Consider the following 60,948-nt stretch of genomic DNA (forward strand, 5'->3'; position numbering starts at 1 on the left):
CTATGGTGCACATTCATACGGTAGTGGAAGGGCCACAACTATTATCTAAAGAAACAAAAGAAGTATTGGAGAAGTCCTTCGTCCTTGTTTGCTAGACACAAGAGCTTACCAACACACTAGTTGCTTTTCATGTTTTTGGAGATTGAGATTTAAATTATTTCAGTTTGAGGATTATTAAATTTTAAATTTACATAATTTTCTGTAATAGTTTATTTTAATATTATAATGAGTAATACGAAAAATATAAAATTATTACTTTTATATTTTATTTTAAACTCAATTTACTTATTTTAACTCTACTATAAAAAGATTAAATCATATACAAATATATCAAAATTTTAATTAATTTTAATTAAATTTAATTTTTTTATGATAAAATTAAATATGAGAAAATTATTTTCTTTAACATTTTTTTCTTTTATTACTATTTTCGAAAATCAAATGTAGCCTTAAAGTGAATGAAATAAGCAAGAACTTCATTCTTAGATTGAAGCTACACTACAAGAAATATAGTCCAATTTAATTGTTGAAGAGGTAGAGGTAGCCTTTAAGTAGCCTCGCTCAAATCAATACCGTTTTGAGAATTAACCAAGTTGCGGAAAACTTTGACATTGCCCTCTTCCAACCAGAGAGCTTTGTTTGTTTTATGTCAACCTCTTCAAGATTGGCTAAGTACAAAGAGGTCCATCAGGTCCATTCTCTGAATTTTCTCTTTTTAAGACTATGTTTGGTTCTAAAAAAAATCAAAAGAAAAATGTAATCAAAAGAAAAATAGAAAAAAATAAAATAAAAGAAATTATGAAGGAAAATAAAAATAGATTTAATTTGTTTTTTTTTTTTTTTGTATATAAAAATTAAATAATTTTAAAAAAAATATAAGTTTCGGTCTTTCATATCATCTTTCAAAGCCTTCAACTTCAAAATTCAACCGAGGAATGACAAATGGCAGCCATGCGAAAGCAGAAAATTCATGAAGCACAAAGAATGAAAATATCTACATTATCATATCAGAAATATCGGACTAGTCTTCTTTATTTACATCACTATACAATATTCTTGATTTTCTCAAAAAAATGTCATTTTGCCTCGTCACCAGTGAGACTTTCTTCTTCTCCACCAGAGCAACCTTCAACAATAAAAGAAAAAAACATCAAAACCCAGAAAAGAATGAATCGAAGTAATGTTAGAATTAAAGAAAAATGAAAAATGGAAACCTCGATCATTCCACATGCTCCTCCTCATAATTAATGTAAAAATGGGTCTCTATCCACTCATCAATCCACGCAAGCAGATAAGCAAGAAGAAGGATAACAAAAAAGCAACATAGTATCTCCTTTTCTTCTTCTTGTTCCAGCCCCAGAAAATTTTATTATCTTTCATGGAAAAAAAAAAAAAAAAGAAGGAACAAATCTTAATTCTTCTTAATTTGCAAAAGCTGAAATTTCATTTTGATAGATTTTTTAAAATTTTGGTTTCAGATGCTATTCATTACTTGCTAAAGCTATGAAATGATGTTTCAGTTATAATAAATATATTTAATATTAGATGGAATTTCGTTTTGTTGTTGAATTTATTCTAGTTTGTTAATGTAACTACTATCAGAATTATCATAGTATATAGCTGAAAATATGTTATCGTTATTACTACCATTGTTCGTGTTGAGGTTTTTGTAAGGCATCGACTTGGTAAAATTTTGTACAAACTTTACTTGCTATATTAGTTCTAATTAGATTATGGCAAGTTTGTTGCATGTTTAATTTGTTGTTGTTTTGTTATGCTTACTTGTGCTCCTGTCTAGTTTGGATTTCCTATTTATATGGTATGTGAACTTTGTTTATTTGCCTTAAATTCTATAAATCTTTTCACTTACCAACATGGTTAAAGTTGAACTTTGCTATTAACATGCTTTGAGGACTAGGGCAAAATCACTATTAGTGATTAAGAGTGTGTTTGGTAGTGATTCTTGAAAGCGTTTTAGTATTTTTAACACTTGAAAATTTTTACCTTTTAAGTATTAAAAATGTTAAAAACACTTTCTAAAATCACTATTAAACGTACTCTTCAGTTCATAAAAGATACATTGTACATTTCTCTTTGATAGACAGCATATCTTCTTTGATTTTTTTTTTTAAAAAAAAGTATTCAAATTCATGTGTGACAAATAATTCAAGACGACTAGCAAGTAAGTTGGATTCAAATTCATCAAGGGACATGGACTAGCAAGTAAGTTTTATCCTGAATGAGCTTAAAATAAAAAATGTTGCAAGCTACAAGTTATATGTACCTCTTTAGAGGACTTACCTAAGTGAGAGTTGTCATGAGACTACGACTATGAGATTGGGCTATTTCCTATGACTCGTCAATAGCGCTAACCCACTTAGAACCAAGCCTTATATTAATATTATGTGTGTGACATATTGAAGTTTGGTTAAGGACCTAGTTCACTATGAATCCTCAAATGAAAACAGTTAATACTAGGCGTAAGTTTAAGTCTGGAAGACATCCACACATATTCAAACTTCTCTTTATCAGTTTTTCATATCCCTTGAAATTCAACTCATCCGGAATGAAAAATTGCAAGAAAATACATGAAGTAAGAAAATTGGAAACATCTAAATGATCACATTAGCAATATCAGAGAAGTAGCATTCGTATTCTTTATTTTCTCTCTTTTCTTCTTCGACTGAGTGGCAATCTTCATGAAAATGAACAAAAAATTATATTCAGAACCCTAAAAGCCATTTGCCTTTTCATCAATGGGGCTTTCTTCTTCTCCGCCTGAGCAGCCTTGAACAATAAAAGAAGAAAACATAAAAATTCAGAAAAGAAAGAATGAAAGAATGAAAGAGAATGTTAGAATTCAAGAAACATGAAGAAAGGGAAACCTCATTCCGCATGATTCTCGTGTTCACGGTCGTAATGGACCTCGTTCTCTGCCAGCTGATTAATCCACGAAAGCACAACAAGGAGAAGAAGGAAGACATACAGTAGCACAAAGATGAAATAGAATTCTCTGTCCAGTTCTTCTTGTTCCAGCTTCTCTCTAAAAGATCGCATAATGATGTTCCCCATTTTCAGTATCTGTTTCTTGGTCAAGAAAAAATATTTTCACTGAGTTTCACGGCAACCAAACAGAAGCACTACGAAATAAACAGAGATGCACAACAGAAACAGAAACAGAAAAGATCACGGTTTCCGAAAGGATTAAGTGGAGCTTATTTTTTCTACAAAATTTCTTTTGCTTTTCTGACATTTTCTCGGCAACCAAACAAAGCATTTTGCAAAGTATAATAATTAAAGAATATAATTCAAAGTTGGAACAGAGAATATAATAAAATTTTCTTGCCAAGCAAACACAAGTATTTGAATGTTAAGAGTTAGGCTTTACTCGAAGTAAAGATCGGCCAGAGGCTCACAAAAATCTGAACACACGCCAACTCTACAGATTCAACTCTTTACGCGATTGAAACAACTGCATTACAAAGACAAGAAAGATATTAAGAAAGATCTAGGCAAAGAGATCAAACTGATAATGTTTGCCCCAAAAAGAACAAAAGGAAAAAATTATCTCATTTTCTCAGCAAGAAAACAAAGAAGACGAACTTGCTTGCATACAAATAAGAATTCAAAAAAAGTCACAGATTCTTGAACTTTCTTGGGAACCAAACAGGGTTAAATCGTAAAGTTTAGAGGATTGGAGACCGGCTTTACTCACAGAACACCGGAGTCCACACGCACAGCGATCCAAGTTCCAACTCATTTGCCAACTGACTTAACTGACATAATATACACGCAGAGCCGACTCTTTTATATTTGGGGCCTGGCCCAGCATGGCCCAAAAACAAGCGACTGGAGACTAGCTCTGGATCCACTTGGGCTAAGTTGTCAATAAAAAGAAAATAATTATTTATAATATTAATTTTTTTTTTTTTTGTTACTTAAAAAAATCTTACTGTACATAGTTTGAATTTTTTTTTAATTTTCATTTTTAAAAAATCCTTGAAAGTTTTTTTATTAAATAATAAAAGCCTATTTGGGTGTGTGATTAAAAATATTTAAAAAAAAAAATTATACCATTATTTTATTATTTTTTTCAGAGATTTTTTTTAAAAAAACAAAATAAAATAAAGTAATATTCTAATAATATATATATATATATATATATATATATATATATATATATGTAATGACCATAAATAATGTTTTAGATTCTTTAATAAATTTTAAGAATAATTTGAAATTACCTTAAAATTTTAAATTTTATTTGTTTTGATGTTCATTTAAATTAAAATATCATTAGTAATTATTAATTTTGAATTATTATTATTATTTATTTTTAACAAAAATAATCAATTAATATTGATATTTTATATTTTATAATATTTTTGTAATTAAAAAATTATTTTTATTTTTAATAAGACATGAATTAAATTTAGTTTATGAATTTAGAATTTTTATTTTTTATAAAATTAAAATAAAAAACTATTTTTAAAAATAACTTATCTAAGAAAAGTCTTTAATTTTTTAATTTTTAAAAAATATTTTTTAAAATAACTTACATTATGAAATCAAAATACATTAAAGAAATTAAAGAGATGATACTATTTCAATTCAGATTGGAATCAAAAGGAACTAAGAAGAAAAGAAATTAGATCTTCATTCTCAATCTTTGTTCCGCATACTAAAACATGCCCTAGACAGGCAGAAACATAACCATACTTTTCATTATCAGTTTTTCAGATCATCTTCAAAGCCTACACTGAAATTCATCTCATAAAGAATGAAAAATTGCAAGAAAATACATTGAAGTAGAAAGATTGAAAACATCTACATTATCACATTAGTATCATGAGAGAAGTTGTATTCTTTATTTTCTCTCTTTTCTTCTTCAATGGAGTAGCAAGCTTCATGAAAATGAAGGAAAAATACATTCAGAACACAGAAAGCCATTTTGCCTTTTTTCATCAACGAGACTTTCTTCTTCTTCTCGACTTGAGTGGCCTTGAACGATCAAACAAAAAAAACATGAAAATTCATAAAAGAAGGAATGAAAGAGAATGTTAGAATTAAAGACAAATGAAAAAAGAGAAATCTTATTGCGCACGATTCTCGCGTTCACGTTTGTAATGGATCTGGTTCTCTATCAACTCATTTACCCACGCGAGCAGAACAAGGAGAACAATGGAGACATACAGTAGCGAAAAGACGAAATGAAATTCTCCCTCCATTTCTTCTTGTTCCAGCCCCTCTCCAAAAGCTTGCATAATCATATTCCACGTTTTCGGTATCTGTTTCTTGGACAACAAAATTTATTTTCACTGAGTTTCACGGCAACCAAACAGAGGCACTACGAAATAAACAGAGATACACAACAGAAAGAGAAATAGAAAAAAACTTAGGTGGAGCGTATTTTTGTACAAATTTTCTTTTGCTATTCCGACGTTTTCTCGGCAAGCAAACGAAGAGAACGAACTTGGTTGCACGCAGATTAGAATCTGAAAAGTCACAGATTCTTTAATTTTCTTGGAACCAAACAGGGTCAAATAGTAAAGTTTAGAGCATTAGAGTTGGGACTTACTCACCGAGCACAAGAGTCCACACGATTTAACTCGGTTACTTACCAAATTAATTGACCTCATCATCTCCCTTGTATTTGCTTAGTCTATCATTATTTTATTTAGATAATTTAAAAAATTTTAAATAATAATAAAAAATATCCATTAATTTAAATTAAATTACTTTTTAGATTTAAATATTATTATTGTTGATGAAAAAAATTATCACAATTTTACTTTTCGTTTTAGTTTATTTTGTAACATAATTTATTTAAGATAATTAAAACATGAAAATTTACGTATTTTTATCGAACCTATTTAAATAAACATACAAGTATCCATTATTTGTATATTTTTATGAAGTATTTCTTTGGAAAATATTATAAGTGATTTATTAATATTACAAGAGATTTTTTTTTTTAATATTATAAGTTATTTTTCAAAATTTTTAAAGTGTTTCTTAATGTTTTTTCAAAAACATTTTTTAAACTAAAAATATTTCTTAAAATCATTACCAAATTATTATAAGAAGTGTTTCTAATTTTTTTAACAGTTGAAAATTTTTAATTTTCAAATATTAAAAATATTAGAAACATTTTTTAGAGTCATTGTCAAATACAGTAATTCTAGAAAATGTTTTTAGTTTAAATTTTTTTTTTCTTAAATTAAGGTCTCGTTTAGTAACTGTTTTTTAAAACAGTTCTTTTAAAAACATATTTTTGTAATGTTTTGTAGAACAAAAATCTATTTGAAAATCTAAAATATTTTTTTATCTCCATAGCTTTTTTTTAATCATTATATATGTTTATATAATTATTTTTTAAAACAACTCTTAAAAAACAAGTGAAAACAATTAAAAGATATAATCTAAAAACACCTTATTTTTTGTTTTGTAAGAACATAAAACAGAAAACAGTTTCTAATAGCCAAATGTATTTTAGAATTTTTTTTGTTATTGAAAACAGTTCCCAAATAGGTCCTAAGTGTTCGTAAAATTTAGGAAATACTATTAAAAATATGAAAAATCTCTTGTAATGTTAAAAAATCATTTGTAAGTTTTTTGGAGAAACACTTAATAGACGATTTTTTTTAAAAATACTTTTAGAAAGAAAAAAAACACGTTCATTAAAAATAGTTTGAGTAGAAACACTATCAAATGCACTTTAAATCACACAAAAGTGGAAAGTTTTGTATCAAAATTATGTTCTTTTTGGTGTTTTAAAATTCAAACACAATATTTTATTGTTATTTTAAATAATTTGGGGTTTTAATTATTAAATGAATTAGCTTTAATTTAAAATATGGAAAACTAGGTGTACCTATTAAATAAATTATCTCGGGTAGTGTTTGGTTTCCACAAAATATGAGAGAAAATGTGAAGGAAAAAAAAAATAAAAAGGAAAAATAGAAAGAAAGAAAAAGTAAAAAAAAAAAAAATTAAAAAAATAAAAATCAATAAATTATTTTATATGCTACTTCAAACTCATTTCACTTATTTTTTTTTTCTCTTAAATAATATAAATCTTTATCTAATTTTAATTATACAATTTTTTTAACCTATTTTTCATATTAAAATCAAATATGAGAAAATAATTTTTTTTTTATTATTTTATCTCCTTAGTATTTTTTGAAACCAAATATAGTTTTGCACCTAACACTCATGGTGAAACTGGGAACATACATTTTTCATAATAATTTTTTTCCCCTACATTTTGTATGTATGCTCAAATTTAAAAGAAGGGAAACTTTAGGCTTTTCTTTTTCTTATTTTTTTTTCTCCTTATTAATATTCCAATTTTGAAAACCTTATCAAACAAAAAAATAACGGGACAAATCTTAAACATATTTTCTAAGTTTTTCCAATTTTAATGAAAATACAATTTTATAATAATTTAATTTTTCCTCTAGCATTTTTTATGGGCACTCAAATTTTAAAGAAAAAAAATTACAATTTTTCTTTATGTTTTTCTTTTTTTCTTTCTCTTTGTATTAATATTCCAATCCTAGGAACTTTATATTTATAATCTCTATATTCATTCGTCCACTAAATATTTAAATGTTTTATTGGTTTTTATCATATTCTAATATAAATTCAAATTCAAATAATTTATTTAATTAATTTCATTTTGTAATAAAATAGAAAATATAGATGATAAATTATCTAAATTATCCCTTCTTTAAAATCACTTTCTTTCTATATGTCATATTTTTTAGATGATAAATTACTATCATCTTTCTATTTATTTATCGCTCTCTTTAATATTTCCAATTTTCAGATTGGTTATCGTACGATAAAAGGACATTTGAGCTCAATGACTACTAATAAGGTATTACATTTGAAATACAATATTCAAAATATTGAGTTTTAAACTTGTAATACAATTACTAACTAAACTAATCTTAGTTGAAACTACAGTTGTATAGTCCAAAGTGCAATATTGTAGTCAAAGTTGATCCACCATCTTTATGGATAATAGTTAAAAATATTTTGACTAAATTTAAAAAAAAAAAAAAAAACAAAATGGTTTATTCTTAACTTATAAAAACTTTTTGATTCTTATAATAATATCATTTATGAAAGTCTGGTTTGATATTTGTACATTAATCAGGAATATAATTATCACATCTTTTGAGTTTGATTTGACTATGTTATATATCTATTTATCCGTTATGTAACAATATTCATAAATTAATTGTTATAATATTTCTAGTTAGATAAAACTTATCTAACAAAGTCATCAAATAGACTATGACATGTAGACTTTCTGAACAAGTATGACTTATATATTATATAACTAATTTCCAAATAATAAAATTAAGATGTTATAACCATCCAAATATTATAATATATTATATAATAATATTAGTTTCTTATTTCAAATATCATGAGCAATAACCATCCAACATTCCATAATCTCCAAATGTTTATTTCTACAACAAAATCCCACATTTCACTCAATAGGAAGAATGAAGTGTAAGTGAAAACCCTAACTTGATCTTGAAATGACTAGAAATAGGCAAAACAATCCTAAAGTGATGTGTATTGAAATGCTAGAGCTCTAAAATCTCAGTATTAAAATGCAGAGAATATACATTAATGACATAAGCATTTAGAATTTAAAAGGTCTCATTGTAATTGATATACAATTTGATATTGGAAATTGAGATACAAAAAATGATACCATAATTTATTGAAATGGGGTATCAATATTTGGTATCAATATTTAGATACCTAATACTAGATTTTTAGCCACTGCCAAAATTTGACAATAAAATTGGACGTCCTTATTGGTATCAAAATTTTCAATGGGAACTGCTCCAGGTAATATCAAATTTTCAATTGGGCATTTCTAATATAAAAATAAATAAATAAATTGAACCAAATTTTGATTTTTTTTCAAATCACTATTTTAGTATCAAATTTTCTAACTAGCTTCCTTTTCCCTTTGAAATTTTTTTATTCTTCCCAAAATTCATCCTTTTCACATCAAATTTGGATTGAAAAAATGTGATAACCCAATTTCCTCACCAACTTGCATCATTTTAAGTTTCAAAGTGGTTGACTCTTTGAATGGCTCCTTCCTTAAAAAGTGGATACCTTTTAACAGCAAAAAAAAAATGAATAAGAAATATACAGCAGATCATATGTCCACCTCTTAAGAAAGAAAATATTCCATGGAGTTTTACATCATCTTCAAACACAATATGATACCAACATAATTTATTAGGAAAATGTGACATTCCACATCAGATATAAGGGAAAGTTCTTGTCGCTGTGTAAGTATGAACTCCTCTAACCTTATAGACGCTTTTTAAAATACTGAGGGTTCTTTTGGGTCTAAAGCAAATAATATCTGTATGATTGGGAATGAGTCAACATAAATAGTATTAAAACCAATTCTCGACCTCGATATAAGGGTTTGTTTGATCATATAGAAAAGAGTTTGTCTGTTTGGTCTCACAATCCTGTAATACACAATAATAACGTTGTGGTTGTTTGAAGGGGTGTTTGACATCTCACATCAATTAGGGAAAAAAGTTTATGATACTATATAAGTATGAATTCCATTTTAAAGTCATGACAACCTTGTTGGGCCCAAAACGGGCAATATCTACTTTACAAAAAATCCATCCAAATAGTTTATTAAAAAGAGGAAGTTATGATTTCCAAATTTCTTTAAAAAAAAAATTGTATCTTTTACCTTTCAAAACCCAATATACCTTGACTTGTTATTATTCTCTTAAATAAATGGAGACTCCTTTATCCTTTAAAAATGAATAAGAACTGAACATCAATATCAAATTTAACAAAATGAGTATAATTAGTAACTTCGAACACATCCTTGTCTTTACCTCTTGGCATACTTTCAACACCAGTCCTTCAAAGAAGAATCTATGTCATCACTTTCCTTAATGAAATTCTTGCATTCAACTCATGTTAGCTTTCCTAGTCAAAATTGGGAACAAAGAAAATGCACAAGATTAAAAAGTAATAGCGAAAAAGGAAACTAACTAAAATGTCTACTATGTACATGGCATGAGGCAAACTTCAAGGATCACCTCACCTCAACTATGAATCAAAATGATCACTACCCTATTCTAGCTCTCTCAAAATCCATTACAAAATGGAGGGCATGGTCCACTTGTAATCAGTTGAGAAGTCCAGAATTGAACATAAAAAAAGAAAAAAAAATCATATAGATAAAAAATATACTTTGCTTATTATTAACTACAACTAAATCATCTAAATATTAATGCAAAAAATCAAAATCAAAATAGGCTAAAGATTCTAAGTCTAACAACACCTTCAACATTTGTTCATAAGCTGATTATGCATTAATTCATGTTGGAAATCATCATTTCCTTCATTAAACCATTCACTTAATTAAAGCATCTAAAACATGAGCATGCTGAATTGGAGGATAATTACTCTCTTCATTGCTAGTGACTTCATTTTCAAAAACCTCAAGCTTAGTTTCAATCAAATATTCTTGGTGAAACTCAAGCAACTTAGTGAAAGAAATATCATCATTATCATCACTGAAATCAACTCGAGTAATATAAGTATTTATTAAAAAAATTCCTTTCATTTACAACTTGAGAAATTAGACATTGTATTCCATTAGGTAATCTTTTTATTTCCAATACTTGAAACAAGAATTCTCTAAATATAGCATCAAAATTTTGTTGATGATTATAAGGAACAAACCTAAGTTCATCAAGTGATCAAGTAATTTGAGCATAGGAGAATTTAGAGTTTCCTCTAAGCTAAAATCAATAGGTCATCACCTAGTTTTGAAGTTGACTCTCCGCACTCTCCTAATGTTCTTCCAACCAAAGCATTTAAAAGCTAATAAAATTCTTTTGGAGTTCTATTAAAAAATTGATCACAAAAAACTTCTATAAATTGGTGAGATTGATGATTTAAACCATTCTAAAAATATTCAGTGATCTCCTAAATTTCCAAATCAGGTGGCGAATTCTCATTCAACAAACCTTGATTGATATCTCTCCCAATATTTGCCAATATCTTCATATCATTTTCTATGAAAGTTTTTTTTATAAAAACTCTTTAAGAAATTTGACTAATTTTGAGTGGCATACTTGGGTGAAAAATAAAAAATCATTGCTCCTCAAATGATCCATTTCTCACATATCTCAACCATATCTTCACAATAAATCCAATTTATTCAAAAACGTGACTCAACTACTAACAAACAATAAATTAAGCTAACCAAAGCTACAAAACAACATCAATTCCCTTGCAAAGATGCCATTTGACTCTCCCTTTACTCTCTATAGATTGTCTTGATTGGTCAAAAAATAGAAAAAAGATGACTATAGTTAATAGTAAATAGGGTTATCATTGTTGGGAAATGTTGGTTCCCTAGCAATGACACCATTTGACTCAAAGCAATTACATACCTGAACGTTAACTTGATGACCTCTCAAGATTAAAAGCACCTGCAATATAGTAGCTAAAAGATATTGTGTGTATAACTAATTATATATATGATATGCATCTTCATAGAATTGTCCATATTCATGAACAATGACCCATCTTATAAAGTTCCAAGGATCTCCTTATTTGTATCTTGTATATCCAAGATTTTTATTTATTTGAAGAAAGATGAGGTACAATCTTTATTCTATTCTTTGGTTTTTCCTTTTCTAGTTGTTAATCAAGTGGTTGATCTATTCATAAAAATGTATAATTATGTACATTTGAATTTTTTTTTATTTTTAATTAATTTAATTTAAATATATAATAAATAGTAAAAGTTAAGCTTCAAGTATATAAACTAATACCAAAAAAAGAAAGTGTAACAAATCCAAAAAAAAATTGGTGAAACAAGTATCAAACTAAACTAATGAAAATAAAAAATATTATTAAAAAAAACAGGAGGTGCTGATACGCTTAATAAAAAGAAATTATCAACCAAGATGAATTCAAGAAGTGGGCAAGTCAAAGTTGATGCTCGCAAGGGACTTCAATTTCAATGATACGCTTAATAGCTATTGGATAGAAAATTCCAACCCATAATTAATCATTTGTTTGATCATCTTATTTCACGTGACCATCTTATTAATGTGATGCATATTATAATTTATATGTTGGTCACACACCACATGGTTTCGCTATAAACAAAGAAATCCATGAAGAAATATTGAAGCATCTCTTCTAATTTAACTTTATTTAGAAGCCAACTCTCCTTAATTATTATGGATCTTGCCAACTTAAAATAATCTGATCGCTGAACATGAATGTTAGGCAGAGTATTTGGCACATGTTCGTTAAATGGTTTTGTTGTTCTATAAATGCCCACCTTAATGTTGCTGAATGGAGGCATATTCGATTAGGTCAATTAGCAATGGCATCATCAATACCGTCTTCAAGCTTTGGCACTCCTCCTTCTATACTGAGTATTCAGGAGCTGGCCAAACAGCCCATGGCTACAGTGCCACAAATCTTTCTCTTGGAGGATCAGGAGCGTCCCGTTCTCTTAGAGAATGCTTCCCTCCCCGACATCCCCACCATCGACATGAAACGTTTGATTATGAGTGAAACCACAGATTTTGAACTAGACAAGTTGCACTCTGCTTGCAAAGAATGGGGCTTCTTTCAGGTTTTTCTCTACCATTTTCACTTGTTTATCTACTCATTAATTGTGATATTTCACGTAGGAGAAAGTTCCTAATGTTATGTAAGCATGAGCTTCTCTTAATCATGTACACATATTTTAAAACGGTGAAGACCCTTTAGGTTCAAAGGGAACAAGTGTTTGTGCAGGGGGAACAGGCCCTTATATTCCATGTACTTTGTCATGTTTTTCTAATAAGATCATAGAAATTAACAATTGGGTTAATGAACAGTTGGTGAACCATGGAGTCAGTTCTTCCCTTGTGGAGAACCTGAAACATGAGATTGTAGAATTTTACAAGCTTCCCTTGGAAGAGAAGATGAAATATAAGACGCCAGGTGATGCTGAAGGATATGGGCCGTCTTTTAGATCAGAAGATCAAAAACTTGACTGGGCTGATAGGTTTTACATGATAACCAACCCTATTCATAGAAGGAAGCTACATCTATTGCCACAGCTCCCTCCATCACTAAGGTTCTCCTGATCCCTCTTCTGATTCTTCCTCAGAGATACTTAATTCTTGTTCTTCTACCAGCCATGTATATAAATTTTTTCTCTTGATCACTGCAGGGATAACTTGGAACTGTACATATCAGAGTCGCAGAAACTCGCCATGAGACTTCTAAGGTTGATGGCTAGAGCTATAAAGTTGGACAAGAGAGAGATGGAAGAGTTGTTTGATGATGGAAGGCAGGAAGTGAGGATGACTTACTATCCTCCATGTCCACAATCAGAGATGGTTATGGGCATTGCGCCTCACTCCGATCCTACAGGCATCACCATCCTTCTCCAAGTTAATGAAGTAGATGGTCTCCAGATAAAGAAAGATGGGGTTTGGATTCCTGTAAACGTCCTCCCAGATGCACTTGTAGTTAATGTGGGAGACATCCTGGAGGTTTCCCCCTCCTTATTCTTTTACTAGAATTTGCTTCTCTTTTTTGGCTACACAGTAGTGATCCTCCTTTTTAATTTGCAGATTGTGAGCAATGGGATGTATACTAGCATTGAGCATAGGGCAACTGTAATAGTACAAAAGAGAGGATCTCTATTGCCATGTTTTTCAGCCCCAAATTTTCAGCTGAGATTGGACCCGCTGCTGGTTTGATAACACCTCAAAACCCCCCAGTGTTCAAACGAATAGGCATGGAAAAATACTACGAAGATTTCTTCTCTCGCAAGCTGGATGGGAAATCTAACCTGGAGCATATGAAGATAAAAAAATGAGACAAACAGTGAATAAATGATTAGTACAGAATGAAATGGTTTGGGACAAATTAGGCAGTTGATTTGGCACACAAAGTGTGATAATAGGGCCAACATGCTAGCAGTTGGCAGGCGCTGACATAGAGGGCGAGATGTACCTGCGTTTATGGTGAACTTCTTTTTATTATTTATTTTGATATTAAAAAAATATATTTTGTATTTATTTGAAGTGTTGAAATCTATGAATCAATGATGAGTTCTAGGTTAGGCTCTATGGGAAAGTCGCTAGACACCATGGACGAAAGTGAATCGACTATCCCTTTGCGAGTCACGTTAGGAAACGATTTTAATTTAAAGAATATTTTTGTTATGAGTCACATTTCAAAATATAAAAAATTACTTATATAATAATTTTTTTTAAGAAACATAATGATTTTTCGAAATATATTTTTAAAGAAAACACTTTTATTAAAAACATTTCGAATAAAAACATTATCAAATACATTCTTAAATTTTACTCAAAGTTTGTTTGACAATAATTTAAAATAACGTTTTTGATTTAAAAGTGTATTTTTAAAAATAAAAATAAAAAAGAAATATATATTTGATAAAATTTAAGAAATATTTTAAAAAAATTTAAATAACTTGTAAGATTGAAAAATTATTTATACATTTTTTGAAAAAACACTTCATAAATTATTTTTAAAAAAATACTTTCATTAAAAACATTTCGATGATTTTAAGAAGTATTTTTAATCTTTTTAATATTTAAAAAATTTTATCTTTCAAGTATTAAAAATGCTAGTAACACTTCTTAAAGTTATTGTCAAACACACTTTTATAGTAACTAGTAAAAGAAAATAGTATAATTAACATGGGATGTTACTTACAAATGAACCTAAATAGATCGAAAATATAAGAAGCATGGAAAACCAGAACAGGAAAAGAATGGAGAGCTGCGTCTAATTGATCTCGGGCCAATCTTTATTCTAATTTTTGGTGCATTGAAATTGAAATTTCGATTCTGAGAACCCATAATTCGGTTTGGCTGCTAAAATATGAAATCAACGTTCAAAATGATTTTAGATGTGAAACTGATTTAGAAGCAAGTTTGAGACACTCCAAGCCAAAAAAAAAAAAAAAAAAAATCGATTTAACGCCCTCAGAAATCGATTGGAAATCAAATCGAGATCCGGAAATCCATCTAGAACAATTGTATTTCAATTTCTACCATGCAGAATCGAAATTTTCAAAATTTTCCCTCTTAAATTGGTTTGAAACTAGCCTTTGATATTTGTGCATGCAACCTTTGTCCAATTTTATCGGATTTTTTATAATGGTACGGTGAATTTAAAAATAATTTTTTAAAATACAGTACAATGAAAATTATTTCCAAATTTATGACACTTTTTGTCACTTTTAAAGGTGTCTCTTGAAAAAATATTTTACATCTTTTTTATATAAATATTACATGTTCAAGAATATTGAATTTACATTGAAGGTGTCTCTTGAAAAGACATCTTTCACAATTTTTATATTAATAACATACGTTAAAAAAATTAAATTTACATTAAAAGTGTTTCTTCAATAGACATCTTTTATAATTCAACAAAATCGAATTTATATTAAAAATGTCTTTTAAATAGACATTTTTCACGGTTTTCATATCAGTTTCATAATATAAAAAAATTAAATTTATACTTAAGATGTCTTCTTAAGACACACTTTCTACAATTTCATAAAATTAAATTTATATTAAAGGTGTCTCTTGAAGAGACACCTTCAACAATTCTTTTATCAGTCATTTATTGAAATAATTGAATTTATACTAAAAGTGTATTTTCAAAAGACACATTTCACAATTCCATAAAATTAAATTTATATCGAAAGGTTTTCCTTCAAGTAACACTTTTAGTAAAAATTTAATTTTTTTGATAGGTGATTAATATAAAAATTATGGAAAGTGTTTCTTTAAAAGACACATTTAGTATAAATTCAATTTTGTGGAATTATATAGACTCTTTCAATGTAAATTCAATTTTTTTCACTGTAAGGCTGATATGAAAATTATCAAAGATGTCTCTTCTAAAGACACCTTTAGTATTAATTTGATTTCATGGTATTATGGAAATGATATTTCTTTAGTATAAATTCAAATTTTTTTAACGTGTATAACTAATAAAAAAATTATGAAAAAATGTCTTTTAAATAGATACCTTTAATATAAATTCAATTTTATTGAATTGTGGAATGTGTCTCTTCAAAAGACACTTTTAGTGTAAATTCAATTTTTTTTTTAACATTTATGAATAATATGAAAAATATAGAAAATGTCTCTTCAAGAAACACCTTTCAAAATGGTAAAAATATCATAGATTTGAAATTATTTTTTAAAGTACCATGTTTTAAGAATTATTTTTCAAAGTACCATTTTTTAAAATAACCATACAAGTGAAAAAAAAAAAAAAAGCCCCAATTTTAACCACCCTTGACTCATGAGGTCATCTTTGCATACTAAATTAATACACCTTTTAATGCATGGTACTGTAAAACAATAGAACGAGAAAAATCAAGACTTCACATCAAATCAAGTACAAGGGGTATATCCATGAATGAATAAATACATAAGTGAGTGGTAGTACAAAATTATGAGTTTACAATGATATCTATCTTCGGTAGAAATCATAAGTGAACATGAATAAGTATACAAGTGAACTGTTGTGAGCTACATCAATCAAGATGAATTCAAGAAGTGGGCAAGTCAAAGTTGATGCATCGCAAGGGCCTTCAATTTCAATGATACGCTTAATAGCTGTTGGATGGAAAATTCCAACCCATAAGTAATCATTTGTTTGACCATCTTATTTCACGTGATGGTTAATATGTGCATAGTATAATTTATATGTTGGTCACACACCACATGGGTTTCACTATAAACAAAGAAATCTATAAAGAAATATTGAAGCGTCTCTTCTAATTTATCTTTATTTAGAAGCCAACTCTCATTATTATGGATCGATCTTGCTAGCTTAACATGAATGTTAGGCAGAGTATTAGGCACATGTTCGCTAAATGGTTTTGTTGTTCTATAAATACATACATTAGTGTTGCTGAATGGAGGCATTCAGTTAGGTCAACGAGCAATGGCATCATCGATACCGTCTTCAAGCTTTGGCACTCCTCCTTCTATACTGAGTATTCAGGAGCTGGCCAAACAGCCCATGGCTACAGTGCCACAAATCTTTCTCTTGGAGGATCAGGAGAGTCCCGTTCTCCGAGAGAATGCTGCCCTGCCCGATATCCCCACCATCGACATGAAACGTTTGATTATGAGTGAAACCACAGATTTTGAACTAGACAAGTTGCACTCAGCTTGCAAAGAATGGGGCTTCTTTCAGGTTTTTCTCTACAATCTTCACTTGTTTATCTACTCATTAATGCTATTGCACTGGAAATTTTAGGGTGTGTTTGGATGAGCATGAAATCTGGTTTCATTAATCTGTGAAGACCAAGAAGTGTTTGTGCATTATAATTTGTATAAAGTAGACTCCCTTTAATTGGGGCAAACAGACCCTTATATTCCATGGACTTTGTCCTGTTTTTCTAATAACATCATAGAAATTAACAATTGGGTTGATGCACAGTTGGTGAACCATGGAGTCAGTTCCTCCCTTGTGGAGAACCTGAAACATGAGATTGTAGAATTTTACAAGCTTCCCTTGGAAGAGAAGATGAAATATAAGACGCCAGGTGATGCTGAAGGATATGGGCCGTCTATAATCCGATCAGAAGATCAAAAACTTGACTGGGGTGATAGGTTTTACATGTTAACCAACCCTATTCATAGGAGGAAGCCACATCTATTGCCACAGCTCCCTCCATCACTAAGGTTCTCTTGATCCCTCTTCTGATTCTTCTTCAGAGATACTTAATTCTTGTTCTTCTACCAGTCAAGTATACATATTTTTTTTCTCTTGATCACTGCAGGGATAACTTGGAATTGTACATATCAGAGTCGCAGAAACTCGCCATGAGACTTCTAGGGTTGATGGCTAAAGCTATAAAGCTGGACAAGAGAGAAATGGAAGAGTTGTTTGATGATGGAAAGCAGGCAGTGAGGATGACTTACTATCCTCCATGTCCACAATCAGAGATGGTTATGGGCATTGCGCCTCACTCCGATGCTACAGGCATCACCATTCTTCTTCAAGTTAATGAAGTAGATGGCCTCCAAATAAAGAAAGATGGGGTTTGGATTCCTGTAAACGTCTTCCCAGATGCACTTGTAGTTAATGTGGGAGACATTCTAGAGGTTTTCCCCTACTTCTTATTCTTTTACTAGAATTTGCTTCTCTTTTTGGCTATACAGTAGTGATCCTTGCTGTTTAATTTGCAGATTGTGAGCAATGGGATGTATACTAGCATTGAGCATAGGGCAACTGTAAATAGTACAAAAGAGAGGATCTCTATTGCCATGTTTTTCAGCCCCAAATTTTCAGCTGAGATTGGACCCGCTGCTGGTTTGATAACTCCTCAAAACCCCCCAGTGTTCAAACGAATTGGCATGGAAAAATACTACGAAGATTTCTTCTCTCGCAAGCTGGATGGAAAATCTTACCTGGAGCATATGAAGATCAAAAAATGAGACAAACAATGAAGAATAATTCTATTTAGACTATGATTCCATTTCCATAAGAATTTTAAAATTCCTTTCCAGTTTTAGATTTCTCAACAACAACCCCTTACCTCATAGATCTATTACAAATTCATGAATCATCCCAGGGATTTTTATATTTGTATATTTGATTGTATAGTGTATACCCACTATGCACACAACACAAAATGGACGGTTATTCCATTTTCATAAAATGATTATTCGATTCTTTTTCCTCTTTGGATCACAATTCAATCAAAACTTCTCGAGTTATCCTAATCTCTAGGAAAAATTCCTTGATTCTTCAACTTCGATGAAATTGGAATAGTTATCTTCATTAGTATACTACTACATTTGGATGAATCAGATTCAAATATTTCTTATTGATTCCTGTCAAAAAGAAACGGTTTGAGTAGACGGTGTTTGAAACATAAAAAAATTTTATGATATTATTATCGGATGAAATTTTGGTATTTTTGTCGATTTTTTGAGAACCCCAGGTGGGCAGTCTAGGGGATTTGAACCAAGGCTTGGGCTTGGGTTCAATCCCTGGCTACCATTGGACTAAGATATTGTCCGATAATATATGTTCAATTTAAATTTGTTAAGGTTAATCATTACAATAATAAATTAAAAAAAACTAATTTTAATTATTTTATTTTAAATTATATTTAATCGATTAATAAAAATATAAAAATTAATATTATAATTTTTTAATAAGTCTTTTTTTATATTATTTATATGGTAATTAAATTTTAAAACTATAAATATTATAATATATATATATATATATATCATCATTTATTTCACACTATTAAATGCATTTGAATTAAATAAATTATAGTTTTAATAATAAATGTATCATCGTTTATATCATTAATCTTAATTTAAAAAATTATTAGCACTTCACTTTTAATTTTTTTTATATTAATCCTTTTAATTTTGAATATTTTTATTTTAAAATATTAAAAATATAAATTTATTTAAAAAAAAACTAAAATATAAATAATGATGATAATAACAAAGTTTTAATATTTTATAAATTAAAATTAATTTGATAAGATAAATAATAAATTATATATTAAGACCGATATATCCTTGCATATAGATGTTTTTCTTCATAACAATATTTATGTCAATTATATTTACAAAATAACTTTAAAATATGTATTTTTATTTATTTTATATTTTTTTATGTCAATTATATTTATAAAATAACTTTAAAATTTATATTTTTATTTATTTTATAATTTTTTAGAGTTTTTTTTCAAATATTTTCATGAATTTTAAATAATTTTTACTTTACTCACAATATTTTTATCAAAATATTCATCGTTATTTTCGATATATTCGTAAAATCTAAGTACCAGTATATCCATATTTACCGGATTTCAAATCTTGATTGGTTTGGCATACGATGACAATAGGGCTAACATGTTAACAGTTGGCATCGTTGACATGGAGACCTAGGTGTACCTACCTTTATAGCGAACCCTTTTTTATTATTTATTTGATATTAAAAAAAATATTTTTTATTTATTTGAAGTGATCAAATCTATGAACCAATGATGGATTCAGGGTTAGTTGCCATGGGAAAGACGCGAGGCACCCACGGATCCAGGTGAATTTAACTTCAAAGTAGAATTGGTTTGGCAATGATGATAGGTTGCGTTAAAGTGTTTTATTTTTTATTTTTTAAAAAAAAAAATTGATATTTGATCAAATTTATGAACATTCTTAAAAACCTATAAAATTATTTATTATATTGAAAAATTACTTGTAGTATTTTACGAATAAATACTTGATAAATAATTCTCCCAAAAATATTTTTGGAGAAAACACTTCTATTAAAAACACTTTAAATAGAACCTCTCTCAAACACATTCTAAGAAACCATTTGTCACTTATTTTGAAAAGCGTTTTTAGCCTAAAAAGTATTTTTGAAAAAAATATTAAAAATCCATTTGGTTGTGATTTTATAAACCGTTTTTAATATTTTTAATACTTGAAAATTTTTATTATTCTTTGAAATGCTAGAAACGCTCCATTTTTTATATTGAACGAATTAATCGATGATTCTTTGAAATGTAAAAGAAAATGATGTAATATACATAGAGTGGTTGATGATGGTGTATTACTTACAAATGAACCAAAATAAATGAGAACTACAAGTGAACTGTTGTGAGTTATATCAAAGAATAGAAAAGAACATCCATTTCGTCCTAGTATAATAGCACTTGATCTTAAATCTTGAAACATACTCTCAAGTGTTGTCATAGAAGTCTCAGGAACCTATGAAACAATATCTTGGGTTCAAGACAGTATGACGAGAAAATGGTCAATGAAAAAAAGAAAAGCAAAATGACTCCTTAAGATTCATTCTTGATAACCAAAATCAATGGAAAATACAAGCTCAAAAGAAAATAAAACCATAGAAATGAAAACTAACAAAGGGACAAACCAAGAAAGCAATTGTGATGATTGAAATTGATGAAAAATGAAATAAATCAAGGATATGGCCATAACAACCAAAATGGATGGGAGATTAAAGAAACCAAAGACATGGTTGCAATGAACAAAATCAATGAGTATAAAAGAAAACAAGAATGCAATCATGAAGACCAATAAAAGAAAAGCTAAGGATATTGTCACAATAGCCAAATTCAATGGAAATGACTTAAATGACATGGTTGCAAAGACAAAATCAATGAGAATAACCAAAAATGTAGTCACAATGATCAAAATTAATAGAAAACTTACCAAAGATGTGATCATGGTGATCAAAATCAATAGAAAATAAAAGGAATCAAAGATATGATCATGATGACTAAAATTGATAGAAATGATCAAAGACACGATCATTATAATCAAAATCAATTGAAATGACCAATAACACGATTGTGATGCCTGGAATTGATGGACATGATCAAAGACATGGTTATGTTGACTAAAATCAACATGATAACCAAATATGGGAGACTAGTCGAAGTTGTAGTTGTGATGATTGAAATCAATGTGAAATTTACCAAAGACATACATGTCATGATGACCAAAATCGATGAGGCTAAAAGAAACCAAAGACGTAGTTATAATGACTAAAATCAATCTAAGACTTACAAAAAAATATGGTCATAATGATCAAAATCGATAAAATAGAATAACAAACTATGTACATCATTCATATTCCCAAACAATTCAAAGTAATACTACATAAGACACTTTCATTAAGGAAAATCAAGATACTTACTATTCATAATTTTCCAATATTATAAGACAACCTATCATCCATATGCATAAATTTATCAAAGTACACAAAGTCATGCAATAAATGTTTAATATCTACCTTGATTATTTCAAAGCATTTTACTACATCCATGGTTCCATTGATTTCATGCATTATGACTAAATCTTTTAAGTTTTGTTTTAATCTTCTTGATTCCACTTATTTTGGCCAATGACCACACCCTTCATTCTTAGTTTACATACAATCACATCTTTAAGTTTTGGTTTTAGTCTTGTCATAGATTAGGATTAATACAATCACATATGCCATTCCAATTGTTTGCTTCATTTTTGTCATTTAGTTCCATTCTAGTTATTAGTTTAATTTCCATGGAATATGGTCATTGCAACCACATCCTTACTTCCCACCATTTAGTTTCATTTCTATTGATTTCCGTCATTATGATGTGTACTTGGATTTTTTCCCATCAATTTTCTAATTCTTGTGATTTCAACCATTACAATCGAATTCTAGAGTTCATTCTTTCTTGATTAGGGCCTCTATTTCACATTATCTATTACATTGAGTTCGCTTGGGTAAGATTTTTTCATTGCTTGAGGGAAGGATTGAGGTACTTTTAGCTTGCTCAAGAATTCTACAAGTAGTTTTCTCACATTATATCTAGAAGGAATAAAGGTACTTTTCTTTTATTATGCGGCATCCACTTACTATTTCACTTTTGTACACCCATACACACACACATGCATGATCCTCATTGAAGAGGAGCATATTTATAGAAACCTAATTTTGTTCTAGTGAGTATGATATGGCTTTACTTTAACACCCTTCCCATGTTCATTTTGGTAGTGCTTTAATATTGATTTTAATTTAAACTTCTTATTGTTATCTTTATCTTAATTTTATTTCATGTTTTAATTTATCATAGTTTCAATTTGTAGTCTCCATTTCTATTACATTGTGATGTAAATAAAATGAATGAAAGGGTTTCTCAAAGTATATATGTTTGTTCTCTAATTGCGATTTTAATTTGAACTTTTCAATTTTAATTCTTGATCTTAATTTTAATCCTTAGGTTTTAAATTTATAATAATTAATTTTAAATTGCAATTTTGATTTTAATTTTTGTTTTCCATTTTAGTTCAACTTTCATAAAATTTATAATATTAATAATAATAATAATAATGATGATGATGATGATGATGATGATGGTGATAATAATAATAATAATAATAATAATAATGTATTATTATTATTATTATTATTATTATTATTATTATTATTATTTATAACAATAATGATATTTTTAGCAATATTAATATTATTATTTATATTAAAAAAAATAAAAGAGAAGAGACAACAAGTGCATTAGATTACCAAACGAGCGCTAGTCTATAGAGGGAAAGTGGAGATGTTTTCTATTTTGAAAAAGAGAATGATGAGATCACCAACCCATCTCTAATGAAGAAAGCTGTTCAAGCACATCGAACCGAACCCATTTTGGGGAAAGATCCCTAACCGCTTGAAAGAGACCTTCACAACTTGAAAGAAACTAATCTTTCTTCCTTATTCCATAGCACCCATAAACGCTATTTCCATCCATGTTTCTTATCTTAAAAAACTCCTCACCATTTCTTTTTCCATTTTTCTTCCTAAATTCATGTTTTTGGTTCATTGTTATTCTAGTTTGTTTAGTTTAGTTGTTTTATTCTAGTGTAAGGATGATGGGGATGGGGTGAATGAGTTGGATTTTATAGATGTTAGAACAATGTTGGTGAGGTAGGTTATAAGACAATTTTGACTAAAGCAATAAAAAATAAATTGTGCAACAACCCATTACTGATGGCATTTAATTCTTCAATTTCTAGATTCCTTCTTCATTTTAGCACCAATTAATGCTTCTTCTCCACCACTAATATACCTTATTGATTTCCATTTTAATTTTGTTAATACATTATGCCTTTTCTCTTCTTTCATAAGAGTTGGCAGTAGAGATGACAGTATGGTAAGATTCATGACAAGTCACCCTCCTCCCAACCCTATCCCATTTTATCAAAGATATTCTCATCTCCATCCAATAAATAAATAAACATATTGATAATGATAATGCTCAATAATAATGCCAACATGCATCCCTACCAGTTGGGCAATTTGTATTGGCTATTTATATCTAAATCAAGTTATAAGGAAGACCACTTTTCACTACCTTTCTTAAACTAGAATCTAGCAAAAGTAGTAGGTCATGCATTTTATTCCTTCTTAGAATCTGTTTGATAGTGATTCTAGAAAGTGCTTCTAACCTTTTTAGTATTTGAAAATTTGTATCTTTCTAGTGTTAAAAAAGTTAGAAATGATTCCTATAATCACTGTCAAATGCACTTTTAAATGGATGCTCTAGGTGTTTCCAAGAATCAAGATAAGACAACAATCACCTATTTATATGGTACTTTTTCCTACAAGCAAAGCTCATTTGTCTTATGTAATGCCCTGTTACACTCTAATGATGTATGTTAAGCATTTTTTACAATATGTTGGAAGAATATGTCGAAGTATCCATAAATGATTTGACTTGTGTATGGGGGATTTTGACAAATACTTGTAAAATCTTAGGAGAGTTTTGAAAAGGTGTTAAGACAAGATCTTATTTCCAATTAGGAGAAGTGTAAATTCATGGTAATATCAAGAGTAATTTTAGGATATGTAATCTATAAAAAAATAAATCAAGGTAGATAAGAAAAAATTGACTTGATAACCAAGTTGACCTTATTGACATGCATAAAAGATATTCAACCATTCTTAGGACATGAAATCGAAATTCTATGCAAGAATTATGAAGGACTTCATCAAGATTTTAAAGTGATTTTATAACTTCCTGACCAAGGATACTCCTTTCAAGTAGACATAAGAATGTGAAAGTGTTTTTAATTAATTGGTAGATGCCTTGACCTCAACCCTAATAATGCAAGCTTTGATTAGTCTCTCACATTTGAACTAATGTGTGATGCTAGTGACAATGCCATAGGTGTAGTTTTAAGACAAACAAAGAGCAATATTCCGTATGCCATTTACTATGACAAACCCTAAGCAAAGCTTAACCAAACTATATAACCGTATAAAAAGAGCTCTTTGTTGTAGCATCTACACCAAACAAGTTCCAATGGTATCTACTTGAATTCCCAATCATGGTCTTCATGAATCACGTCACCCTTAAATAGTGTATTATCAAGAAGAATGCTAAGGCATGACTAATTAGATATGATCCTTTTATTTTAAGAATTTAACTTTAAGATAATATACAAAAAGTGAGTAAAAAATGTTGTAACATATTACTTGTCACATTTGGCGCAATAACATATCCTTAAATTGTTTCCCATCAAAAAAGAATTCATAGAAGAAAGGTTGATAGCCTTTGAAAAATCACTATAGTATGCCTACTTGGTTAATTATTGGGCTATAAGCCAAATGCCAAGGGATTGGAGCCTAGTGAGTGAAGAAAATTTGAAATCAAAGCGAGAAAGTATTATTGGGTGGAGTCATACTTGTTTCAGTATTGTCCTAACAAAGTAATCCGAAGATGTCTACCAAAAGGTGAAAAGGCAAACATTCCATCCTATTAACATGACCATGCATGTGGGAGACATTTTTGGAGTAAGAAAACAACTTTTAAAGTCTTCTACACCAAATTGCAAGAAGGATGTTAAGGCATGACTAATTAGGTGTGATCTTTTTGCTTTCAAAATTTGATGTTAAGATAATAGACAAAAAATGAGTAAAAAAAACATTATAACAAATCACTTATCATGTTTGACACAACAACATATCCTAAATCATTTCCCATCAAGAAAGAGTTCATAGAAGAAAGGTTGTTAGCCATTGAAGAAGCACTATGGTATGCCTATATGGCCAATTATCTAGCTATAGGTTAAATGCTAAAGGATTAGAGAGCTCCAATAAGCGAAGAAATTTTGAAATTGAAATAAGAAGTTATTATTGAGAGGAGTCATACCTATTTAACTATTGTCTTGATCAAGTATCCATAGATGTGTATCAAATGGTGAGAAGGCAAATATTCTATTACCATGACCAAGCATGTGGAAGACTTTTTTCGAGATGGAAAACAACTTTTAAAGTCCTCCACACTGAATTCCATTGACCCTCATTATTCTAGGATGCTTATATGCATTATCACAAGGTGTGTGAAAGATGCAAAGTTTAGGAAAGAGAAACATCATACCACTCAATCCGATTTTAGCAATAAAAATTTCAATTTGTAAGGGATAGATTTCATGGGTCCTTTGTTGACTTCCTTTAGCCACTCATACATCTTAATTGGGGTTGAGTATGTTTCCCAATGGACTAAGGTCATTCCATGTCATGAAAATGATCACAAGGTTGATAAAAAGTTCCTAAAGGAAAACATCTTTTCCCTTTTAGGAACTTCCAAGGTGGTAATTAGTGATGGATGAGAACATATTTCTTTACTTAGTATATCAATAATCCCATGAGAAAATATGGGGTCAATCATCATATTGCATCCCATTATCATCTTCAAACCAATAAGAAGTCAAGTTGGTAGATACAAATTCAAAATGATCCTTGAGAAGGTAATTAAGGCCTCTTGGAAAGCTTGGTTGATCCACTTGACCAATGCCCCATGAATGTATAGAGCAACTTACAAGACACATATAAGGATGTTAACTTATCACATTATCTATGAGGAGTGCCATTTGCCAGTGGAATTGAAGCATCGAGCTTATGGAGCAATTAGGCTGGTTAATTTGAGAAACAAGTGCACCAAAAAAGAAAGGTGACTAAAGCTTGATGAAATTTAAGAGTTAATATGTGAATGCTTTGAACATGAAAGAATTTTTAAGAAGAAGACAAAGCTATTCCATGAAAAGTTAATTTTACATAAGGAATTTCGTCTAAGTCAAAGTATTGTTCAATTCCAATCTGCATGTCTTATATAGGAAATTGAAAATAAAGTAGACAAGACCATATGAGGTCACATAAGTCTTTTTGAATGGGACAATGATCATTAAATATCAAAAGTTCAAGGAGATGTTCAAGGTAGACAACCATCACTTCAAAAGGTTCATGGATAAAAGTGAAATATTAGGGAATTTATTACCTTGCAAGTAATAGAGGGCAAGACAAGGTAATTATAAACAAATAACAATAAACAACAACAACAACAATAATAATAATAAAATAATTTTTGTTATCCTACTTTGCTACTTAGAGGGTAGTGAAAATTAGAACCTTGCCTAGACAAATCAAAGAAAAAAACAAGCTTCTTCATCCATAGAATATAAGTTGATTTTGAATTCAACTTATGAATATGAAATGATTTCAAAATTTAACCCATAAGTTTGAATTCACTTCTTCAACACTCTACATACGTAATTCAAAATCACTTCCAACATTTGTTTTTAGGGTTTTTTTAGACATTTTGATGTAAATTTAAGGTGGCCAATTAGGATTGGCCACATTTCATGGTTTTGATTGTAATATATAAACTTAGTTTTAGGGTTTTAAGAGTCTTGGATCTAAATTTTTGGTAGACATAGAGAAAGGCAATAGGTTTGATCAATTTTTTCTATTATTCTTACTTTTTATGTTTTCATTGTTGATTGAAAATACCTAATTAGCTTTTTCAATAGATTTTGTGTGACAACTCACCCATGAGGTAGCTTTCTTGGGTTGTGAAACATGAAAGTCTAGGTTTACGATTAGAGAGGAATAATGGGTAAAATATAGGTACCTAAAATGAATTCTAATAATGGTTTGAGTAAAGAAATTGAATAATAAACTCTTTATGTAAATCGGATTTTGAGAAGGCACAATAGAACTTTGTTGGGCTACTAGAGATTCTTGGCATTTCTTGGTCCCTAATTAACATAATTTATCTTATCGTTACATATCCTAAAGCTAAATCTACAAGAGGAGTGAGAACTTACACGATTTGACTTAGACCTGAATTTGATGGTAATTCTTAGAAATAAAAGATAAAAAAAATATATATATGTTTTAAACACAATTAGGAGTTATAAAATTTTGGTTGATTCCAAATGACCATAGACACTAAAAACACTAAGACACTCAAAGCATGGGAGACTCTTATTCTCTCTTAGTTCTAATATGGAATATAGATTATGGATATAAGAATTAAATTAATTACTTTCTTTTAGTCAATTAAATTTCATAAATTGATTTTAAACTCATTTTCACCATAATTAAATCGAACATTTCAAAATAGTATTTAGAAATACTTCACTTTAGCCTAGTACTAACAAATTTTATAAGCCCATTCATGAGGAAAATATCTAAAATACAAGTCCTGATAATTTGATCTCTAGTTTTTAATAGCCGAAGTTACTACATATTTAGGATTAGTATTAGGTTGAATAGAAACCTATGATCCATGGATGCTAAAAGAGTTATGAGATACCTAAAAGAAAATAAAACTCACAAACTTAGAAAAATGGTTAATTAATACAATAGCGATAATGATTAATTAATACAACACCTTTTGTAAGATTTGTATGATGGTGAGACCAATGTGGGTATGAAACACAAAGCTAGGGTTTTTGGAGATGTTGAACTCAAACATCCATTTCTCAATTTTATTTTATTTTTTAAAATTCACGTTCTATTGACTCATTAGCTAAGGTCAGTATGAGGGTCACATTTGGGAGTCATGCTATTATTAAAACTCCTTTTAATTTATAGTACTTTTATTGATAAGATCTCTATAAAAAATTATTCTTACAAAGAATTATTTAGTATTTGGGTATAAAACAAAAAAAAAAAAAATCTATTTTTCAATAATGTATTATATAATAAAAGAATGATTTTTAGAGAAAACATATACCTTAGTAATAGTCCAAAAATTACTTTAAATTATTTCCTTAAATTTTTAAAAATAATTTTTAAAATTTTGTTAAACATCTAACTTTTATAAGAAAAGGTTTTCAAGTATTGGAAAGTAATTTAATTCTCTTTTCGCCTCATGATTCATCATTCCTTGCATGTCAAGGTTATCGGAGCTCAAACAAACATGTTGGTCATTCTTCACTATTACTTATGACCTATATGTTCTATGGATGTTGAATCCAATGCTTATGTTACCACTTTCCATATTCTTTTTTGTTACATAGGTTTGGTTTGATGCACTTCCATTTTTGTTACTTTGAAAAAAAATATAAAAAATAAATAAATGTTTTTCAAATATGTTCTTAAAATTTTAAAATATTAAATTTATTTGATAATTTTATATTTATTTTTAAAAATTAAAAACAAAAAATATATTTGATGATAACAAATAGAAAAACTCTTTTTTATATATATATATATTTTTTAGATGTGACTATTTTTCAATTTCCACATGTGAAATATTCACATCAATATTGTTGATTTGGTAAAAGAGAATAAGATGTGGGTGAGCTATAATTTCATATTTTAAATTTTCTATTAGAGAATTCATCGAATCACCAAGTTTTAAAAGTTTTTCCTTTCAAAATTTAAGAAAAAAAATGTTGTTATACATGATTTAACAAATTTTCACATTTTTAGTTTAAAAATAAAAATTAGAAGATTCTTAATTATTAACAAGACTCATGATGATTAAGGTTATGTTTATTTTTTGATTAAATAGAAAAGTCAAAATATTTAACTTTTTTTATTCAATTAAAAGTAACTCGTTGCTATCATTTAATATAATTAAATTGAATTTATTAATAATTCATTTTAATTATGTTAATTGATATCAACATATTACTTTTAATTAAATATTTTACGTCTTTTTTTTAACCAAAAAACAAACAACACCTAAACTTAATAAAAATAGTAAAAATGATAATGTAACTAGTATTTTCAATTATTACTTTCATATTAGCGTATTGTGATTGAGTTATTTATTTATTGTTTATGGATGTTTATTCAATTATATATATATATATATATAGTTGTGCTCTTATTAAAACACATATTTTGTGTAAAAAAAAAAAAAAAAAAAAATCCTAAAGATTATCTTATTGGAATTAAGAGAACAAAAAAGAATAACATAGCACAACCATGCATACTTTTCATGTAATCATTGTTATAATTATTAAATACCATAGCATATAACCATATTTTAGAAGTATTAAAGAAAAAAATATTAAAAAAATAAAAATTTTAATTTGATTTTATATTAAAAAACAAAAATAATTTATTAACTTTAAATCTATCTTTTTTATTTTATTTTTTTTCTCTATTTTCTTCTCCTCGGGTTTTTTCCCAACTTCTCCCGAACTAAACATAATCTTAATATCACATAGAGAAATATACATCATTCTCCCACTTAAGCCATATAGTAAATGAATTAACCTTAGGCTGATAACTTATCATGACCATAGAATCCTGAAACTACCCAAATCAATTGGTAATGATGCTTCATTTAATTAAATTAAAGTTCACAAAATATAAACCATGATGATTATGTTCTTGCAAACAATCCCTTCCATGTATAGTATGACATTTTCCAATTTAGCATTGTGCTCCTTTATAAATAAACTTTCTATAAGTCATTCAGGGCCCAATTTAATTAACCCTGGTGGGTTTATAATATCAAATTTTATATGCACAAAATAATGTTATTTCATTTATTGAAATAATTAAATATTTGTTTATAAAATTAAATAAAAGAAAAAGAAAAGTAAATGGAAAATTTCAAATTGAGCCAATAAGTCTCATGTTCTCTACATAATCTTCATATTCTTTAGCCGGCGCCGGCAATCCTTTAGTCATGTCTTCTACTATCAACAAATCAAAAGTGAGCTCTAGCATTAAATAATTCTAGGTGAGGCGAGTAGCAGTTCAAGTTCGAACCCTAATCAGTTTCCACTCTGTGCTCCGTTTTGAATCGGTCAGATTCCATGTAGTAGTTGTGCATGATTTGAAGGGCCTGCAGAGGGTCCTATCAAGGACTTGGGACCTTCAATCACGCCAAAATCTTCTGACCAAGAAGGGAACACAGATCTTATCAATATCTCATTCTCAGAAAATGGAATTCCGGTCAAATTGGGATTTCCACATGTTCTTGAAAATATTGCTCAAAAGTAGCCGTTATTTTTTAACATTAATTTGAAATTGCATTTAAAATTATAGATTGAAAATTCGGTTTCTAAATATGTATCACCGCCACAATTTTAACGTGCATTTATACTTTGTCCTATTTAAAATAATTTTCATCTTTGTCCCATTAAAAAAAATTAAATAGGATGAGGGATAAAAGGAGCTAGTGTCATGCCCCACATTTAACTTTTTTTGTAAAAATTTTAAATTTTTTAAAATTAATTTTAATTTTTGTAATTACATTAAAATAAATATATTTTATAAATAATTATATTATTATATTTTTTTATAACTTCTTTTATAGAAAAATATTTTACTATTATCATTATTATTTATATATTAAAAATAAAAAAATTTAATTTAATTTAATTTTATATATAATCTTGCAGGATAGAACAAGACAATACCGAATCTATCCTAAACCCATCTTGGGTTTTTAAAAATATTCACCCATCCTAGGTTTTTAAAAATATCCATAACTCATTTCAAACCCATTTATTTATTTAAATTTTAAGCTGTAGGGGCAGAACATGATGGACACTCGAAAAAACCAGCTTCATTATCATCCCTGATTTCAAATGTGAATGAAATGGGAAAAAAAAACCCAAAGTTATCCATCAATTTTAATTATCCATAGAAAAATAGATGAAGGATGATTTCATTTCTAGTTCTGGAAACAAATTATGTGAACACCAAAAAGCTCAAAGAGACTTAACCATATATAACAAAAGATTCCATTCTCCACGCAAAATTCAACAATGAAAAAGGGCAGTTTACAAGATATGGTATGCAGTATTATTGAATTTCAGCTATGGAGGAGACTTGATGATGGGTCGAACCTCGGTCTTGAAGAGGAGGAAAGAGAGTTTGTCAATGGAGAAATACACAAATCCACCGGATGAGTGAGTCACAAATGACCCAAAACTCTTCCCAACTATGCAATGCCATGCTGGGCCATACAATGCATCAAATTCCTGCAACAAAGAAAGCATACCCACATGAATCCATATGCCTAGCCTAATCTCTCTTGCCTAATCATGGTCATTAATGGGACCAAATTATAGATATATAAATTAAACGTCAGTGTAAATTGAATATGAAAATATTACAAGATATATACCAGTATGGAAATTCTAATTAAAAATCTGGCAGGCTCACAATACTAGATATAAACTTGCGTGCAAGAATAAAGCAATTCGCAAGACAACTAGCGGTCAATCAAACAAGCGGTCCAGATTACAGCTAGGCTAATCGAACGGTGGAGGTTTCAATCAACGTACCTTCTTGAGACGCATAGCTAGGTGCGTGGGAGTAGGCACGTTATCGGAGTGGGCATCGAGGAGGGATCTAGCGTATCGGAACGCACGCTCTTGCATTGCAGCGGACATGTCGGCGGATCTCAACCGCACGTTCAAATCAACGGCCACAGCCTCGAGCTTCACCTCTGGAGGAGGAGGCTTCGCCGCTGGAGGCAGGGATAACGTGCGCCGGAGAGGGCGCTGCGCCCTGACAGGGACTTCGTTCTTCACCGGTCTCCGTCTTCTTCCTCCGAAGCCCTCTGACTCTGGTCTCTCCATGAAAGGGACAGAAAAACAAAAGCTGAAGAAATGGAGAGAAGAGTAAGAGAAGAAAAAACTGAAGAAAAAAAAAAATGTATAGAGAGAGAGAGAGAGCAGAAATGTTTGAAATGGTGAGGTTTGAGTCTTTGACCGGCTTGTGTTGCGTGAGTGAAAATTTATAATTTAGAAAGCGACCTTTTGGGGGAAAATAATCAGGTACGGCTGCATATGGGCCATCTCACCTACCTTTATGGATGGGGAGTTTCTGACCGTTGGATCTTATGCAGACACTACTCCTAAATGGTCGGTTTTATTAAATCACGTGAATTATGGGTATTGCACAATTTGCACGATATTGAGTTATTGCAAAACGAAAAACATATGCATGCAGAATGAACATAATCAATATAAATGACCACTGAAAGGCTCTTTAGTAGGTGTCCACTTTTATTAATATTAATACTAAAAGGCTCTAAAAAAATAAATAAATAAATAAAATAAAGCTATTAATGTTGTTCGTAGCTTTCTTCAAATAAGTGACACCAGAATGTTTTCTTTATAATGGTCGCTTCCAACGTCTTGAAAACAAAGTTCCAATTTGGTCAAGGGCTTTTTCAAGTGACTGAACCTGGGAACTTGTGTCAATTTGAATGGCTAGGACTCTAAAATACCTTTTAGTGGAGTCCAGTCACAATATTTCAATAAATTAGAAGGCTAAAAGCCGGTGCGGCCTTTTTTATTAATTCACTAAAATTTTAAAGATTGATATACACATCGAATCAAAGTCCAATGTAGTCTTTGTGGAGAACGCAACCAAAAAGAAAAAGGGCGTATACTATGCATGCCATTTCCAACAAGCCCCTAACAAGAAGGTATCTAAATTGATAAATGTAAACTTCTAGGTATCAAGAAGAGCTGGGGTTTTAGGTCTCTGAAGCACTCATCAATCCAGCTCTGTACAAATGTCGTCCAAAACTCCTACAAACATGAGCAACACAACACAGAATCCCCATAAATATTATTGTGTTTTATGTGTTTGAGTGGTCCTACAGAGCCTGCATTTCCAAATGGGTGTGCTCAGTGCCCTTGGCAGAGGATGGTGCAGCATCCTGCTGGTTGTTTTCTTCGGAATTCATCTCTTGAACCGGGGGAGGGTTGACAATGGTCATTGGCATGACGAGGTCTTCTGAGAGGCGTCCCTTCATCTCCCTGTGCTCCTGGCATAACGCACACCAGTGCATGCAGCAGTGGACCATGCAGGGGTCGCATGGGGAATTCTGTAAATGCAGCAAAAGGTGTATGTCATTAAACAGCCGAGAACAAATGAAGAAATTGGTATCTGTTCTTCAAAACCCAGAATCCAAACCATTTAACGGCACAAAATACAAAAGGCCAAATGCAGATTGCAATCTGTAGCCCCTCATTCTGATTCTTCAAGAATGAATCCTTTAACAGGTTCCCATATGTTTCAGTACATTCAATAATGTTCATCAATTTGATTCTATCAAATAAGATGCTGCAAGTTTTGGTTTTGGACACATAACAGGGTAATATCTTCCAAGATAAGATATGGCATTCCTGTCATTCTGACTGCATTCAAGATGGTGTAGCAAAATTTTTGCTGTTCCACACACAGGAAAATGTTAATACTTTTCAGCTGTTCTCATGACATCCTCTGTAAACACTGGAGTTTCCTAAAATGAGCAATTGCCATTTGTCCTCTTACCTTTTGAGAATGGGTTATTCCACAAATTAGTTCTACCACATCTGTGATGGATGGAAACAGTGATCATGCAACTGTTAGGCCTTGATGGTTTTCATTACAAAACTAACAGGATTAGGGATCATGGATGGTTCTAAAACATGCATCATGAAAAAGAACATAATCATAGAATCAAAATTCAAGACCAGATGCTTTCAGGAGATTGTAGGTACTCCAATAGCAGAAATACCATCGAACATTTTCAGCTAAGAGCCACCCTTAAGCATGACTCTTAATTTTCCCCAGTCTCAATATGTAATTCACTAAAGACTATGGTTGGTTTAACAATGGAGAGGCCAGAATTGCCCAAATTCAAAACAATGCAAAGAGCTTTGACTGCACAAAGAGACAAGGGTTGGTTTCAAGAAAAATCCTTTTCCTTTTGAGTAAGCAAAGTTGGAGATTCAGTGCATGACATGTTTTATAGAAATAAAAATATTTCATGATTTTGTTCTTCAGTGAAAAGAATCAATCAGCATGTCTTTCTGTAGATACTGCATGTGGTTAAATGTAAGAAGTCATATGATTGTCTGATAAGTGCCTTTCAAGTGAAAAATTATTATATTTCAGGGACCTTGTGACACAGGGAAATCAGGATCACCTGGAGATGATATTTCTTCTGTAGTGATTGCCGAACTAGACCAGTGTATATGCCACACATCCACCAAGCAAACAACAGACCCTCACAGATGAGAAATGATGTCCTTGGATCGATACCATGGAAGACCCCCGTCCCTATTGCAAGTGCAATGCCACCTTCAATACAAATGGCATGGCAAATGCAAGGCGTGGTCCAGGGAGTGTCTTCTCTCAAGCTCTCAATATTACGTCCAAAAAGAACACATGGACAAAACAGTCCAGTCCAACCTGGAAGAAGAGGAGGATTTTAATATTCATATTTACTATAGAAGAATGAAAAATTGGAATTAGAATTTACAATAGGGTAAGGAAAACAATATGTCAAGACAAGTCGTCTATAGAAGTTACAGCAACAAAAATAGTAATTTGCAGTGTCTTGTCCCAAACATCTGGAATTGGCAACATATATCCAGCTAGAGAATCCAGCCTGTCCAAATCCATGTGTAATTCAGTTGATTATCTCTTGGATCATATTAACGTTCAAGTTTTAACAATAGTTAAAGTTGCACATTTCAAATCTTGTATTGATAATGGACATCACCTGCTTTCTTAATTTTCCAACATACTTTGCCCTTCCTCCCCCTTCTAGAGCAATACCCTCACTAATATTTCTCAATCATGGTTCAGTGTATCAGTTTTAGCCTTCTTTCAAATACATATTATCCAACTCAAGACCTAAGACATGACTTGTTTCAGAGTAAAAAAGACAATAAAGATAAACAATAAACAATGCCACAAAAAAAATCTAAAAGTTCAAGAAATGACCACCATGCAACATCCATAATAATGATACAGATCCACCCCAATTTTGTATAGATCTGCATGAGGTCCTGATCTGTGACAACAAGCTCTTAAATTCCTTGAACATTACCTCCTAACTAAATATTTCCAACTTCAATTCAAACATAGAATGTTAGAAACACTTACAGAACTTTAAGTCCTAAGCTGAGCCTAAGTAGTGAAGAAGAAAAGATTTAACACATTGCCTCTCTACCCCCTCAAGGGGTTCAAAAATTGCCCATAGAAAAAACTCTATTTGACCATGGATCAAAGGAAAGCTTTGACTTTTTGCAGTTTGTATAGCATGGCCTCTCCAGAGTAAAAAATTTGACCATGGACCAAATTCTATATTAGTGCCAAATTTTCCCAATGAGGTACATAAAGACTGAAAACTGGCTGGATGACATGGCATCAATACAAGAGCAAGATTTAATTTTTTATCTAATAATCTGGTCCTTTTGTTGATGAAGGCTGATGCTAAAACCACATTCATGAACCACAGTCAAACAAACCAAAACCATCCTCAGCAGAGTCTACTGAGGATTTGGAATCTGTGTGTGTGTGGTAAAAAAGAGAACAATGCAAGAGTATGAAGTCATGCAAGGGTGAAATGCTAATTCTCAACTACAAACAAGCACAAGACAAGCAACAAGCTATGTCATCACAAGCCAAAAGAAAGTTCTGGCCAATTACAAAGAAATAGTTTGAAAAAATATCATTCCATATAAGCTATGATTTCCTACTGATTAAAAAGAGATTGCATTTGAACCTAAGTAAAAAAATTATACTAAAGATTTATGACAAAATAAAAATACTAGATGTATGCATTTCAACTATACACAATAAAGATCTATACTATGACAGAACCATCAGGCACATGAAAGAGCTTAGGTTTCAACTAGATTTAACTTGTGGCTTTCAACCAGAAACATAAGGCACGCAAATATCCAAATAATTTTTATCAAGTCAATTTTCAAAGTGCAGACAAAGGAACTGACTAAAACACGTTGACTAGTACCTTTGATAGCATACAGCAGACTGTTCATAGATCATCAATATTATGATGATATTTTTTGTGCCCACTACTGGCAGAAATAATGATACAAAATATCTGGACAAAAACTGTCTAACAGGAAAGGATTCTAAAATATACTATGTTAACATTACCCTCAATAAAATGACAAACAATTGGAAACAGGAACAACTCATTTTGCAGGAGTTATGAAACTGACAAACCATAAGCCAAAATCATATATAAGAATAATAAACAATATGGGAAGCAGTGGGTTGTTTGGTGAAATATTCATTAATCATGCAGGATATTAACATTATAACAGAAACAAAACAGAACATTACCAGTTAAACTTTCTAGATGTTCCTGGAGTACTCTAGTCACTTTTATGTAATCAATAAGTTAAAAGATGGTGGGAGATTGCGCAACTATTATAAAGCATGCCACCTCCACCATCTGGCCTTTGGTGGATCATTAATTTACAGAGGGTGCTTGATCTCATTGCTTCCAGAATAGAAGTGGATGCTATGTGGGATTCAGCAGCCAACAAGGAGGATGATTTAGAATTGTGGGCAAATACCCTAGAAGAATTTGGAGGGAATTTTGAAACCTTCAAGATTGGTATGTTGAAGTTTCTTCTTGTCCTATTTTTCTCTTGTTTCCCCTTGTATATGAGTGCTTCGTGAAACTAGTGTTCTTTCTTCGCACTTATTCTTCCTTACTCTAATATATATGTTTACTATAAAAAGTACTAAGTTACTTTTATACAAATATTTCTAGAAGAACAAAATGGTGATTATCATAGGTGCCAGAAAAATTACAAGATGGATTCCAAATTACTATTCCAGATGTCAACTCACAAACCCAAAAGTGATCTGTTAACTTACAACTTTCTGTATCTTCAGCACAGCCGAAAATCCCAGTTGTCCAAGGTTCATTTGCTGGAGGTTCATAGCTTTCTGGTAGAGGTTGTCCACATTCATTGCATTTATGAACATTTAACTGCACATTGACCAATAGAATGATTAGTACACCTACAAATATCTTCACATAATCTTTATTTGGTGCCTCCAGACAGAGGTTATACATGCTGATCAAGACATCAGACTGGCTACAGAAAGTGGAAAAAATGGTATAAAATAGTGAGAGCACATCCACTATTTCTAACTAGATCAGTAAAATATTCAAGATATCAGTGATACTGTTAAGAACCATCCACCGAATCTTGTCCATGGTTAGAAATCAACTACTGGCATTTAAACCTGAACCTAATTTACCAAATATGTCATATGCAAGTACAATGACACTCATCAAAAGAATAACACTACTCTGCTCTTGATGTGCCTCTGACACAAATCCAAATTTCCAAAATCAGAGCAAAATTGATAGGACAAATCTGAATTGCCACATCAAGATTTCAGAAAATTAAAAATCTGGTATACAAGGGTTAGTTGAGTTGAAATCAGTTGATATTTAAAAAATAGGAAGGAAACTAATATATAGCAATAAGCAGGAAAAAAATTAAGATTGGGGATGTTGATATTCAAAGATTATTTGGGAGATAATAACATTTTATTACAAACAAAATGTATTAGAAGAAATTTAGAAGTTTGACTTGATTCAATTTTCCTTCTAAGAATCTTGTAAGCAGTTTTTGTCTGACATGCATCAAGATGTAACCTATGGTGAGAGTCTAGGCCATGAACTTGATTTTACTTATAGTTTGCTACTGAATTGGAGCTACACTACATTGCATTAAAGGACTGATCATAGTCATAGTCAATATAGCCTAACGATAAAGTTAGTTCTTTCAAATGATAGGGTTAGCGCAACTTGAATTGGAACAAAATGAAAAAGTGAAGTAGATATACACCCAAAATAATTATAATGAATTTTCAAGTCAAAAACTCAGTCTGCTGCATGATCAGAGACAGCAAGAAGCGATAGATCGACTGACATAAAAATCTACAGTGACTAGTAATATTTTCTGTTCCCATTTTATTAGATAAGAAAACCATTCTCATTTCTGCTACTAAAGAGGCCTTTAAAGATTTAGGAAAGTTCTAGGTGTTACAATTGTTAGTTTGCTCTACAGCAGGTTTTTTCCTTCTTTCTTCTTTTCTTAGTTCTTTGTTTTTTTTTTCCCCACATTCTTCAGTTGGATTGCCATCAATTACAGTTATTCTCCATACATTGGGTTTTACACATACAATTTTGTCAACAAAGAAGATGTTTTTTTGCATGGGTTTTGTATCTTTTGTAATATTTTTCAATCTCATGACGAATCCAAAATTAGAAAGAAAAATTGGGAAGAGTAACTAATCACTATTTGTATCTTGATAATTAACATGCAAATCTTTCTTTCCTTTTTTCTTTTAGGCAAATAAACAGATGCAGTAAAAAGGCACCTAGCAAAAAAATAGGGGGCACACCCATGTACACACAAAGCATACATGAAGCACACAAAATAATAACACAGGCTAGGCTACCCAATCCTCATACTATTTACAAGATCCAGAAAGGAGAACAATGAAAGCCCAAAATCCCTTCTACCCACAAAAATAAAGACTTTAGGACCATATCTGTCAGCTCCATGCAAGATTGCTCCACACCTTCAAAAGATCTATTATTCTCTTTCCAAGTGAACCAAAAAATACATAATGGAATCATCCCCCACATCTAATGAAATTATACATCAATACTTAGAATCCTATAGCACCTTTTGTGACGAACTTTGAACCTTACTGCAAGTACTAAATTAATTCACTTACTCATTATATTTTTTCAGTTGGGGACTCTTATTCTTCCCCAAATTTCATTTCATGATTTTTATTTTGTAGCACCATAAGTACAGAGGCATACTAGACTTATACCTACAATTCAATCCAATGGAAATGGCTCAATAACTAAATAGAACTACAAAGTTATTCTCATGTTAGTGTTATTTACAACTAGGTGTCATGGTTATCAGAGTTAAACCACTTATTCAGTTCAACTCTCCTAAGGGTCAACTAACAAAGAGAACCCAACTCCCCTCTCTCGCCCCAACCAAACCAAAAGCCGCGCCCCCCCCCCCCCCCCCCCCAACAAAAAAAAAAAGGGGTAAAAGCATTGTGGCCTCGAAGAACTACATAAGTCAAAGTCAAATCACCACATTACGACCACCATCACAAAATATGGTATATGTTTCAGGCATATGCAAGAATTGTCCTAAATTTAGCCAGTTTTATTAGCAATTCAGATGTTTCTTTCAAATTTAACCTTAAATTTTGAGTTGATTACACTTCCTTGTGAAATTCAGGATTACTATTACACATAAGTTTACGTGAGACGTAAAATCAATCCTATAATGAGGTTCCTACCCTCGAAGGAGCATCAATTTCAAGGTTTCTATAATTCAATCAACACAAACTTAAATTTCAAAGTTCAATTTTCCTTCATTTTTGTCATTTTTTCCTAGCAACCAAACGAACAGAATCATAAATATCTCAATGGAGATGCATTAATAGCTAAGAGTTTCGTCAAGATCAATAAATCTCAACATAGAGAAAGAGAGACCTGAGGAACATCTATCGGCTGATTGAGCTCCCCAGGCTTAATCTCCTCCACAGGCCCTTGATCTTTAGTCAACTTCACATATCGCGAATGCACAGCCCCCTCCGCCATCTGATCCGACTCTGTCAAAAGAACAGATCCATTAACCTACTATTTGGTTGCTCAGAAAATGAAAGAAAAAAAAAAAAAAAAACACCACCGTAAGACCAAATTCAAAGTTTTCTCTCATTTTCTCACAATCAAAAACTTCAAAATAAAAACGCACCGAAAAATCTGCGAAATCTTCGCCAATTTCGGAGACACGGACTCTAAAGTTGGGGAGATTTCTCCTGTGTGCAATCGTCAACTCTTCGTAGCTCTCCCGTTGCTTCCTCGTACTTGACGCGGGTTATAGCATCACAAATGAAACGACACCGTTTTATTGGCATTTCTTGCTTTTCCAATACTTTATATAAAGTTTGACTTTAGTCTTAAGTTTGTTGGGTGTCAAAGACGAAAATCATTTTGAATGGCTTTAGTCTAAAATTCATTAAAATAATATTAGAATTCATCCCATCCGATAAGATATCTCTATCTCAGATATTACTGAAAATAATATTTTTAATATTATTTTTCACTAAAATAATATTTTAAATCATGTTTAATTTGACATAGCCAATTTTTTAGTATTTTATAAAAATAAGGGTATTTGGCAAAAAAATATTTTAAAATTTTTTTTGGATAAATTGTTTTTAAAAATAATTTTTCTAGATTTTGTAAAAATATGGTAGATTCAGTTTATATAAGAATAATTAAATTTAATTCATCTTATTGAAAATAAAAATAATTTAATAATTATAAATAAATTTTAAAGTTAATCATTTTTTAGTGAAATATGAATTGTAATATTATAATGAAATCATAAATTATATGTTTTTATAAAAACATATACTATTTTGTATATCTTATAAAAATATAGATATTAATATATTCACAAAAAAATAATTCATTTTTTTTTGTTACAAATAAATAATAATTATTATTAATAATATTTTATTTAAAATGAATTTGAAAAAAAAAATTGAACATTTTTTACTTACAACTCTTCTATGTTTTTTCTTGAAGAGTAACCTCATAAATGTCTTTGATTATTTTAAATATTTACATATAAGTTTTAGAATGAATAATTATTTTTTTAAGAAAAGAATGAGGGTATTTTAGTTAAAATATGGCCAAAAAATTATGGAAAGTTAGATTTCCAAAATTGGGTTTTCAATAACCCTTTTAATCAAATAACTCTTTTAAAAATTATTCTTTATTTTTAAAAAATCGAAAACAAATAATGACGGCAAAACAACACTATGAATTTTTAAAAATACTTTTTACTTTTAAAAATAGAAAAATATTTTTAAATCACACCACCAAACAAACTTTTTAAATTTTTTATTTTCTTTTTTCTTTTTATTAGATTTCACTTGTTTCTTCATGTTATTAAGTTGTTAAAAATCAAAGACTAAAGATTTATATGGAGTACCAACAAGATGGTTGTTACAACTATTTTGGAGCATCACATAAGCTTGCATAAGTAAACAAATCAATTCAAGATTAGATCAATGTAAGGCTTGCACAATCAGTAAGAGACTGTTACAATTTCTCTTCGAGTTTTCCTTCATCTTGTGTTTAACTTTAAGTTATCCCTGACATTTTTCTCCTTTTGTAGCAAATTTTAATAGACTAAAAGCCCATTTGGTATTGATTTTAGAAAGTGTTTTTAAACATTTTAATACTTTAAAATTGATATCATTTAAGTGTTAAAAATGTTATAAACATTTTCTAAAATCACTATCAAACACACTTTAAATTTTTCGTCTAACTTGGAACATGCATCCTCCCATGCCCCTGAAAGGTTAGGTGGATGTTGTGTACGATATTCAGACTACTCTTATCCTCTCCTAAGCATGGTTAAAGCCTTGATGAGTGATAAGTTGCTTTTGTGAAGTTTTTATTGAGGCATCTTACCAAACTTTAGACATGATATGTGAATGAAGAATGATTGAGATAAGTCAACCAAGGTCATGGATGTATTGCATTACCTTGCTTCATGTACTTTAAATCCTGACTCGAGTTATAAAGAACAAAATTAGATTGTTAATTAAAGCCAAGTCCAACTCAAAGGGAGACCTATTTAACTTATGTCCTTCTAAGCATGTGATGTAAAATATTTTTAGTCTACAAAGAGATTATATTATGTTAGCATTATTAAATTCATCATCAAAGTAAATTGGGTTGAGGAATCAATTTTATTTACTTTTTACTTTTGGCTTTTAGAAAGTAAATTTGATAAATATATATATATTTTTAATATGTAATAATTAAGGGTCCATGTAGTTCCCAAAATTTGTCCCAATTTTGTTTTTACATTAATTTTAAGCCCAATTTTAAATCCCGATTATATGTGTTTTTTGGTCCACTCACCCTTTAATTTTTAATTTTTTTTATTTTATAAATTGTTTTATTTTTATTTGTTATTATTATTATTATTATGTTATATTATATTTTTATATTTTATTTATTTTTTTCATTTTCTCTCTCCTCTCTCTTCTCTTCCTTCACCTACCCTCCAACTACCCTCACCCACCCCCCATACCCCTCACATCACCACATTCCCCCACTCTCTTCTTTCTTCTTTTTTTCTCGATGGCACTTTCTATTTTCACCTCCCCCCATTTTTCTTTGTTTTTGGGCTGCTGACCCATTTTTTTGGGGGGGCATCATTCTTCTTCACATTCTCTTCCCTCACCGACACCATACCCACGACTCCCATTCTTTCCATTCATCATCGTCATTCATCACCGTCATCATTCCTTTCACCGTCGGCCACTAATCTGACCACATTCCACCCCGATGTCCTTCCCTCTCTTTCTCTCTCTCGTTTCCCCTTTCTTCATTCATTTGGTCATTACGGCCTCCACCTACTAGATCTTGCTGTCGGAGATGTAAGCATTGTCGACCTCCACCTTCCGATGCTTCGATTATCACCGCCACCGCTTCTATCGTGTATTGTTGCATTCCGTCTCCACTCATAGGGTTTCCAATGTGAGGTTTTATTTATTCATTTATTCATTTATTCCCTCTTTGATTTCTACAATAATTATTTTCAATATTGGGTTTGGATTTTGGGCTTTGATTATGTGTTTTGGGTCTCCTTTTGGTTGGATTGTTGACTTGAATGGGTTATTTTGAGATGTTATGTGTAGATATCAGTTCGAGATGGTTTTTGGGCTTGATCGAATTGGTTTGGATCCCATGCTGTTGGGCTGCAGTGATTGCTTGGGTTTCTGGGTTAGCTCTTTTGGCCCACGTGTTTGTTACTTGGCTCTTGGTTCATAAGCTCAAGGTTGCTTTTGTTGGGATTGCAATTACTTTTGGTTTCTCTTGGGATGGTTGTTTCATTTTGAGCATCAAAGGTATTTGGATTGGAATGCTAAGTGGAATTTTTGTTCAAACTTTACTATTGGCAATCATGACAGTCATATGTGATTGGAAAAACAATGCACATGCAATAACCATGCCATTTTTTATTCATTTTAAAAAAAAAAACTTTTAATGCTAAAAGCTTCATTTCTTTATTTATTTTGTTTATTTTTATTTTTTAAAATTCTCAAATAACTATTTAAAATCTCCTAAAATTCCAAAGTTCTTTATCTACTCATTTATCTATACCTTTTTTTTTAAAAAAAATATATATATATCATTTTTGAAATAATCTTGTAAAATCTGATTTTAAAGTTGGATTACAAAACTCTAATTCTTAAATTCAATTTTCCAAAACTCCAATTTTTTAAATTTAATTCTTCAAAATTCGATTCTCAAAAAATTTTTCTAAAATTCTAATTTTAAGTTTAATTTCCCAAGATTCAAAATTTTAAATTTAATTTTCCAAAAATTCCACAATTCCGAATTTAATTTTTAAAATACCACTTTCAAATAAATTTTCGAAACTCCAATTCCTTTTAAATCAAATTTTCAAAAATTCAATTCTCAAATAATTCTTCAAAATTCCCTTTTCTTAAATTTAATTTTTGAGTTTTCATTTTCAAATAATTTTTCGAAATTCCAATCCTCAAATTTAGTTTTTTTTTAAAAACTCCCATTTTTAAATAGTTCTTCAAAATTCCAATTTCCAAATTCAATTTCCAATTTTCACATTTATTTATTTAATCATTATTATTTTTGTTATTATTATTATTCTATTTATTTATTTATTTATTTTTAAAGTTCCATCTTTAAATAATTTTTTCAAAATTCCAAATTCAATTTTCAATTTCCAAAATTTCAATTTTCACATTTATTTTATTTAATCATTATTATTTTCGTTATTATTATTATTCTATTCTATTTATTTATTTATTTAAATTCCATCTTTAAATAATTCTTCAAAATTCCGATTTCTAAATTTAATTTCCAATTTCAAAAATTCCAATTTTCCCGTTTATTTATTTAATCATTATTATTTTCGTTATTATCATTATTCTATTATTTTTAAAAAATTCCATCTTTAAATAATTTTCAAAATTCTAATTTCTTTCAAAATTTAATTTCCAACATTCTAATTCTTAAATTTAATTTTCAAAATTTCAATTATCAAATAATTTTCAAAAATTCCAATTATCAAATAATTTTCAAAATTCCAATTTCTTTCAAATTTAATTTCCTAAATAATGTAATTTGTGATATTAATTCATGCAAAATAAATTGGGCTTTGGTGGGGGCCCTACATATGAGTTTTCTCTTTTGATTGCCAATTGTTATGCTTAATGAATATTGCTCGATTTTTGTCTTGCTCTTTGATATGCATGTGACAATTTTATACTTGAACTAACCTCATTTCCATGATAACACATTATTACTTGTTGCTAAGGTACGTTCTTAATCTTACTTCATTTATTTATTCGTTATCATGTTCGATTCATTTTATTATTTGATTATTTCATTGGTATTCATTAATTTCCTTATCAATTGTCACATCTGCCTCACCTTATTTAATAGAGACCTGTTTTTAGGGACTTAAAGGGGTGCTTTCGGTCTTTTACCGTACTTTCCCAATAAGTAATCTGACCCCGGATTCGACTCGGTTTTTCATAAACTTGTTTTTCCATCAAGAGTCACACTTAGGGTTTTTTCCTTTTTATTTTGTTTTTCCTTTAAAAAATAAAACAAAAATAAGTGGTGACTCCAAATCTTTTTCTAAAAATCAAATTTTCACCAAATAAATAAAAAAGTGAGTTGCGCCATCGAGCGGGAACACATCGTGCAAAATGCGGGATCCACAGTCTATTTGGTAACTATCTTTTAAAACAATTATGAAAAAACAATTTTTAAAAAATATTCTTTAATATTTTATAGAATAAAAGTATGTTTAATAACTTAAAATGCTTTTAACTCATTTTTAATGGTTTGAAATATATGTGTTTTAAAAATAATTTTTATATGCGGTGCTTTATTTTTAATCATTTTTTATGTTTATATAATTATTTTTAAAACAAGCATAAAAAAATAACTCAAAACAACTAAAAAATATTCTCTAAAAAGACCTTATTTTATATTGTTAAGAATATAAAATAGAAAACAATTTTCTAGTTGCCAAACATATATATATTTTTTTATAATAGAAAATTGTTCTTGAAAACATTTACCAAATATATCTTAAATACTTAAATAAAGGCTCTCTCGATATAAATAAATAAATAAATGATTTTATATGATTGTTATATATTTTTGTTAGAAGTACCAATAAATTGCCTGCCTAAAAATAATTTTAAGTAATTCTTTAATAAGTTTTTCAAAGTTCTATTAAACAAAATAATTTTCATAAAGAAAATGCATTCAAACTTTGGTTATGTTTGGTTTCCAGAAAATATTAAGGAAAGAAAAAAATATTTAAAAAAATTATTTTCTCATGTTTGATTGTCCTATAAAAAATATTAAATAAAATCAAATATAGTTAAAACTAGTTTAATACTTATGCATTTTAAAATTATTTAATCATTATATTAATGAGTTAAAATGAATAAAATTAGTTTGAATCAGTAAATAAAAATAATTTATTAAATTTTAATATATATATTTCACTTTTTCTTTCTTTTTACATTTATTTTTGTATTTTCTTTATTTTATATTTTCCCTCAAATTTTCCGAGAACCAAACCTAACGAATATTTAATGCTGCAATTATTGTGAGCCATTTTATTGTGTCTTGGACTTGATTATATTGCCATTAAAAGTCTAACCATAATGCCAAAATAACTCATGGAAATGTCTAAACAAAAAAATTGTAGAGGACATCTCGCCAACACCACACTGAAGCTGCTAGCATTCAAGACAAAATGGATTAAATAATGGTATAAATCACAATAAGAGAAAAACAAAGTCCAGCCACAAAAATATGCATCGTCACGTGTTATCCAAAAACTAGTAATTCTGTGGCTCTCCTTCGTTTTTAATACACAGCCCTAGGCTTCTCATCAACCCCAAATCATCAACTTCTTCTTCATGCCATGTTCACCTCATACTTTGATCAGAGCTAGAAGCCATGAATGACACAGTAGACAAGCTTGTAATCTTCCTAGCAAAGAGAGATGGGATTGACAAGCTTGTGAAGACCTTCCAATATGTTTCCAAGCTTGTCCACTGGCATGTCGAAGCTGCCCATCCCGATGCTGCCCACAGAGCCAAGCAATGGGAGGTTGCATCTGGGCTCAGTCGAAAAGCCTTCCGCAGCGGCCGCTTTCTCACTGGCTTCAACGCCCTGCGCCGGAACCCTGGTTCCACCCCAACTTTTAGGTTCCTGGCAGTGCTTGCTAATGCTGGAGAAATGGTCTACTTCTTCTTCGATCACTTCCTTTGGTTGTCCAGAATTGGGGTGCTGGACGCGAAGTTAGCTAGGAGGATGAGCTTCATATCAGCGTTCGGTGAGTCTTTTGGATACATTTTCTTCATAATATCTGATTTCATTATGATTAAGGGGGGAGTAGAGCAAGAGAGAAAGCTCATCACTACTTCCACTGACAAGTCCACGGACGACGTGAAGGCGAGTGTTCGGAAGATTAGAGAAGACAGAGTGATGAGGCTGATGGCGGTGGCCGCCAATGTGGCGGACTTGATCATCGCGGTGGCGGACATTGAGCCAAACCCCTTTTGCAACCATGCGGTTTCACTTGGGATTAGTGGTTTGGTCTCTGCATGGGCTGGTTGGTATAGAAATTGGCCTTCTTGAATATGTTCAATTCCAACAAGAACCAGATGGGGATGGTTTCAGTCATGGAAATTGAAAAATTTTCAACGAAGTTGCTCATGAGAATCAGTAAAAATAGATGAGTTTTGCGTTCAATTAAAATTAAGATCTATATTGAGTTTGTATAGTCTTTCATATCTACTTGAAATTAATGGATTCCTTCACTTGTACAAATCCCTTCAGCATTCAGAACTTTTGCCAAGCATATAATGAGAATTTGAAGCCAGTCACTGTTTTCGAAAACAACTTTTTGTTATTCCGAATAAAAAAAATGAGAAAAATAATTTGGCAGCTAAAAAATATAAAATTGTTTTCTATTTTTTTTTATTTAAAAAAAGGTGTTTTCATATAATTTTTTTTTATTTTCATTTATTTTCTTAAAGTCGGTTTTAAAAAATAATTATATAAATATCCAGAAAGATTAAAAATAAAACATTACATATAAAAGTTATTTTTGAAACATATTTAAAAATATAAAAATCGGGTTAAAAACATTTAAGTGCTCAAAAACATATTTGTTTTACAAAATATAAGAGAATAATTTTAAAAATATGTTCTCAAAAACTATTTTTAAAAATAGTTATCAAATTGGATTTAAACTATTCACTATTAATTGCTTACCTACAATGAATAAATTCCAAAATAATTTCTATTTCTAGTTAATTAAATCATTAACAAAACACAAGTTCTTCTATGAAATGTCTAAAATTTTAGGTTGTGATCCTTGGATGGAAATAGGAATGGAAAGGATGGGAAATCATAATCCATAGAGAAAAAAAGAATCAAAATTAATTGTAGTAAAAATGAGATTTGATTTATTACAACAATCAATGTTTAATTTCTTTTCTCATTCTAAAAAATAATTCAAACATATTAAATAATTGAAACTAAATTAATTTCCTATCGTCATTTTCTATTCCAACGTTCCAAACGTTACTTTAATACCTATTACAAATAGGAATGAGAATGAGAAATCTATTTCAATTTTCATTCATTACTGCATGCAATTAATTCTTTGTTAGAAATTAAAACGGGAATAACACATACTTCATTTCTATAAAAACCAAAATTCACTTTTTGTTAGATATTTGACTTTTTTCGAATACATCCCAAATGCATCCTTAAATTAATAAATTTGATTTGCATTTCAATAGTAATAAGCTTTTCGCTAAAGAGCAATGCTTGAAAATGTTTGAATAAAAAATGAAAGTGTACAAGTAAAAGTTTTGAATGTATTGACAAAACTGACTCAAAAGTTTATGAAAATAATTAGTTATAATATCTCCTATTTTGCAAGTGAACTTGAAATATTTGATCTATGGACTGCATTAATGTTTCTTATTGGGCTTTGAGCTCATTCCCCTTTGTTGATAATTTTTTTCAAGTACCCTTAGTTCGGGCAAGGAGTGATGGCTAGGTCGGAGAATGGTCTTCATTAGGATTTTGCTTAAGATGTTATTTTTTAGACATTATTAGCTTATAAGTTTATGTTTATTTGGATTATTTGGTTTTTGGAAGCTATTTAGATTTGAACTTACAATTTTTTTTTATGATAGTTTGAAGTTGAGATTCGGAGATTATGAAAATTTGTTAGCACTTGATTTGTTTGAGTTTGCAATCTATTTGGATAATGGATTTTGGTTGATGAATGCTTAGTTTTAAAGTTAAGTTTGAAGATTTTAGAATTTTGTTTCGCTACTCTAAACAAATATTTGGTAATTGGTAATTGGGGCGTGACAGAGTGGTATTAGAGCCGATCCCTGACCTCGGTGTGGGGTTTGTTTGGCCCCGTAGGGGTGTTCGTCTGTTTGACCCGCAATCCCATGGGACACAATGAGGACATTGTGTCTACATGGGGGGTGTTTGTGATGTCCCACATCGGATAGGGGAGAAAGTTTCTGGCGCTATATATGTAGAGGCTCTTCTTAACCAAGTAGACTCGTTTTAAAGCCGTGAGAGCCTCTTTAGGTCCAAAACGGACAATATCTATACGGTTGGGAGCGGGTCGTTACACCTTATGTGTTGTTCTCACCTAACCCAAAATAATCGGAAAATTCTACAGGGAATGACAATCAGTGATAACAATATCCAATTTTTAAATAAATAATACTTGGAAAGAATCTTTTTGGAAATTTATTTTCTATAAAAAAAAATCCAAAATTACCATTTAAAAAAAAAAACAAAGAGAGTATTTTAATTAGATTTCCCATCATATGCAATATAAATTAAAATCATGAAAGGAAATAACACATCAATTCTCGGGCCCCGCTGTTGTCCGCTACATTCAAATGGGTCTGGGGTTGAATCATATAAAAGAGGGAATCTCATGGCTTTAGGGATCTTGTTGCTTATTTGGTAACCCAAATAAATATTTGGATTCTCAAAATCCAAAAATACCAAAATAAACCTATAAAAAAATAGGTTAGTGGTTTTAGAAAAGACCAAAAATACCCCTAAAACCCCTAAAAATGCTATTGATACCTCCAAGAGCACTTGAAGTGTTTCGGGCGATGGATGTAGCTTTGAGCTTTAGAAGGAACATTTGAGCACTCAATAACCACTCAAGTGCTAATCTAGTTGCTCGAGCATTGCTACAAATTTACAAAATCTGAGAAGGGATTTCTACATCTCCAATCATTGTTTTCTATAGAAGAATTCCTTTTTTGGATTAGGAAATATCCAAGATCACCTTGTGATCATCCAGGATGCTTCCATACTTTCCATGGGTCACATAGATTGATAAAAACTTGATTTTTACATCAAAATCCTATACTCCATTGATTTGGAATTTACAAACCAATCTAGAATAAAAACAAGGTTTTCCCATTGAATAAAAAATCTTATACCCCTTATAGGATTCAAAACCCAATTAGGAAAAGTAAACCAATCTAACAAATTAACAATCACAATATATAATCATATTTATAGATAACAAAATCTCATGCACATACATACATCCCTTAGACTTGGGATAGATAACAAACCCAACAAAACTAGGATTAACACATCCTAAAAGGAATCCAACATATTTTTCCCTAACCTAGGGCTCAGATACCAATTGTATGGTATTTTGGAATTCTCTATTCCCTATCCTTGAATTAGTTTAGGTGCATGTAATTCTCCCGGGGCTTATCCAAATCCTACGCATAATGGAAAACATGCAAATAAATTCAATTTCAGGATCTAGAACATGAGAATAAAGAACTTACTTAGATCTAAATGTTCCTAAATATAATCCTTGCAGTGAAAAAAAAAATCGAAGTTGTTAGAGATCTCATAGACCCACTATTTTCCACCTAATATCTTAACCTCGAACTTAGCATTCAAATGGTAGAAGTTTAGAGGGTGGAGGCTAGGGCTTTCTCTTTGGAATGTAGAAAATGAATGAAAAATGCTTGAAACCCTAACCCCTAAGGGGGTATTTATAAGGTTCCTACTAGGCTTAAGTGACTTGAGCTAACCATGAGCTTAAGTCACTTAATTTAACCTAAAAAGGGTCTTAATTGATTAATTAACCCAACATGGCTATCTAATTAATCCATTAGCCGAAGATACCATTCACTAACCCTTGTGCAAACTTACATAATTACCAAAATTCCCTTATGCACGCACATAAGTGAAACCAAGAGCTAATCCAACCCTCATAAATTGCGTCATCAAGGTATATGAGTTTAAGAGGGTACCACTAGGACACATAGGACAATACTAGCTTTCTCAAAATATAATTCTAAAGTTGACTTAACATCCTACTATAAATTGTCAACTACACTTCAATACCCTATGTAAATAATAATGAGATACCAAATGCTTGATCGGGTTTGTGACTTGTTACCTACTATATATAGTTTCTCATGAACCAGTGTCTATAATCTAATGAGGTGAAAGTTATCAGCTTCTCAAGATTACCTCTTCCATCCTTGAGTTTTGTATCCTCTTATAGTATGATTAAATACATATCCTAGCTCACAAAGAGCTTATGTCAAGTTTCACTTAAGGAACTACTATGACCATAGTTTTACCTAAACACACTTCCTTATGATCACCCAACGGGACACATTGTCTCAATCTTATAAGATATTATGGTGCCTCTATTGAGAATACTTGTTACTATCGGTTTTTAGTAACAGTAACTCAATCCATAAGAAATATACGAGATATAACATAACATAACATAACAACTTGATAAAGTCATAACAACTTGATACACTACAAGAAAAAGGGTCATTGTTGACACATATTATCTTCACTTAAAGTAGTATATATCAATATTTTTTATTTAAATGGGCAGCTATGACATATAAAACTTAGTTAAAAGAAATAATGACATATATGAATTCTAGTGATTATTCCATGACTTACGACGATGCAATCTTGACAGAGAATTTATAAGTCGATATAAAATTAATATATTCATATGTTAAGGTATCTAAATAAAGGCAATAATGACATATATGGAATTTTCTAAAATTTTCTTTAATTTATAGTTATACAACCTTGATAGCAAAATTATAAGTCAATATATATAGTTAAAATATTCTTATGTCAAGGTTGGTAAAAGCTATCTTGACAAATAATTTATAAGTCGATGTAATCTCATTTATAAATCTATCAAGGTTATATTAGTAAATATTGAAAATCTTACTTCTCATTTTTTTTCTTTTAATTCTTTTGTTTTTCTTTTAATTCTATCTAGGCCCATTCCCATCTACAAGCAACTTGAAAGAAAATCCTAAGACAATAGGCCACCATTGAAAATTTTGTGAAAAGTAGAAATATTTTTATTGAAAATTTATTGAATTAGATATTTATTCTCCATGCAAATATATATCCTTTACTGGGTTTAAATTTTTGTTTTTTTTGCATTTTTTATGACATTTATTAAATGATGTAACATGACTTACTTTTATGTTGTTTATTGTTGCAACCATAATAATTATGAAAAAAAAATCATTATAGTATTTTAGGAAAAATTGGAACTTAAAAAATGTGGTCCTTAATTATTTTAGAAAACTATGGTATTGTTTACAAGTACCATTATATAATTCATTTGGACAACAAGAGAAGACATAAGAATTGTATATCAAATTTCATTAATTATACTCTTAAAATAATGAAATTGTTTTATATTTATGCATAAAAAGTTGAAAATAAAATATGTAATTTTAAGTCTCTCTTATCCAAGTCCTAAGGATGCTTTGATCTCATAATATGCTAGAAACCACTGGCATCAGGTTGTCCATAATTTAACCTTAAATATGAATGAGAATATCTTTGATCTTGAGCTCAGGTTGTTCAAGGAATGCTTATTCAAGGTTCAAGAACATGAATAAAAGGAACATGAAATTAAAGCCAAGTGAAAGCCCCATGAAAACTTCTTGAAGAAATAATTAAAAAAGAGAATAACAATTAATGCATTAGTGTTTGTTCTCCTATAGTGTATTCGTGACATATCTTCAGGTTTAGAAGTGGTTTGAGATAATTGTTGTGTCTGTTAAAGAAAAACACAAGATTATATATATATATATATATATATATATATATATATATATATATATATATATATTTGAGATGGGATTTCATAAAACTGAAAATGTGGCTCATGAGGTGGAGCATCCAAGGTTATTTAATTCCTCACTTCTATATTAACCAAAATTTGATATCATATGATGTAGGAGTTTACCAATGAGAAAAAACCCAAAATGGAAATTTGTTGAAATTAACTATTTTGTTTCTCAATATGCATCCAAGATGTTATGTTAGAATACAAGATGCAAGAGCTTAGCAAACCACAAACCTCTTTTATCATTTTTCATTGTATGGATGATCATTTGCTATGAATTTGTAAAATATAAACAAGATTAGATTTAAAATGAAACAAATATTACTATAGATAACATCTATAGAGTGAGAGTTTTGACCCAAAATAGTACATTGAAAAAAAAAAATTTGTAAAATAAACTTATTTCCAAAATAATGCTCAATTTAATTAATCTGTATCACATAAATTGTCATGTTATAAAACCGTAATTGGTGACTATGGTTTTATTTTTCTAAAACGGTTAGAAACTGTAGTCACCAACCACGGTTTTAACTTTAAGTTTAAAGCCGCAATTAATGACTACGGTTTTGAATTCTTTTAAAAATGGTCAAATCATAGTCACCAACTGCGGCTTTAACTTTAATTTTTTTATACATATAAAATTATGTTGTTTCATTTAAAATATTTAACTTTAATTTTTTAAAATAAAAATATTATATTATTTTGATTTTAAATAAACTTATCTCATTATTTAAATAATAATAATATATGAAATTAAATAATGATATTTTTAATTTGATATAATTTTTTTAAAATTTTATTAAAACAATTGACACTATATTTAATATAAATATAATTAATTAATTAAAATTAAATATAAATTAAATATAATAAATTATACTTATTTAAAAAAAATTATGAAAGCCTATTTAGAAAAAATATATATAAATTATATTAATTAATAATTTTTTATATATTATATGTAAGTGGTATATAATATCATATATATATATATATATATATATATATATATATATGTTTAATTTAAGTTTAAAATTTATAATATTTTCATTTAAATATATAAATAATTATTATCGTATCGACACGATATGATATTATGAACTTAAATGAAAATATGATAATATTTTCATAAATTATTATCCTATGAACATGATGTGATATTATTAACTAAAATTAAAATATGATAAATTTTAAATTTAAATTGAACTTATATAAATATGATATTATATACCACTTAGATATAGTACACAAAAAAAAAAATTAATTAATATAATAATTTATATTATTATTTTTTAAATAGACTTTCATAATTTATTTGTTTTAAATAAATATAATTTATTATATTTTATTTATATTTAAATATAATATTTCATTTAAATATATAAATAATTATTATCATATCGACACGATATGATATTATGAACTTAAATGAAAATATGATAATATTTTCATAAATTATTATCCTATGGACATGATGTGATATTATGAACTAAAATTAAAATATGATAAATTTTAAATTTAAATTGAACTTATATAAATATGATATTATATACCACTTAGATATAGTGTACAAAAAAATATTAATAAATATAATAATTTATATTATTATTTTTTAAATAGACTTTCATAATTTATTTGTTTTAAATAAATATAATTTATTATATTTTATTTATATTTAAATATAATTAACTAATTATATTTATATTAAATATAGTACCTATTGTTTTAATAAAATTAAAAAAATGTATTTTTATATCAAATTAAAAATATCAATTATTTAATTTCATATATTATTATTTTTTTAAATAATGAGATAAGTTTATTTAAAATCAAAATAATATAATATTTTTATTTTAAAAAATTAAAGTTAAATATTTCAATGAAACAACATAATTATATATATATATATAATTAAAGTTAAAGCCCTAATTGTGACTACGACTTTGACCATTTTGAAAAGAATTGAAAACCATAGTCACCAGCTGGGGCTTTAAACTTAAAATTAAAACCGTGGTTGGTGACTACGATTTTTGACCATTTTAGAAAAATAAAACGATAGTCGTCAACTACGGTTTTATGACATGACAACTTATGTGGTATAGATGCACTATATTGGACATTACTTGGAAAACAAGCTTATGTTATGGAATTTTTTTTTAATGTACTATTTTGGGTCAAAACTCAAAAAGTGGTATATGTGCCAAAAAAACATATATAGTCAAGAAAAATAGTGTCTCAAATGATTGAAAATATTCTATTTCTCATACAACAAACAATTCCACTATGAAATTGTAGACCCCTCAAGGGACCAAAGACTTTTTTTTTCTTTTTTTTTTTACCACATTTTTTGCACTAGAAGAGCGAGGAGTGAGTTGCATCTTCATTTGGAGGAGTGGGGGACGGTTTCCGGAAGGATGAAGTTGCATGGGACATGTCACTAACTCACCACGGTGGTGGTTGGTGAGGGAGACATCTCTGAGCAAGAGATGATGGGTGGAACGAGAGCAGTTGGGGGTGAAAAAAAAAAAAAAGCAAGCGGGCAGGGAGGGTTTGGAATTTTTTTTTTTTTTTTTTTTTTTTTTTGAGGTGGGGGGATATTCATACGGGAGGAATGGGAGAGAGGGAGGTCGTGTTGTGGATTTTCAAGTAAGGTCCTCTGTTGATCCATGAAGATTATTTTGTGATTTGTTGTGAACATCCAAGGCCATAGAGTTGTTTTAGTTGAATACGATTGCCTACATGTGCTTGCTCTGTTTTTGTTTTCTCTAATTTTGTTGATCTTTCCCCTGTAAAAGGTTGGATCCCCATTTTGGTTTGATGTTTGATTATGGTATTGAGAGTTTCCCGTTTTCCCCACCCTTGCATGGTCATGCATGGCCACATTGAACTCATATCATGCTCACCACCTCAACTATTCTAGTTCCCATCCAACCCATTGCTCCATTGCCACGTTCCCATCCCTCATGCCTCCACCACCCTAAATTTCCCGGTGGCCACACAACAGCCACCCCACAGCCAAGGTTGAGTAGTTTGGCCCAAAAGATTCTAAGGTGGCAGTCTTCATCGCTCCCGCAGCCACGCCGACATCACATTCAATGCTTCCCAGGTGGATCCGCTTGTACCGGTCCTCGACCCATTCCTTTCGTAAGCAGATGATGCCCATTGGTCTAGGGGTGGCCTAAACTCTAGGCGTCGTGAGCTTCAAAGCCACATCAAAGGCAACATCAAGAAGCTCCGAGCAGAGCATGAAGGGTTTGTGAAGATGGCCGAGAGAGGTGCCGCTGGGTTCGTCTCCAAGCGTCACCATTAAAATGGATGATAGCATCGGCGGAGAGCAGTTGTCCCCCTCTCCGTTTTCAGTTTCACCTCCTCCAGCACCTATGGCGGTAAGGCAACGACGCTTGGTGGTGAAAACGACGAAGCTCTCTACCACACCCATGTTTTTGTCCGCCTACTCGTGCGGCTGCTCATGAGCAGCAACTGCCACCCCATTCTTCCATTTCATCACAACCATCACCAACATGCAAGCCATGTTCCTCATCGCCAGCTTGCTACCCATGGGCCTTCAACCTAGCATTTTAAAAACGAGGGAATAGCATTTCTTGATCTTCATGGTAGACATTTTGAGCAGTGGGCTTTGTTGGTGGGCTCCCAAAGCATTAAGATGTGGGCCTAAGCTGCTTCATGTGGGCTTTAAGCCCCATCCTTTGAGTTTAGGATAGATTAGTGTAGGCTCCAATGGGCCAAGTTTTTGGCCCTCTTAAGTCCTTGTTTCTTTAATGATGCAAATATAATTTTTATGAAGGTTCTATCCTTGAATAACCTTTCAAAATTTGTTTTTAAATTTAATTATACAAAATACCATTTTCGAAGCAATTTCCTAAAATTTGGTTTTAAATTCAGTTCATGAAACTTTGATTCCCGAAAATTCAATTTACCTAAACTTCGTTTTCTTAAAAATTCGATTTTCCAAGTTTCTATTCGTTAAAAAATTTTCTAAGGTTCTAATTTTAGGTCTAGTTCTCCAAGATCCAAATTTTTAAATTTAATTCTCCAACAAAATTCCACAATTCCGAATTTAATCTTTTTTTTAATGTCATCTTCAAATAAATTTTCGCAACTCCATTTCCTTTCAAATCAAATCTTCAAAATGCCCTTTTCTTAGACTTAATCCTCAATTTTCCACTTTCTAATAATTTTTCAATATTCCGATTCCCGAATTTAATTTCCAACTCCCACAATTCCAATTTTTCACACTTATTTATTTAATCATTTTTATTTTTGTTATTATCAGCATTATTCCATTTATTTATTTATTTCCTTTAAAAATTCCAATAATTAAAGTTCAATTCTTCAAAAATCTGACTTCCAAATTTAATTTTCAATCTAAAAAATTCTACTATTCACTTTCATTAGTTTAAATATTATTATTATTATTATTATTATTATTATTATTCCATATTTATTTATTTGTTTCGTTTAACAATTCCAATCATTAAAGTTCAATTCTTCAAAAATCTGACTTCCAAATTTAATTTTCAATAGCAAAAATTCCACTGTTCACTTTCATTGTTTAAATATTTTTTTGTTATTATTATTATTATTCCATATTTATTTATTTTAAAAACTCCAATCATTAAAGTTCAATTCTTCACAAATCCGACTTTCAAATTTAATTTTCAATCTAAAAAATTCCACTATTCACTTTCATTCGTTTAAATATTATTTTTGTTATTATTATTATTATTCCATATTTATTTATTTGTTTCTTTTAAAAATTCCAACCATTAAAGTTCAATTCTTCAAAAATCTGACTTCCAATTTTAATTTTCAATCTAAAAAATTCCACTATTCACTTTTGTTCGTTTAAATATTATTTTGGTCATTATTATTATAATCCCATTTATTTATTCATTCATTTCTTTTAAAAATTCCAATCATTAAAGTTCAACTCTTCAAAAATCTGACTTCCAAATCTAATTTTTAATATAAAAAATTCCACTATTAATATTCATTTGTTTAATGATTATTTTCGTTATTATTATTATCCCATTCATTTATTTATTCACTTATTCATATATTAAAAATCTCATCTCTAAATAATTTCTCAAATTTTCAATCTCTAAATTCAATCTCCGACCTCTAAAATTCTATTTTTCACAATTATTTACCTAATCTTCATTATTTCGTCATTATTATTATTCCATTCATTTATTTATTCACTTATTCATTTATTTAAAATTCTATCTCTAAATAATCCTTCGAATTTCCAATCTCTAAATTCAATTTCCAATTTCTAAAATTCTACTTTTCACACTTATTTATCCAATCTTTACTATTTTCGTTATTCCATTTATTTACTTATTCACTTATCCATTCATTTAAAATCTCCTCTTTAAATAATTCTTCAAATTTCCAATCTCTAAATTCAATTTCCAATTTCCAAAATTCTCATCTTCGTGATTATTTATCTATTCATCATTATTTTCGTTATTCTATTCATTTATTTATTCACTGGTTCATTTATTTAAAATTCCATCCCTCAATAATTCTTTAAATTTCCAATCCCTAAGTTCAATTTCCAATTTCCGAAATCCTAACTTCCGCAATTATTTATCCAATCATTATTATTTCGTCATTATTATTATTCCATTCATTTATTTATTTATTTGTTCATTTATTTAAAATTCCGTCTTTAAATAATTCTTCAAAATTCCGATTCCCAAATTTAGTTCTCTGAAATTTCAATTTTCCAATTTCTGAACCTAATTTTCAGTTTCCAATATTCCAATTCTCGCATTTATTCCGTTACTTATTTATTATTATCATTTTATTCATTTATTTCTAAAAATTCTGCCTTCGAATGATTTCCAAGATTTTCAATTTTTTTATAATTTAATTTTCATAGTTTCTACATCTCAAATAATTTTCAATTCCGATTTCTTTCAAAATTTAATTTCCAAAGTCCCAACTTTCGTAATTTAATTTTTTTAAAATCTCAAACTCTCAAATAATTTTGAAAATTCCAATTTCTTTCAAAATTTATTTTCTAAAATTCTCATTCTTACATTTAATTTCTAAAAACCAAATTTTCGAATAATCTCTAAGACTCCAAATTTCAAATAAATTTCAAAAATCCAATTTTCCCTCGAATAGTTTTAATTTCTGTTTGGTGATGCATGTGATATGTTTTATGCTCTTTATTGTACACTGACCCCATTTTTATGATAGCAGATTGCTCATTCGTGGCCCAGGTACATATCCACTCCCATTCCGGTCTTTCTTTATGCATGTTTTGATTCCCATATGTGCATGATTGATTTGTGTATCCATTGATTTTCTAATTGATTGTCACATCAGCTTCATTTTATTAGTAGAGACCCGACTTTAGGGACTTAAAGGGGTGCTACTGTCTTTACTGTACCTTCCCAATAAGTAACCTGACCCTTGAGCCCGACCCGATTTTTCATAGACCACCTTTTCCAAAATAAGGAGTCATACTTAGGGTTTTCTTTCTTATTTTGTTTATTCTTTTAAAAATAAAACAAAAATAAGTGGCGACTCCAAGTCATTTTCTAATAAATAAAATCATTTTCAAAATAAAATCGAGTTTGCCATCGAGTGGAAACGCATGAGCCGAAATGCGGGGTCCACAGAAATACATAATAAAAACCTCTATGAAATACGTAATAAAAACCAATAAAGATTCACTTAATATCAAGCATCAACTTTCTGTAACAATAATTTGACCACTAGAAAATAGACTTAAGACTTGTTTAGTTAATGCTTGTTGATCTGTCTTAATTAACTCCAATTGCCACTTTTAATTGGACTTGGCTCTCAACTACTTTCATAACTTCAATTTGATTTATAGTTCATGAACTCAAGAATAATTGCAACAACAACCAAAGAATGGAAGTGAGAAATAATAATTAAAAACTAAACCATTTCAATAAGGCAAAAAGATTACTCCATGGTTCATCCAATCATATTAATAAATTTAGACAAAGACTTGAAAATATAACAATCTCATTTCATTTAAGATATGATTAAAAAAAAAAAAAAAAATCTATCAATGAAAATAAATTGACCACATCACAAATCTAAAAAGGTCAAACAAGTATAAACACATGAATTACATTATCCTTATACCCCATATTTTATATTTTTTGTTTTTTTTTCGGCTATGAACTTTGTTATTTTAAATGCGTTCCCTTTAAAGAAAATGTGAATACATATAAAAAAAAATCACCTTAAGCCTCTAAATATTTTTTTGTGCTCTTGTAGCTCAAAGTTCCACTCCTTGATGATTTTTAGATAAGATAAAACAATAAAATCTCAAAAAGAGTAGGAGATAAACCAAAATAAAATTAGGAAAGAATTGGAGAGAAACAAACAATCAAGGGGAAAAGAAGAATTAAGAATAAACTAAATAGTGATTTTGTTGTGGGTGTACACTTTCCAGTGATTTCATATGGCATTTTTGGGTATACTGTTTTACCATTGTTTGGACAATTGAAATTGTCCTATAGACAAATAGGGGGAAAACATACAATGGGAGAGAAAAAAACCATATTAACAGTCATTCTAAAAAGCATGATTGTTTCTTAGAGGATTCTTTTTGGAATGACATCGAATCATTAATGGCCACAACAAAAGGATCAATACTTGTCTCTCAGTCGAGGACTAGGGAATAAATTGCACAAAATATGTGCAAGGAAGGGCCTCTGATTCTTGGATCTCTCACAAAAAATGATTTGCTTCACTTGGTAGATTTATTAACATTAAATAAAAAACAGGTTGAAGAAAACCCCACTCAACCTTCACTTTCAAAGTCATTCAGCCTGCTAGGAAGAAATCTAGTTCAAGTCAAACTTATGTTTCAAATAGATTGAGA

The 60,948-nt window shown here is 29.7% G+C and overlaps 4 protein-coding genes, 1 long non-coding RNA gene and 1 pseudogene across 5 annotated transcripts; 3 read left to right on the top strand and 3 right to left on the bottom strand.

The window, feature by feature from the left end:
- Nucleotides 1-2,516: 2,516 nt before the first annotated feature.
- LOC117932961 lies at nucleotides 2,517-3,793 on the bottom strand. Its single transcript, XR_004654265.1, has 4 exons — nucleotides 3,716-3,793; nucleotides 3,389-3,472; nucleotides 2,886-3,081; nucleotides 2,517-2,787 (listed from the first exon to the last, which is right to left on the bottom strand). It is a non-coding gene; the product is annotated as an uncharacterized LOC117932961 (long non-coding RNA).
- Nucleotides 3,794-12,417: 8,624 nt separating this feature from the next.
- LOC117933509 lies at nucleotides 12,418-14,123 on the top strand (annotated as a pseudogene).
- A 2,920-nt stretch (nucleotides 14,124-17,043) lies between these two features.
- Nucleotides 17,044-18,953, top strand: LOC117933266 (protein SRG1-like). The gene is made up of 4 exons (XM_034854647.1): nucleotides 17,044-17,298; nucleotides 17,545-17,789; nucleotides 17,888-18,212; nucleotides 18,297-18,953. Exons 1-4 carry the CDS (start codon nucleotides 17,044-17,046, stop codon nucleotides 18,543-18,545), a joined length of 1,074 nt encoding a protein of 357 aa, XP_034710538.1. The 3' UTR covers nucleotides 18,546-18,953.
- A 12,670-nt stretch (nucleotides 18,954-31,623) lies between these two features.
- Nucleotides 31,624-33,097, bottom strand: LOC117933848 (dynein light chain-like). The gene is made up of 2 exons (XM_034855407.1): nucleotides 32,193-33,097; nucleotides 31,624-31,886 (listed from the first exon to the last, which is right to left on the bottom strand). Exons 1-2 carry the CDS (start codon nucleotides 32,487-32,489, stop codon nucleotides 31,722-31,724), a joined length of 462 nt encoding a protein of 153 aa, XP_034711298.1. The 5' UTR covers nucleotides 32,490-33,097; the 3' UTR covers nucleotides 31,624-31,721.
- Nucleotides 33,098-33,276: 179 nt separating this feature from the next.
- LOC117933847 (cell number regulator 6-like) lies at nucleotides 33,277-40,595 on the bottom strand. Its single transcript, XM_034855406.1, has 5 exons — nucleotides 40,485-40,595; nucleotides 40,223-40,341; nucleotides 37,552-37,666; nucleotides 34,835-35,100; nucleotides 33,277-33,748 (listed from the first exon to the last, which is right to left on the bottom strand). Exons 2-5 carry the CDS (start codon nucleotides 40,328-40,330, stop codon nucleotides 33,518-33,520), a joined length of 720 nt encoding a protein of 239 aa, XP_034711297.1. The 5' UTR covers nucleotides 40,331-40,341; nucleotides 40,485-40,595; the 3' UTR covers nucleotides 33,277-33,517.
- Nucleotides 40,596-46,430: 5,835 nt separating this feature from the next.
- LOC117933147 (peroxisomal membrane protein 11B) lies at nucleotides 46,431-47,665 on the top strand. The gene has a single exon (XM_034854543.1). It carries the CDS (start codon nucleotides 46,790-46,792, stop codon nucleotides 47,471-47,473), a length of 684 nt encoding a protein of 227 aa, XP_034710434.1. The 5' UTR covers nucleotides 46,431-46,789; the 3' UTR covers nucleotides 47,474-47,665.
- Nucleotides 47,666-60,948: the final 13,283 nt, after the last annotated feature.

This window comes from Vitis riparia, chromosome 16, assembly GCF_004353265.1.
Source record: "Vitis riparia cultivar Riparia Gloire de Montpellier isolate 1030 chromosome 16, EGFV_Vit.rip_1.0, whole genome shotgun sequence".
Lineage (NCBI taxonomy): Eukaryota > Viridiplantae > Streptophyta > Magnoliopsida > Vitales > Vitaceae > Vitis > Vitis riparia.

Bases quoted from the DNA above. Each gene is read 5' to 3' on its own strand.
- LOC117933847 (XM_034855406.1), bottom strand. From the start codon at position 40,330: ATGGCGGAGGGGGCTGTGCATTCGCGATATGTGAAGTTGACTAAAGAT. The intron at 37,667-40,222 runs GTCTCTCTTTCT...GTCAATGTGCAG, and splicing joins AGCCGATAGATGTTCCTCAG to TTAAATGTTCATAAATGCAA. The intron at 35,101-37,551 runs GTAAGTTAACAG...CTCTTCTTCCAG, and splicing joins TGCTGAAGATACAGAAAGTT to GTTGGACTGGACTGTTTTGT.
- LOC117933266 (XM_034854647.1), top strand. From the start codon at position 17,044: ATGGCATCATCGATACCGTCTTCAAGCTTTGGCACTCCTCCTTCTATA. The intron at 17,299-17,544 runs GTTTTTCTCTAC...GTTGATGCACAG, and splicing joins AAGAATGGGGCTTCTTTCAG to TTGGTGAACCATGGAGTCAG. The intron at 18,213-18,296 runs GTTTTCCCCTAC...TTTAATTTGCAG, and splicing joins ATGTGGGAGACATTCTAGAG to ATTGTGAGCAATGGGATGTA.
- LOC117933147 (XM_034854543.1), top strand. From the start codon at position 46,790: ATGAATGACACAGTAGACAAGCTTGTAATCTTCCTAGCAAAGAGAGAT.
- LOC117933848 (XM_034855407.1), bottom strand. From the start codon at position 32,489: ATGGAGAGACCAGAGTCAGAGGGCTTCGGAGGAAGAAGACGGAGACCG. The intron at 31,887-32,192 runs GTACGTTGATTG...TCTTTGTTGCAG, and splicing joins TAGCTATGCGTCTCAAGAAG to GAATTTGATGCATTGTATGG.